Source organism: Coenobita brevimanus, chromosome 18 (genome assembly GCF_032717465.1).
Source record: "Coenobita brevimanus isolate Jiangsu-jjx chromosome 18, ASM3271746v2, whole genome shotgun sequence".
NCBI lineage: Eukaryota > Metazoa > Arthropoda > Malacostraca > Decapoda > Coenobitidae > Coenobita > Coenobita brevimanus.
Genome location: NC_136971.1, coordinates 6250492 through 6322580, shown reverse-complemented (window position 1 = coordinate 6322580; position 72089 = coordinate 6250492). Strand labels below are relative to the sequence as shown.

The window sequence follows — 72089 nt, the reverse complement described above, 5'->3', positions numbered from 1 at the left end:
CCATTAATCCTCTCATGGCCTGAACAGTTCTAGTGTTATATTACGAAATTATTCATCTGAGAGTAAGTCTTAGGAGGATTTTAAAACTGTGATAATGGCAGATGGTACGAGTAAATATGTACATAACTCAAGACCAGCCTCAAACCTGAACACACGTCCAGGCAATAAAGAACATGGGAACAACCAGCCTGAGGGTCAGTACTGAACGTGATAAAGTACACCTTACATTCGTCACACCTTCAACCATAACGAGATCGTCTTCTTGTCATTAAAGATACTCTACTCAGTTTAAATGGGAGTAAAATTTCCATGTTTTTAACTTGGATGCTAATCTGTAGCAAGTAATAAACACTAGAATATGGTAATCTCGAAGAAGAGCTATGGAAAGGAGGCCGGACCATAGTATAGTCTGCCACCTAACTAAGGAAAAATTTATAAAGGAACGAACATCACCAAGTTAATGTGGCTAAACAACACTTTCTCTAACATATTCCTTGTCAGCTTATTTCTGCTTATGACACGTTACTATTAACTTTTGTATTACTTAGGCTGAATCTATCATTAGTAAGATGATGCAAATAAAGTGAAAGGGAATATTGTGATAAATCTTCGAAAATAATCGCTGAGAAAAAGGTGACCAGATCTCCTTAGCCTATGAGAATACGTACCACGACCCTCCCCCCTCCCCCGTCTGCCTCAATGTCTTTCTGTCTCCCCTTCTCTCTCTCTCTCTCTCTCTCTCTCTCTCTCTCTCTCTCTCTCTCACACACACACACAGATAAATTAATTAATTAATAAAAATAAGGGATCGCAGCAAAACTACAGATACATACATTAACAGACATCAGTAAGTTACAAAAGCAAAAGCGTATCTCGCTTACTTTCACGTACACGCTCAGGAAGCAACTTAAATGCATAACTCTGACGCTCTAACCCTTTACAGCGGGAAGATATATATGAGATTACGTCAGGGTTCATCGGAGTCGGGCGTGAAAACTGGGCGGGAAAAATCATGCGCTTGGCTGTGGTTGCCGATGGTTACTGATATTTTACATAACCTCTACATACGAGTACGTCTTGTTGATATTCTTAGTGCATCTGTTATAATTATATTCTTAGTACGTCTTCTAGATATTCTTGGTACGTCTTTTAAATATTCTTCCTTCTTTACCAGACGGTTTTATTAAGCTGATGGGATTAGAAACAATACTAATGTCTTCAAAACACAATGTCTCTCCCGAAGCTGAATTAAAATCTTCCAGGTATGTTGAGAATAATATGGAAAAAAAATTATATATATCATCGAACAGAAGAGGATAATTAGTGAGTGTTATTCTTGGGGCGGAGTCACTCGGCGCCTCAGTAGCACAGGCCTTTTGACGAGCCATCCATAAACTGAACTTGTGAGGTAAAATTTATTATTGGGTACGCTGACGACCCTTTGAAGCTCGCTTTTTTTTTTTTTTTTTCTAAGATCATTAAGTGAATGCAAGTCGAAGGTAACTGGTAATTATTAGTGGCTTGTGATCGTATGCTTAATATTACGCAAGGGGTGAAGGTGTGCCCCCATTTATTTTATCTATTTTATTTTCATTTTTTGTTACGACGGGTGCTGACTGTGTGGAATGCAGGTTGATGAAATTTAATAACCCCAGGGATTTCCAATATGTCCGTCGCAAGGTGTTTTTTTTTTTTTTCCCTCCATCACGATTGAAGTTGTATTTCACCACTAGAGCTGTATTCTTCTTCACGTACGGAGCTCCATACCTTCTTCATCACTTTATTAATGCATAGGTAACTTTGACACTTCCTTTATCAGTTTATTTCTGCGTATGTCGCTCTGATATTTTGTAGTATGTTATTTATGCAGGCTGTTTCGATATTTAAATGGTATACAGGATGTCCACAAACTGCTGCTGTGACTATTACATTTCTTATGTGTGCATTGCTCCACATACCAAGATGCATTTATTTTTTTCACATATAAGAGTACCCGTTGAAGTTTGTTTTAAAGTTTATCTTTAACTGTAATATTGTACTCAGTATGGTCATTTACTTGCAGTAAGCTTCTGAAAGTCCAACAAGACTATGAGGATACTCTGTTTATAATATGCAAGAAAACATCAACGCGTCATATGCAGCATTAAGATATACTCTGTTTACTTTAACCAGGAACAAAATTACCATCTCATCATCCTGAATGTTGAGCTGGAATAGAGTATGATGTTGGACACGAAGTTCTGTGGAAAGGATGTTGAGATATAAGACTGCCGGTTTACCTTTGAGTTACAGGCAATAAGCAGCAGAGGGTGATAATCTCCACCTAGTTAAATAAATGGATAATAGTAAAGGAGCAGGCGATACGGCTCCTCCTAAATCCCTAGCAACACGACCCTTTGCAGACACGAACACGAACGCACCTGTCTGCACGAACGCATCCATATACACCCACCCACCTTACCTTATCTGGACGGGGGGCGATCGAGGTCCTGGTTCGATTCGCCGCCAGTAACCTTGAAGGGCAGACGGGCAAGTCGCGAAGAAGACCAGGAACATCCAACCTCTTGCCGGAGTTATGGGGCTTTAGAGGTTTTGTTTACTAGGGGGAGAGGGGTGGAGAGGGGATAAGAGAAAAGAAGAGGGAGGGGAGGGAAAGGGGAGGGATAGAGAGGGAAGAGAAGAGTGGAGGAGGGGAGTGAGGGTAGAGAGGAGAAGTGGGGGTGGAGGTGGGGGAGATAAAACTGGAGAGTGGAGAGGGGGGGCTGGGGAGTGGAGAGGGAAAGAGTGAGGGTGGAGAGGGAACGTAATGGGGTGAAGAGAGGGGAATAGTTGCTGAGGGGACGGTAGGAAGAGGGGAACGAGGAGGGGAGTAGGGATATGAGGGAGAGGGGAAGGAAGAGGTTAGTGTGGACAGAAGATGAAGAGGAGGGACGGGGGGTGGGGGGGGAGGAAGTTAGTGTCGGTAATAGGCTAGGAAAGACTATGCTGGTAATGTTGGGTTGTAGTAATTTCTCTGTCTGTCTGTCTGTCTCTGTCTCTGTCTCTGTCTGTCTGTCTCTCTCTCTCTCTCATGCTGACCAGTGTCATCTTCCCTTCGTCCCTCCTCTCCCACAGTACCCTTGTTCCATTGAAAGCCTGCCAGCAAATCCCTCTTTCATTTATCGAGAGCACGGGACTACATCCAGAGGGGAAAGGCTATCACACACACACACACACACACACACACACACACACACACACACACACACACACACACACACACACACACACACACACACACACACACACACACACACACACACACACACACACACACACACACACACACACACACACACACACTGGAAAGACTAGATTATTTGGGTTTGAAACAGCCTTCATTTGGCTCCTCCGTACAAGATCCTTCTCCCAGGTTGAATGAAATCGTCTGGAGGTAGCAAGGAAGGTAGTAAGAAGGACGTCACCGTACTGAAGGGGTGAATGCGCTTCCGACGTAGGGCTCCTCCAACCACAGATCATACACCGCTTCTACGCCGAACTTAGGACACTGTACTGGTATTTACACAGTGCCATTGCAATCGTGGGTCATAGGTTAACTGGTCAGAACCTTAGGGACAACCGCACCTCTGTTCCCACCTCTTACGCCTGGCTAATGCAGTCACTGAGTCGCGTTCTCGTTGCCACAGGAGACCTCGTAGCACTTCTTTATCAGTTATTTATGCTGCACGTTATATATGTCTTCTTTTTTTTTTATGTTAATGGATCTTTGTGGTATAGACATAGAGTGGTTTGTATCATGAGAGGGCCAAGTCGAGCCGAAACAATTATATTTTCACGATAAGTATGCTTTTGATATGTGGGTATAATTTCTCCATTTGAATTGTTAATGGCAGCGCAGATTTAAGGCACATATTTTCTGCTGGTAAAATGCACGAGGCTATCGAGATGAAATAGGCAAATACAGTATATAAATCGTTATACAAGAGTTGTTAAGAAATATCCCGAGTCGAGGGTATGAAGGTGAAGTAGGTAAACATGTAAATCAGTGAGGAAGATGTGTAATATTGACAGACAAACAAACGAGAATTCAATTCATAAACCAACATCAGTAACGTACAAGAGGATATCAAGGGGTACACGGGATAATGAATCGCTGAGGAAGACGTGTTGCGAAATCCCACAAGCTAACTACAGTACAACTCAGTGCCCTCACAGTGGACGCGTTCGAAGGCGGATGTGAGCAGGTCATTGAGGGGACGAGGAAGAGGGGAGCGTAACGAGCAAGTTAGTCACCCTGAGAGAGAGAGAGAGAGAGAGAGAGAGAGAGAGAGAGAGAGAGAGAGAGAGAGAGAGAAAGACCTTAATGATACACACAGAACCAGAGAGAGAGAGAGAGAGAGAGAGAGAGATACCTTAATGATACACACAGAACCAGAGAGAGAGAGAGAGAGAGTTATACACAGAACCCTTCAGACGGCACTGGGGCATTGAAAGACCTCTCTGACAACCTAATAATACCGGAATCCAAGAAGCCGTCAAGCTTGTACCTTTATCTGCACGCATTGAGGACGGGAAATCACTCGTAAAGGTGAATGAAATCGTCCAGTGATAGAATAAACCGCTAAGACCTCTTTCATAATCAAGATGGGTAATGAAGACTGTATACAACCCCCCAGAGGAACCGATGCCACTCGTGTTGAATAAAATCGTCTGGTGGTAGCAAGAATAAAAAGACTATGGTTTACATTGACTGTTAGTTTTTATCTTTTATTTTTTTCCTGTGACATCTAGAGAACAATACGAAGCTGAACTAAATCTTTCGTTAACAAAAAATAAAAGAGCTTATGATTTTCTCTTTCGTCATCAGATTGTTGCAAGAGGTTAAATAAATCATACAGATATAATCCCGTGAAAGTAGGCTAAGAATATGTCATTAATGTCTTTAATAATTGATATTCCTTTCCTTCGACAAGACAGATACCTCTCTTCTCTGTACATTTAGACTTCTGCTCCTCCAAAAATAGCCGGACAAATCATGCAGATACAGTTTCTATTCGTATCCAAATAATCAGGAGGCAAAAATATATAAATGGACTAACCTTTGGAAGTATTTTCGTCTAATGATGAGGCAAACTTTATTTACTGGGAGTTAATTACGCACGGTACGGAGGGAGATGTGGGCCAATGACCGCTTAGACTTGGTATACGCACACACATACGCATACATCCACATCGGCATATACTTACACACACACACACACACACACACACACACACACACACACACACACACATTAATAAATACATACATACATACACGTACACACCCTCAGACGCTCAGAGGTAAACACACACACACACACACACACACACACACACACACACACACACACACACACACACACACACACACACAGTCCCTCCTATGTCACCCATTGAAGCAGGCAACATGATACCCGCTTCCACGTCGGCCGTAGCGACTCAGTGGGTTGGAGGTTTAGCAGAGGTTTAAGGGATTTTGGAGGTCTAGGGGGGTTTGAGTTTAAAGGGGTTTACCTCTTCAGTACGATGATGGTGATATTTCCTTCATATTATTCATGTAATCAACAATCGATTATATTCCAGAGCTGAGACACCTCTTGTAATGGAGTTGAAGACTTTTTTAACCCCTCCAGCTTGATAAGTTTCCCGTAAGCTGAACATATATGTAATCGCTTGATGGGAGCAAGAGTAAGACGAGACATCCCCGTAGCGAAGGAGTTCAGGGGCTTTGCAGGGACTCAGGGGGCTTAGGAGAGGCCTGAATGAGGGTTAGGAAAGGGGGGATAACGGGGGACATTCACAGGGGATGCCTCTCTAAACTCGAGACACCTCAGCGCGCAGACCAACGGCAGTCTACTCGAAACTCCGCTAACAATGGCGAGGGGGAAAGAGCTCCGACATGTCCTCCTCTCCTAGACGCATCGCCGGGGCTGACAGTCGAGGGGGCCCATTGTAACTTCGGGTAATAGGGCGTAGATGCAGCTCGACACAATTTTGGGCTGACGAAGCAGAGGGCGCACGCGAACCCGTACAGAGTTGCCCAGTTCTGTGCCTGGGTAATGTCACCAAGGAGGGCGCTTTGGTTGGAGTCGTATGTTGAACCACTTAGGCTCACGACAGCGAAAGGGGCTGTCTCTCTGGTTTTACGAGCTACCGCATTGCCTGACGAAAATAAACATTGCTTTCCGTCTTCGCTGTTGCATTTAGGCAGCTCTGTTTATATATATATATATATATATATATATATATATATATATATATGTATATATATATATATATATATATATATATATATATATATATATATATATGTGTGTGTGTGTGTGTGTGTGTGTGTGTGTGTGTAATCTGGAGGTAGCCAAAAATCAAATTATGGTGATTCAGTAGGTCAGAATGAGATGCAAGTTGATCATAACAGACATATTCATTCCAGTATTGATTTTCTTTGTTCTAATGTGCAGACGTATAGCTGTGATTACATCATACTTAATAACTGACAAATTAATATGTTTATTGTTGCAGTTGCAGTTACACGATTTTTGTTCTTTTATAGAATAATCTTAAAGACCATATACTGAGCTGTGACATTTTTCTGTGCCCTTATGTCTAGGATCATCTGTGTATTGCGACTTGCCACACTGTTTGACAAAGATATGCATAAATTATATTTCCACACTTGCTGTTACGTTACTGATTTATATATAATTTCTTGACACAATCGTATTCTTTTCTATAAGACTGTTAATTTTCAGTGATCAGATGTGCTATTTCAGCTGAATATGTTGCACACTGTCATACTATTATATCTAGTGTATTAAGCCACAACGCGTGATCGGAAAAGGTGCCATAGTATCTTGTTTCACTTGTTTCGCTTCTGTAGTTCTTTCACATTAACCTGGCAATTTTTTTCGTACTTTTGTAGCCTATTTCTTGTAGCTCAGTGGCTGAATTAGAGACTACTACGACTCAACATTTTTTTTTTCATTGTATTTCTTCATGACTGTGAAGATATTCTGACTCAGCATTCAAGACAGAGAGATGACAGTTTTAGACCGGGTTAGAGTGAAAAGAGCATAGTGTCATAATTATCTGTGCATTGTTAACGGTAAGGTACAGTTACGGTCAGTGTCACGTTTACCTGCCTGGAGTTCCGTGCTAATTAACCGAAATTCCAGCCCTTCCAACTCGCTTAATTCCACTTTTTCTTTCTTTCTCGTTTTCAAGGTCTCATTAGGTTCTGACACATTTTCAACACGGTGTACAGGAATTATTGACTGCGCTGTGCATGCTAACTCTAGGTCCGTACACTAATACGGTCTAGACTACTTTCTGTGAGTGTGTAATTTTGAGGGAATAGCAGAGGAACAAAGTGTGATATAAAAACATGGACAAGAGGTATGGGAAAAGTTGGACTGACCGAGGTGGCTATTGAAGTGGGTGGAGTGAATGGGGTAAGTGAAGTGACTGACTGAGGCTGTGGTTAGAAGAGTATATGAGGAGGTTAAGTAAAGCAAAGAATGGAGGTTAAGTGAAGCATGGAAACAGAAATGTGAGGGAGGTGAGTGAAGCATTAGATTTGGAATAACTTAACTGAGAGTGTAAGGGAAGTGGAATTTGAGGAGAGTAAGTGAAGCATGGGTCAAGAATATGAAGCATGGGGAGGTTGAATGAAGTATGAATATTAATATAAGGAAGCTGATTGAGAAACGAAGTTAGAGTGAATGAGACTGGTAGGTAAAAGGGTACGTAGGTGAATGAAATGAGTGAGTGAAGCGAGGAACGAGAGAGAAGAAGCTAAGGCAAGTGTGACTGGTGAGTGGGTAAGTAAAGAAAGTTGGGTGAGTGAGGTGGATGTGACGGTGGGGAGCATGGGTGAGCAATGTGAATAAGTTAGGTGAGTGAGATGGATGTGGTAGCGGAGAGTGTGAAAGTGAGAGAGCGAGATAGACGAGTGAGTGAGTAAGATGAATAAGTTAGGTGAGTGAGGTGGTGGGGGGGGGGTATGCGAGGCGGGACACAAGAGGCACCATTGTTCCAGAGCGCTGACGTGTTCCTTGGCCCAGTGCAGTCCCTCCCCTGCCCCCCATCCAACCTCACCTCACCTCACCTCACTACCTCCTTTGTATTCCTCCTCACTTCCCCTCCACCACCACCACCACCACCACCCCTCCCTTCCTTCTACGAAACGGCGATGCACACTTGAACCTTCATTTATATAATCTGTGTGCCTGTCTGTTTATGTCTCTGTTTATTTGTCTGTCTGTCTGTCTGTATTCCTCGCTGTTTATTTGTCTGTCTGTCTTTGTATTCCTTTCCATCTCACCAGCTCTTTTATATTCCTCTTATCTTCCTTCTCACCCACCCATCACCCCTCCCATCCCTACTAGGAGACGACGACATATTCTCTCTCTCTCTCTTGCCTTGCAAGAAAGGAAAATCGCCATAACTCTTGAGAAAATATAGATATGAGAGCTTGAATCGCTGGGTTTATGCGGAGGGATTTTATTATAATGGTCACTAACGAGAGAGAGAGAGAGAGAGAGAGAGAGAGAGAGAGAGAGAGAGAGAGAGAGAGAGAGAGATTGTTCCAGTCAGTGGTGAGTAATCAGAAGCATTGATCCCTGAGCAGGTCGCATTAACCGCACAAATCAAAAGAAAACAAAAAGAACAGACAACCAGAAAAAAAGAAAAAGGGAAAGAGAAAAAGATTACTTTAAAAAATAGGGAAAAGATTAAAAGGAATAGAGAAGGAAAATACGAGAAATAAAGAATAAAGAGGAAAAAGAAAAAGCGAAAGGGAGAGAAAAGATAAAAGTGAAAAAGCTCCCTCAAAAGGAAAACCATGTGAGTACCCAATAAGCGTTCATTCAGGAGCAGATCACATTAGCCATGAAATTCAGTGAAAGAGAAGAAAAGGGGAAAAGGAAGGAAAGCGAAACCAAGGGAGAAAAGATGAAAACGGAAAGGAAAACAGTGGAAAGACGGAAGTGAGAAAAAAGACAAAGAAGAATAGAAGGAAAAGTAGAAAATGAAAAAATAGGAAGGGGGAATAGGAGAAAATGATAAAACCACGAGGAAAAGTAAACCCTTGGTATTCTAGTCAGTGGTGGTGGTGGGTGCCCATTAAACGTTCATCCCGGAGCAGGTCACATTAGCCATGAAATTCGCTGACACACCTCGGCGCAAAAATTTCCGCCCCATCTCCCCGCGCTCAATACTTGATAAGCTTCATTTTCCCAGCGGCCGTTTCATCAATTGTGCTCTGCCAGGCCCGCTTCGTTATGAATAAAGTCACATTCGGAAAAAAAAAAGAAAAAAAAAAAAGAGGGGAATAGGTAGATCGGAGGGAGGCAGAAAAATTGAATCCATAACCCTGAGGACAGTAATGGGTTGATGGAAGTGTTGCTGGGAGTAGCCAATCTGTTTTTGTACTCTCGAAGTGGTTGTTTCTCGGAATTTTCGTGCTCATCAAACTAGGGATTTCGTATGCTCAGAATATGGTATTTTGTACTCCAGGATTTGCTGTTTCTGGGAAATCTTTTACTCCTGGGATCAGGAATTTATATCTGTGGGATTTGTTGCCCAAGAACGTAGTATCCTTTGAACTGGGAATTTTTCAGTCTTGGAATTAGGGATTTCGTACTGCCAAAAAAAGTAATGTAGTACCCTTGGAATTAGGGACCGGGTATTCTCTGACATTAGCAATTTTGTACTCAGAATTAGGGATATAGTTCTCCCGGAATTAGGGGATGTAGTGCTCATAGAATTAGGGACTTGTACTTTCAGTATGGGAAAGAGGGTAGGGAGTTGAAAATTTCATCAAGAATAAATCACATATAATTATACATTTTACGGGGAGAAATCGCGCACTGGTGTTTGCTATGTTGAGGCGTATGCTTTCAATATACTAATTATAATTTTTAACTGACACAATAAAACGAACAAGAACTACGGTATACAGTGCTTAGTTGATACTCAGATTCCCCACTCGCCTCCAAACTCCCCAGAATTAGGCTAGTATCAGTGCACTGTGATGTTCTGTCGTTGTCTGTTGGTAGCACATAATAATATATGGAGGTAGGCTAATGATTTTCCTTCATGAGAGAGGACACTTCATGATATTAAATGAATCCCGGTAACTGGCTACCACTCTTCCCTCGTCAACTCCCCCCCCAAAAAAAAAAAAAAAAAAAATCCTGTCCTCCTGCAGGTACACTACGTAGGTTATGGAATATCACAAGAATTTTAGGCGTATAAATGTGGAATACAAGCTAGGAAGGAGGCATTGTCCATTCAGTACGATGAGAATGTTTGGTAGATTATTCTTGCCACCTACAAGCGATATTATTTAGACGAAGTGAATCTCTTCAAACAAAACGGGTTAATTACAGTCTCCTTTAACTTGTTTATTATTGAAGGTCACATAAAAATCGTCTGTTCAGTAACAAGAGTAGGAGAAACGGGATGCTGTCAGAGTGAAGAGGTTAATATTTGTCCCGAAAAAAAAAAAAAAAATGTTCTAATGGGTGCAAAACTGAAATCAAAAATCTTTCTCAGGAGTTAAAATATTTGCCGTAGAATTATGAACTTTTCTGGTGGGAGCAAAAGTAAAATGAGAAAATCTTAAAGAATAATATTTGCCATGATTTAAAAACCTCGTTTGATGAGAGCCAAACTTGGACATAAAAATCTGGCTCATAATTAAGAAGCCAACCCCGACCTACCCCAACATCGAGCTGCCTGTCCCCATCCACCACATGAACTCCCAGTACCTGTGTATGTGCCCACAGCATCAACTGACTAGCAGTTAAAGAAGCGATTTCATTTCCAACACTCGGGTATTGCTGGTGAAACACACACACACACACACACACACACACACACACACACACACACACACACACACACACACACACACACACACACACACACACACGGAGTGATGGTTGACTCTGGCCACTAGGAGCTCTCTGAACCTATTGTTTCGTTTTTTGATGCTGCAGAGATTCTGAACCTCTGTGTCTGGCATCTATGTCTATACATCGACATCACCCAGTTACTTACATACCTCGTCGTTTGCATAGAGATAAGCATGTTTTGTAACTCTAAAATACATAATAAAAGTAATTCACATCTGCCATGTCTTGTGTTCAAGGTTTGAGACTGCTCCGAACTGCGTCACAAAAAGGAGTTCGACTCGCATGAGATTACAGACGCACGTTGACACACAGGCTGCTCTCCCGTCTCAGTCTCTCACTCAATAGGTGGTGTGTTACTGGTGCCGTCTTTGCTTGTGAATTTGACAGAATCATTGCGTAGACGCTGAAAACTACGGATGTCAGTGTAATGGGAATTTACAGTGAGTTATTATGTAAACACTGAAAGTAAGTAGCTGTCTACTACAACCGAAAGTGTACTAGGATTTTACTTCATTTTGTAGACATTGAAAGTAGGAAAGTGCTTGTGCTGCGAATGATAGTGTAATTTTGGCCTGTCATAATTAAGAGCAACAAAACTGCTAAACATAGCAGTTTACCCAATTTTACTTTAGCTGGGCGTAAAATTTCCACTGTGTCTTGAATGCTGCGCTATAGCAAGAGATTAACACTTGAATATGATGCTAGTCATGCAAAAGTGCTGTGGAAAGGATGCTGGGCCACAGCATTTTCTGTTTTGCCATTGAGCTACCGGCAATAGGCTAAAATAAGACAGAAATCACCACCAAGTTGAAGTGAATGAACTATAGAGGGAGAGACGGTCTTCATTTCCATCTTCATAGAACATGTACCGTTGGGTTTTGGTTACTAAAAAACTGTAGCAGGAAAGGAAAACTATTTGAGGTTAAGTACAGTGTAAGCATTTATGATGAAGCACTGCAAAAAGTTTATATAAGATAACTGTAGTAGTCTGTCACAAACATGAGTACTGTAATTGTGATGGGATACAACAGAAGTTTAAGTAAAGAGCGTAATAGCGGTGGAGTGTTACAAAAGTACAAAAAAGCACAGGTGATTGTGGAATATTGCAAGAGAATAAGTGTTTGCCTAATATGACAGTAGTATAAGTGACTCGAATATTGCAGAAGCGTAAGTGGTTGTGGAATGTTGCAAAAGTGTAAGATGTGGAATATTGCAAAAGTATAAATGACTGAGGGATAAAGCAAAAGTGATCCCTAGAATTTAGTGAAATTGTGAGTAATTGTGGTGAATTATCCCAGAGTAAAAGTAGTTGTGGTGGACTATCGCAAAAGTGTAAGTGTTCGTGAAATACAGCAAAATTTAAGTAAATGTGGTGGAATACAGTGAAAAAATAGGTCCAGAGAATTACTGTTGCTGCTACTGTTAGTTACCGTTCGCAGTAGCTCATCCACTTCCTTGTTTATCCCTCGCCCACTCGTCCACCTCCTCGTCCACTCGTCCTTCGTCTTACTCCTTGCCCACTGGCCCTCCTCTTAGTCCACTCGTCTCCATGGCTTCCTCCTCGTCCTTGTCAACCTCCTCGTCCACTTACCCTCCTCCTTCACGTCCACCTGTCCACTTCCTCGTCCACTTCCACGTCCATACACCTACTTCCTCGTCCAGTCGTCCACCTCCTCGCTTGGTCTTGGTGAGTGTTTGCCTTTCCGTTTATAAATTGAGGGTTAATTTTGTGCTTTTAGGTGTTGCTTGATTTCATTTAAACACTTATATTTCCATGTATATTTACGATCAGAAATATTTCTATCTATCCATCACTTTATCAGTCTGTCTATGTTTATCTGTATCTATCTGTGTGTGTTTTTATCTATCAGTCTGTCTGTTTACTTACTGAATGACGAATAATAAAATATAAATAAAAAAGTGTAATAACCAAACAGGTACGACTGTCATCTATCATTATTACTTTTTTTTCGTTATTTTTTTTTTCCTCGATACTCACTTTCATTTATTCGAGAGTTTTCCACCGCCCCTGACCTACCCCACGACATGTATTGTTAGAGCCTGTGTGTGATGAGTGACTCTGAAGGACCTGGGTCAGTCCCTTCGCTACGAGGACGTCTTTTGTACTTTCTTGTTTGCTGACTCCGGACGATATTACTCGGTTTTACCCCATGAAACCGGTGATTCTCTCTCTCTCTCTCTCTCTCTCTCTCTTACAGCGTGCCTCTTTACCAGAGCATAATGATTCAGCAGCACTAACAGTCTCATAATAATAATAATAATAATAATAATAATAATAATAATAGGATATCATGCTGATGTGTTAATAAATTCATTCAAAGTGAGGATAGGTAATACACAGAGTACATTATAACAAAATACTTTATTTCTCACATTTACAATAAAACAGTTACAATAAAGAATCCTTAGATGCTATTGACTTTTTCATCTTCAACAGTAGAGCTGAGGAGGGGGTGGGGTGGGGGAAGGAATGGGGGGGAGGGGAGGAGATTGTGAGGGAAAGAAGGTAAGAGTGGGGAGAGAAAGCGAGTTGTGAAGGAGAGGGAGAGAGAGAGGAAGATGGAGCGCTAGGGAGGAGGAAGGAGGTGAAATAGGAATGTGGAAGGGAGAGTGAAAGAAATGGAGAGGTGTAAATGAATGTGGAAGGGATGAAGAAAAGTGAAGATGTGAAAAAGAATTGTGGAGGGGACAGTGAAGATGCGAAGGGTGGGGGAGATGATGGAGATGCAAGGAGGATGAGGTGAAAAATGAACGTGGAAATGAAGGTGGAAAGGATGAAACTGGTCTTGCATGGGAGAAAGGGGAGGAGAAGGGACCAGAAAGTTTAAAAAGTATAAAGAAATGGAAGGGAAGAGAGGAATGGGATGGTGGGCAAGACTGAAATAGAGAGGAACACTCATAGGAAAAGACTGATGATACTTGAAGTTTTGGGCAACGAGTGAGAGTCTGAGGGATGGGACTTGAAAGCAAAGAAAGGTTATGGGAATGGAAAGAGACAGGCGAAAGGGACGGGCAGGTGGGCAAGAAGGAAAAGAGGAAAAACGTTATAGGGATGAAAAGAAATAAGAAAAGGGGACTGGAAGGTAGGTAGGAAAGGAAGAGAAAAAATGACATCAATAGAGACAGCTAAATACTACGCGGAAGATGAAAAATAAATGAGTTTCGGGAAAAGGGCTTAAAAGAATGGACAGATTAAAGAAATGGAAGGAAAAGGAAAATCGGCAGGAAGGGATGAGAAAGGAATTGTATGATAGCATGATAGAATGTGAAGGGTGACGGTGATTGAGAATCTGAAGGAAAGGATAATGAATGGAAATGATAAAGAAATGAAAGGAAACAGGGCAGCGGGAAAGGAATATAGGCAGGAAAGGAATACAGACGACTGATAGAGGAAATGCTTGATATAATGTGAAGGGCGAGGCGGTGAATCAGAGACGAGGAGAAAATGGGTTGTAGGAATCAGATTAAAATTTCTGTGGCAAACCTGACTGTAAAGAACAGTAGAGAGCTTTTAGAACATGAACAAGGGTGAACAAAAATTCGTGCTATATAGAACAACAAAAATGCAAGTTTACAAACGTGGATATAAAATAAAGTAGATATTATTGTATAAGCAAAAGCATAAAGCAGCGAACAGATTACACAACAAATTTCATTATGGAAATGTAATATATGTACCGAAATTTCATGTACAGTAAAAATCTTATAATGAATAATATTCAGTCTGTTTTGACGTGAAAGTAGCCTGCAGTCACACCAAGTTTCATAACTATGCTTCTCATGGGTAAGGTAGCTGAGAAATGCCCTGTAATTTTGTTGATTACTTGAAACATATAAAAGAAATAAAAATATAATCAGTCATATAATTAAAAAAAATTATTGGAGGAAACTAAAATGAATTTCTTCGTTATACCAATACCACTAGAACAACTGAAATAATGGAGAGTTAGACGCCAGCGACCTGCACGAAAACTTACCGTTAGCTCAAGGTCAGACCAGATAAATTAGGCTATTGTTAACTCAGAACAATTCGCGACCGACTACTGAGCAGGCCCGGAAAGTGTCACTAACTCTTTTCCTAACGGATCCAAGAAGGTCATGGATCTCCGGCTGGTAGTTTGCTCTTCTAAAGGAACTTCTGTGATTGACAAGAGCGATAGTCTACCTGCACTGGGATATTTTACCTTGAGATGTACCCACCCACCTGCAGCATAAATTTTCTTCTTTTCTTTTTACAGCAGACTTTTAACAGTAAAACGTAAACTGTCAGTAAAAATGTGATACAAAAAGCTACTGACAGTAAATAATGACTAAATTCATGGAAGCATACCATCCCTCTCCGAGTGTTATTCATAGTGGTTGGCAAAGACGCAACTGCGCAATAAAATGACCTTTTAGATGTAGGAAAATACCTCATAGAACCAAATGTAGGAAAAATAAATACTGTTCATGCAAATTACAAAAAAATCTCATTTTATTGAGCACAGGAATAACTCAGTGATAATTAGAACACAACTTTCTTTGGCTCAGTAATCCTATTTGAGCGGGGTTCAATTTATTTCCACCTCACTGAAGAATAAATTAAAGCCTATTTGCTCTGCTTGCTTATTATTAGTAAATTAGTTAATGAACAATTACTTATATATGTTCGACAAGCTTGCGTGTGACTGGAGAAAAGGAAGACGAAAGGACTTGTTTAACTTCCCCCAGCTTCTATCAGTATGAGAACACCTTTCTGTTTTCTGATTACCTACGAACCTTTCCACCAAACTCCTTCATTACTACGCTGATTTTTCCGTTTTATTCTCCCAGCTACTAGATTGTGCTGAGGCCCGAAGAGACCCATCGTAGTGAAAGGATTGACGGAAATTCCATGAGAAATAAAATACTGTAGTTTGATGCCGTATGTTCTCGCAGTGGTAAATCTTTAGCCTCTCCAAAGCATAAATTGAGTATCGGTGGGTGACCATAGTTATCAGCTGTCAGATTTCACGTTCATGTCTGACCAAATAGGATATATAAGGAAAATAATGATATCAACAATTTAATATAAAACTCCTTAGAGAGTATACTGTTGATTCCTGTTCAACCCACCCATCGCAAGCCAATCACTGACTTCCCCATAATGTATAAATTGTCTATAAACTGGTGTAATTTACGTTTAAAACCTTATCTTATCAGTTATTGCACACGATCCTCTAAACGGAATGGTTAGAAAGGTAGAAAAGGAATGCTTAAGGAAAGGTATACTTAGGCGAATTTCTTGGAAATTCATAACTTGAACGAAAACAAAATATTTTTAAACAGTTCCTCTACTCAAACTACATGCAGTAAGTCTGATTTTATTACCCATCTGGAATTAACAAACGTACTCATTCTCCCATTAATCTAAAGACATTTTCCATGCAGTTAAATCCACTAATTTCTAAATGACTGATTTTATGTCCATGCGCGTATGGCATATTCCTCTCATTTTCTAACGTAATCCTTAAGTAATGCCACATTCACGCAAGTCCGAACTCTGAAAAGATCCAACAATCCTCGCTCTATCTTCACTCCAATTAGAATTTATTCCAAGGTTAGTCATAAGATAGTCAAATTTCTGTTATTCATCCGTGTGGCTTCTAAAAAATGAAATTATCGATGGCTGAACGTGCACGACGCAAATTAGATGCCACTGCACGACCAGAAGTGAGTGCGATTTGAAGCTCATTTTTTGCATTGCTTGTTGAAAAGAATTGTCTTCGAATGAGTGGTCAGGGGATCATTAGTGGCGCTGGTAAAGACAGGTTTGAAGGGAATATGAAGGGGTGGACATGGCAGGTGTAGGGAGATGCAGGGAGGTGTATATGATGGAAGTTGAGGACTGGTATTGGTATATCGCGAGAAGTATATTTGCTGTGGGTACAATAAGTGGCTTGAGGAGAGTTTAAGTACATTTTTAATCAGTCCGCTACGATGACAGCTGTTTAGATGCCGGTACTGTCGTTACCTTCAGACTACTTCATTCACTAAGGAATGACCTCTTGTAGTGAAGTGGCTGATGAAAGAAATAATCCATATCCCTCAGTTGAAAAGTACTCCCTATGCAGAATAATTGTCTGAAGATATCACAAATTATATATATAAAGAAAGCCATCATACTGAAGGATCACATGTTTGAGTTTACGATTAGCATTGTGGTGATAATTGGCTGGTGTCAGTAGGGTCTTTGTGCAAATTGAATCATACAACTTTCACGCAACACAGTAACATTTTTTACAATATCAGTTTTGTATCATCCCACATCCTAAAAAATTACTCTTCCAGCATCCCACATCCTCCACATCACACTTGCTTCATCTCTCATCTGCATAATCATTCTTGCAATATTTCATACTCTCAGAGAATCAGTCTTGCAAACTTTATACCATCACATCATCACTCATTTTCTCACACAGTCACTCTTACATCTCACGTCCACACAGCATTATTCTTGCAGTTCCCCACACAGTCACTCTTTCATTATATCACACCCTTTCATCCACATTCTCTTAGCGCCTCACGTCCTCACACTTGTCTCAAATTTTCTTTCTCACAGTACCAGTACCTTACACACCCTCAGTCCAACCACCTTGTTTAACTGGATAATTATGCAAGCTTATATTTACACCAAGACTCTATAAACTTAACAAAATAATTCACCTGCTCGAACCACTGCAAATCCTGATGCAGTGAACGTATGGCGCGTATTGAAGGCTGGGACAAGAGGAGGTGGTTGGTCGATAGTGTGGCATTGGGAAGAAAGAATATGATAGTGGTCCCGGTCAAGTGTAGAAGAATGTTTCAGTCAGAACAGTGTGCTTTTAGGACTGAAGGGAGTAGGGATGGTCAAGCGTGAGTGTGACATGAAGGCAGTGGATATGATGCTTCGAGCGTGAGTGTGACATGAAGAAACGGGATATGATGCTCTAGTCCAGGGAAAAAAATACAACAACAGCAATGAATAGAGTGAGTAGAGTGTTTTGGTCTTGAGTGACGTCATGAAAAATAATTCTGATGTTCTGGTTCACATGTAAAAAATGAGCAGGAGAAAATTAACAGAGGATCCCACCTTTTTTCCCCCGCTGATTGCGTAAAAAAAAATGAGAAAAATGAACACCACATTCCCAACAAGTATTCAGTATTCAGAACAGCAAAAGAGCCCAAGCTTAGTCAGTCCCTTGAATCCGGTGACGTGTTCTGATGGCGTTATTCTTGCTGCCTCCTGACGATTCGTTCTTTTTCTTTTTTATTTTTAATTTGGAGAAACCATTTGAAGTGGCGAGGATGGAAACAAGACGCCATTAACTCCTTCGCGGCCTGATTCTCTCTCTCTCTCTCTCTCTCTATCTTTAATACAAGAAATCAGATCCAGCCCTGATTAATCACTTTACTCCCAAGCTGAGTAAAATCGTCTGTCGGCATCAAGAATTAAAAAAAAAAAAAAAAGACAGGACTGAATGAGCTAGACCCTTCAGGCCGAGGACGTTTTATTTACCATTATATTCTTGCTTTTCTTTAGGCGGCTTTACTCAATTTTTAAGACTCGGTTTTGAAAAGGTTAATAGAAAGCCTGCATGTAACCCCCGCAGCAAAGTAATAATAATAATAATAATAATAATAATAGTAATAATAATAGTAATAATAATGATAATAATACTCCAGAGCTGAAGCAAATCGCCAGGAGGAAGCAGGAACAAAGACATCATCGTAGTGAAGGGGTTGAGGAAGTCCCCTGCCACCTCCACCCCATACCGATTTTTTTTTTTTTATAACATACAAGGGACTTTGGACATGCTGGCTATGCGCGGAAATAAGCTGGTAGGGAATGGGTGACAGGGAGCCTCCTACGACCCCCAGAAGACAGCCTCTCAAATCTCTTGACTAATTTCCTCGGGCAATTCGCATTTTTTTTTTTTTGTATGCCATGTACAGATATAAAGAACGTATGCACTCCATATAAATAATCTGTAAATAGAAGTGTTACCTTTGAATTCCAGTCTTGCGATTTTGTTACTGTATAATTTGATACTTGATAAATGTGTTGTTTGTCCAGTTTTACTCAGATGTACTTTTAGGCCATTTCATTCCAACGTGGTTTTGAATTTTCAGGCTTTTAACATACACACTAAATAAATTCCATTACCCATGAAAGTTCCATAAAGTGCGTTACCAGAGCCTGAGGGAAACACTCACTGTTCACTTCTTTACAACCCAACTTGCTACGCTTTTGAAAAATAACAGGGAAAGCTAGCTCCTTCACTACGATAACCCTTTTGAAAATTATGTTCTTGCTACCACCAGACGATTGTATTTACCTGAGGAGAGCCTAAATGGGTTAGCTATAGTCTCCATCAGTCCCGTGAACACCAGAGGTCCTTCCCAAATTGAATAAAATCGTCTGGAGACTGCAAGAGTAGGAAAAAACACGTCACCGGACTGAATGGGTTTAGGAAGATCGGCTCCCTCAAAATTTAACCCCTGGACTGACTGTTGGCAATGTTTGGGTCTCTGCCACACGTCATGACTGGGAAGGAAAAATTTTGGTGCAAATACATGATTCCTATTTACAGTTATTGTATTTTTTACAATATCAATACAGAGGAGTATGATATCTATATATAAAGACATAATTTCCTGTTTCAAATACGCCTCACTCACACAACCTGCGGTATTTATACTGATGAAGGCTTCTTGATTCTTACACCCTTACACACACCAAAAAACAATGATTTATTTCGTAAATACATCGCACTGAGGGACAAAGTTGAAGCACACTTCTAAAAAAATCACTTCTCGGCCGCTGTCTCAAGAGCACAAACGTTTTTCAGAGCACAAACGTTTCTCAGCTTCTCTTTCCAGCCCTGGAGGAACTCTCACCTTTACTGTTTATTTTAGTTCTTCCTGAGAGTTGGTTCGAACGAGGGCGTTTTTTTCTAGTCTGGGTTTTCTGTGCCTTCCTGATTTTTCTTCCTTTAACAAAACCATTAATCCATATGTCACCTTTTCTTGACGGGCATTATTTTCTAACACTATATCTTACAAAACTTCGTCAGTTTGTCTTACCCTTCATTACGTACTGTCTCTTTCAGTAATCGCGAGAACACAGTTCACTCTAGTTTCCATCATCTCGGAGTGAAAGCCGCACAGTCACACCAAAATAACTATTCCATTTCCAGTCAGCACAGTTTGGCTATCTGGTCCATCAGCTTTCAGAAAGAGAGAGGTCTTTAAAAGTTTCCTCGGTTGTCACTAAGTTTATTCAGTCACGCACTCACGCACTTTCAGTCTTGATATTTGGTTCTCGCTAAACTGTGGGCGCTTACTTAACTCATATCACAGATCTGTTCACCTTAGGATTAACTGGGAGACCTTCCGTGGGAAAGAGGTGGGTGGGTGGGTGGGGTTAGGCAGGAGGAGGGGGAGGAGGCGGAGGAACATGAAAGGGTTTGGTCCGGCAGGCTTCCATCTTCAGGTCGGAATCCCAAAAATACGGCACAGTAGATTTACTAAATAACAAAAAAGGTTTAACAACTGTAGATACGCTTTACTAGGGGATCTGAATCCATTATCAATAGTAGTAATATTTTGCCGGTTCACTGACCAGATTCAGAAGCACTTTTAAAAATCTCCGACAATACATTTAGACCACGGGGAAAAAACTGTGTAGCCCATAAAATTGGTACTACTATTATACGGCTTTACATTTTTTCTTTCATTATAACCACTGTGAAAAAGTCAGCTCTCCAAGTATGGCTATCTCATTAGAAGTTACACTCTAGCTGCTACAACGCTAGAACCTACGTGGCACATGTAAGCCCTAAACCAGCGTCCCGGGCTTTATTTTAGTCTGGGGAGGGATGATGTACTTGCTATGTAGGACTGTGGAGTCGAGGTCCTGAGACATCTCCCGTTTTAGCTCCTGTTTGAGATCCTGCAGGAGGGCGTGCTTGAGGGTCCCGTTGACGCCGTTCCCGTTCACCACTTTCCCATTGGACGAGGCGTGGACTCTGCCGTTCAGGTCTGTTGTGTTGGCGTGTGGGGAGGGGGTGTAGGGGGGAGGGGCCACGGAGGAAGGGAGGGAGGAAGGGGGTTCGCTGGCTGGAGTGGAGCGGGCAAAGGGACCTCCGACTTGGAACTGAGCGTAGGATTCGCCAACACTGACGGGCACAGGCGTGTATTCCCTGGCGTAATCCACGTAAGAGATGTAACCCTGGTCCTGTAGGGGAGAAAAGGGAAAAGAATGCTGAGTTTTAAAAAATGAAAGGGGAGAAGCGAAGAGAAAAAAGGGGGTGAAACCAAAGCTGAGTTAAAATTCGTCATCATCACATGCACCGATCAATAATAATCTACCAATACAGAAATTCTTCGTTATGTACTGCGTTCTTGACCTTATTTTTAACTCTTAAGTCCACAGCAAGTTAAACAAAAATTACCTATTAAAATTCCATTGGTACCTTATCTATAAAGTTGATTTGACAGTTTCTCTCAAAGTGATGTTTTGCAACACATCAACAGCATATAACATTACCTTAGAAAGAGAGAGAGAGAGAGAGAGAGAGAGAGAGAGAGAGAGAGAGAGAGAATCATCGTACTGACTGGATTGAAGAAGACTGTTTCTAATCTTATAAAATTTTTCCATACCGTAAAATAATAGAGTACAATGACGTCATCTTGTCAGAGTAATAGGACACAAAGGGGAAAAAAAGGTGTTGCTGTCATTAAGGAAGATGACATCTATCTATCAATATACCTAGGCTGCTTCCCCTAAGGAAAGGGAGGTAGCCGAGACAGGACGACACACTCTCCATTTACTCATCCATTTAAACACATTCATTCACATCTTAGCCCCAAAGGGGAGAACGGACAGATCCTCACCGCACCACACCGCACAAGGGTCAACTTCGCAATGCAATCAGTGACATCCGCAGCAGGGCCCGACAGCAGAGCTGGTTTACCCCTGCCACATCATAACATACCCATCCCCTTACCCGCACCTGACCTGACTAGCTGATCAGACCAAATGCGGGAGAATATCCCCTCAGGGCTGCGTCATCACTTATTTATTCACAATTTCTCTCCATTTATTTCTGTCACGCACAGCCACTCTTCCTTGCTCGACAGACATCCCTCTCGCATCCAGCGCTCTCTTCACACTATCCATCCATCCTATTCGTGGTCTTCCTCTCAGCCTTACACCTCTCACATCAGATCTAGTTATCTTTTTCACCAATCGCTCATTATCCATTCTCTCCATATGCCCAAACCATCGCAACACCCTCTGCTCAACTCTACCAGCCATCTCCTGACAACTCCAGTTCTCCTTCGCACTTCATCATTTCGCACCCGATCCATACGCGTCACTCCACACATACTCCTCAGACACCTCATCTCCATTACATTCAAACTTTTCCTCTCTGCTACACCCATATTCCATGTTTCAGCCCCAAATAATGCATAATAACCCTTATATTTTCGTGTGAGGAAGACAACAAGGACAAGACAGTGGAAGCCCAGGGAGGAAGAAAGAGGCCAAGAAGTTAGGTGTGCTCAGAGGCTGATGGGAAAACGGATGTGAGGTCTGTTTCACTGGATGCTGGCGTTATGGTTTCCTCATACTTTTATGTTTCATTCTGTTGTTTCAGGATCCTGACTACCCCATTTATAATAGGGATGTAGGATGATGATGATGATGATGATTGCCTGATAATAATTATCAAGATACTGATGATGATGATGATGATGATGGCGATGATAAAGATGATAATGATTTGGCTGATTAAAATTATGAAGATAAAGATGATGAGGAAGATGATGATGATGATGATGATGATGATGGTGATGATGATGATGATAAAAGAACAGCTGAAAATAAAAAAAACAGCGATAACGAAATGATGTTCACCACTTGCCTACCAGAGGTCTTACTAAAGCTGAATAAAACCGTCTGCCGATAGGAAGAACGAAACAGGCAGAACATCACTGAGCATGGAGATCGCTTATATAATATTCACCACCGTAGGCCAGTCCCCAAGCTGAATGAAATCGTCTGGTGGTCGCAAGAATATTAATAAGACCCCATCTCTTTCAAGAACTTAACCCCTTCATTCCGGTGAGGTATTTTTACATTTAATTAGCGGTACTTTCAGACGGTTTTGCTAGCTTAGGGGATTTTTTTTTTTTCAAACTGGAGGGGTTAGTTAGGTATTCCCTTTCATTAATCCCTTCATTGCTACGGGATTTTCTTAGGCTGAGCATGGGGTCATCGTAGTGAAGGGGTTAACTGAATAAAATCGTCCACTGGTAGCAGGAATAAACCATGAAATAAATCACGCAGTTTCGTGGAGAATAATCAAACTTTAAAGTATTTTTATTAGGAGGCGACAACCCCGAGGCAAGTAAAGCTGTCGCTCCCAAGTTTTAATATCGTGGTGACCTAATTCCTGGTGCTGGATGAGGCAAACGAGGTCGGGGCAAGTTGTGATGAGGCTGGTGATGCGGTGGTGGTGAGGTGCGGTGTGGCGAAAGTGGTGAGGGGGACTGGAGATTGTGGGGTTGGTGATGTGATGGTGGTGAGGTACGATGTGGTGGTGGTGAAGACTGGTGGTGATGAGGCTGGTGATGTGGTTGTAGTGGTGAAATCTGGTGGTGTTGAGGTTAATGGTGTGGTGATGATGGTGATGATATCCTGATGGTACTAAAGGTTGAAGATGGTTGTGTGGCTTCTGACTGGAGGGGGTGATGATATGCTCGTGAAGGCGGGTGTTGTGATGAGAATGGTAATGGTGAGATAGTGGAGTAGGAGATGGGTGGTGCTGAGAGAGGTGGTGAGGAAAGAGACGGATGATAATGATGATGATTGATGATGATGATGATGATGATGTTAGCTGCTGCCGCTGATAATGATGTTGATAAATGGGGTGGTGGTGAAAAAGATGATTTGTGACGATAATGACGAAGATAACTGTAATGATGATGATGATGATGATGATGAAAGTGACTGTAATGATGAAGTTGATGATGATGATGATGATGGTGGTGGGTGGTAGTGGTGATGAAAACTGTAATGAGATACGTGTAATGTTACGGTATGTAATCAAGAAATTTAATCAGATACTTGGCCGAGAGTAATCTGTGTTCCTGGAAAATGATGGAACGAATTTAATGTGATGATGGTGAGAGAGATGATGGAGAGATGATGATGACTCTGATGAATTTTGTGATGTAAGATGTAGTTGTGGTATTGGTGGTGGTGGCAGAGGCGGTGATGCCTGTGATGAACCTCGCGTTGCAAGAGGAGGTGGTTGTGGTGATGGTGATGATGATGATGATGGTGAGATATATAATGGTGGTGAGACTGCTATGGTGATGATAGTGGTGCTGACGGTGAGAAGTGGAATGGTGATGGATGTTATTCGTGATGTAAAGCTGGTGATGAAAGTGATGGTGATGGACGATGAAGACGGGTAAAACTCGTAATGTAAATGAAGCTGGCAGTGGTGATGAAGACAGTGAACAAGCCAGTAGGCGACGATGGCCACATCTTAGCGGGCCTGTCGAAATATTGCCGCCACTGTTCAGCCTGTACACACGAAGGAGGATTCGTATCTTGTTAGGAGTCTAAAAATGCCATCTCTCGCCTCTCTTTAGACACAAACTAAACCATCCAGATAACTGAAATTACTCGATACTTGCTTAAACACAATAAACATCACAAAAGGTGAAATAAATTCCTATGTATATTTTTATGAGACCTCCCATACTATGTACTGATTTTGTTCTTAATACACATATTTAGTCATTTCAAACCAGTTCAGCACCATTGAAACTTTGGGGGGTTGAATATGTGGGCATTTCTTAGTGCGATGTTCTTTCGCTCCTTTGCTTATTTTTCAGCTGTGTGTACGCACTCATTTTGCGAAATTTTTCGTGCTCCATTGCGAAGCACAGGATGGGTTTAGGAAGCTAAAAATTGCATTGCCTGGTGTGCCAGATATTTCTCTTCGGTTTGGTAATAAAAAAATCGATTTTCGAAATCTGAAAAAATGGTGCCGGGGCCGGCCACTGGATTCCGACAATTTCCGGATCCACGACCATGGAAGGGCTAAGGGGATTTTGTAACCTTGCAGACACAGCTAGGTCACAGGCTGGTCATTGTGTCCAGGTTTGGTAGGAATCGATTGATTCTAAAGGGTAGAAGTGCCTGCCACAATAAAACAAGAAAGAGAGAGTACAAGAGAGACTACAAGAAAGAAAGAAAAAACGCAACTAACAATAAGGGTAGCATGGAGCTGGCTAAAAAAAGACGAGAGGTAAGACGGTGAAAAATTACGATGCTTTTCCTAACGTAATGAGAGGTGGCTATGGTGATATCGGTGGGGGACAGACAGACATGTTTCGTTTGAAATGAATGTTACGAGAGTCAGCCGAAGGCAATCATCCGACGGTAACAAGTATATATATGATAAAAAATCAAAATGAATGAAAGATGGTACGGAGACTGTTTTTAATGCCATAAGTGTGAGACGATCTGAGCTGAATATAGTTGTCTGATTGACCAAAAACAAACAGAACGGAGGTCATCACCATTAATCCTCTCATGTTTGGGACAGCTGTACTTTTCTAATCCCGCTAACGCCAGACGATCTTATTTAGCTGAGAGTGATTCATTGGGGCTGGAGAGCGTTATGGAGTTAAGTGACAGACTGAATTTTGCTGAGGTATAAAAGTGTTGTGGAGAGCAGCGGTGAAGTGGGATGGAACGTGTGATATTTAGGGTAACACTGAGCGGCATTGTGATAGGGGACTTGGTAAGGGGTGAGGTGGTCGTGGTGAAAGTGATGGTGATTTTAGCAGTTCTGACGACAGGTTGTGGTGATGATGGGGATGGAGGGCTAGTGTTAAGTGCAGTTTTAAATACGTGTATGGATGTGTGATATATACAGTGTGGTAGCTGCGAAATGTAACGAGAGTGTGAGGGATGAAAGTGTTTAAAGTTACAGTGATAGTGGCTGTAGTGCTGCTGGTAATATATAAATGTAAATAATATATATACATATATATATATATATATATATATATATATATATATATATATAATGCACACCAAGTTTGTCAAGGCCGTAAAAGCCAACTAATGTAGAATTAACCACAAGAGACATGCACTAGGATTCCCCTAGTAGAGATATGAGGGAGGAGGACAGAAGAGGAAAGGGGGGGGGGATAAGGATGGAGAGAGAGGGAAGATAAGGGAGAGGGAGGGGGGTGGAAAAGGGGAGTTGTGATTGTGGTAATGAAGAGAGACAGAGAGGGGCGGAGACGTAAGTTAGAGTGGCAGGAGGAGGAAGGGACTGAGCTGCGGTGTCTGTGGACGGGACGAAAATTAGGTAACGGAGGAGGAGGGAGATGGGGGAGATTGGTGGGAGAACAGGGGAAGAAGACATGGAATAGGCAGGCTACTTCAAGGGGAGAGGAGATCCTAAAAGACAGAAAACATGACACTGATAGTGAAAAAATCTTTAAAAAAAGAAATCCAACACGCGAAGGGGACACAGAATCCCCCAAGGTTCAGTGGATTGACAGTCCTTTAGTTTTTCTAGCTTCCTGTTTCTGTATCTAGATCCCTTCCACCCATTAGGGGGTTTGAAGATCAACCCGTTTTATTAGTGCAAGAGTATTGTGATGATGATGATGATACACATAAAGATGCACAACGCAATAAGAACGATACAAAATCATCCAACGAAAAGGGAAGAAGAAACAAAAGAACGATAGACAGGAGACACTCACCGGAGGAATAACCTAAACAGAGAAAATTTCAGACAAACAAAAGGTCAAGATACTCAATCCGTCAAAGAACGAAAAGTCAAATGTTCAAGAACGCGAAGCAGAAGACGAGGGGGTAGTGGCATCAAATATTCAGAAGCGGGGGAGAAAAAGTCCCAGAAGATAAGGATGAGGAGAGTGCTCGCTTAAACGCTGAGCCAAAGAAGAGGTAGAATGCCAAGAAAAAAAAGACAATAGTGCATAGAAAAGCTGTCAGCCTTTGAAATGTTTGGAAAATAAAAATGAGTAAAGAATTACAGACCAAGAAGGTCCCAATGACAACGTAGAGGTAGACTTAAAAGAAAACAGAGAAAAATTATCATAAAACAACAGATCAACGAGATGGTCAAAATCGAAGAAAATGAAGGCGATGAAATTGCCATAATAAAACAGTCAGCCATCGAAGAAGTAGAAATCAAAGAAACGAAGGACGAGAAAAATGCAACATCCAGTAAAGCCAACTAACGTAACTTTAAAAGCGAATTGAAGAAAATAAAAAATAAGACAAAGATAGCTGATACTCACAGGCGGGGTGAAGACCGTGGATCCGACACTGTATCGTGGGTGTGCAAGTGGGGCGGCCTGGGGGTCCCTAGGAGAGGCCTTGCTGCTCTCTTTCTCCCACCCGCTGTCGGAGTCGCGGTCGGCGGCGGAGAGGGACGAGGAGGTGCGGATCTCTGTGTCTTTGGCGTCGGATTCCTTGAGGGGGGGAGAGGAGATAAGAAATTGTGGTTATCATCGTTATTGCTGTCGTTATCGTCCAAGTTATCATCATTACCATTTTTTTCATCATCATCGTTATCATTATCATTATTAAAAGTTATCGTAGTTTTCATCGTCATTTGCCCTCATCGTGGTAGTCAAAATCGTCACTGTTATCATCATTGTAGTCATTATCGTCACCGTAATCATCCTCACCGTACTCATTATCGCTACAGTTGTCACTATCATCATCAACCAAACCCTACTTCTCAGACATATGTGGAGTTTTACTAATACTTGGTCGGATCTTGAAACAGGAAAGAGAAGTCCTAACGGTAAAGGTGTGTGCGAGTATGTGTGTATAAAAGTATATGTGCATAATTCATCCTCTGTGAAACAAGACACACTACAGCATTTTAATGTGGTTCTGTTTTTAATACCCTTTTGCAGTTTGTGGCAGAAATGTAAAGCTGCCATTTTTACTCCTCTTGCCACACACAGCAGAACGTGCGTATTTCGTTTGGGCTTTTCTCTTTAGCTATTCATTAGAGTGAGTGACAGAAAAAGTATTATATTTTGCTAGATTTTGGTATGTGAATATATATATATATATATATATATATATATATATATATATATATATATATATGACACCATGAATGTGTTGCCGCGAGTATCTTGTTAGTTCATTATGGTTTCCTGTAAACTTCTTTTGGGTTTTAGGTTAGCCGTATCCTTTCCACGCTTTGTCTGTTTTAACTTGTCATTCGGTCAGTCTGTCATTCAGTATTTTCGATGGTCTCTTCGCCAGTCAGCCAGTGAGTGAGTCAGTCAGTCATTTATTCAGCCAGTCAGGTTGGTTCTTTAGTCGATTAGTCAGTCACTATGTCATTCAACCAATGAGTTGGTTAATCGGTCAGTTGGTCACACAGTTGGCTGGTCAGTCGGCCAGTTAGTCTCTCAGTCGGTCAGTCAGGCAACTAGTTGATCAGTCAGTCATTCAGTGCGTCAGCTAGTCGGCCATTTTCATAATCACAGTTACAGGAATCATGAACAAAGAGACAGAAGTCCACACTTACCTGTCCAGTGGAGTGATTGTCGTGGGGGAGGAGTGAAGCCGGCATCACCTTCATGGCCGTGCCCATGTTGCCTCCGATGCTGTTCTCTCCTCTCAACCCTCCTCCAACTCCTCCAAGGCCTCCCCCTCCGAGCCCTCCCACTCCTGTAGTGGCCCCGACGGGAGTGGTGGAGGAATTTTTCTCTACCACGACCGCTCCTGCTTCGGCCGCCTTGTCCTTGGGTCTGCTCCTCCCTCGCTTTCGGCCGCAAAGGATGAAGAGAATGACGATGATGACGACTAGGACGATGCCTGCACCACCTCCCACTATGACCATCAGCGGGATCACGGCTGTCGGAAAGGATGATAATGTCTGGTTAGGTTAGGCTGGGTAGAGTTAGGTTTGAGAAAGGTGAGATTACATTAGCTTTGGTTTTGTTTTCTTTGGTTTGGTTTGACAGAGTTTCAAGCAGTAACTGAAAACAATTAATATTCTTTTACCAACGCCTTAAATCATCTGCGCCATAAAATCCATTCGTATATCCTTGCTAGTGTGTACGTGTAAGAGCAGTGGAGTAATTACAGTAGGTGTTTCTGGAGGTTGTGGTATGACAGGGGAGGACTACGATGGTCCCCGGGGGGCTCATAATGACTGACTGTCGATGTCACTCCGGGGTCTCCCTTAGGGCCCTGCTGTTGTTGCTGCTGCTGCTGCTGCTGCTGCTCTAACATCCTTCCCAGCATTCACTCCTCTAGTGCTGGTGAAGCCTTTTTCCCTCCCTCTCAGCTCCTCATGAAGCTACTCTCACACCCTCTCTAGCCGCTCTCTCCCTTCCTTTCTAGTCCTGATGAAGCCACTGTTACTCTCTACCCGCCCCCTCTTTCTCTTCCTAGTCCTGACTAAGCCACTCTCACTCCCTCTTTCGCTAATCTCTCCCTTTCTAGTCCTGATGAAGCCACCCTCACTCCCTTTCTAGCCACTCTCTGCCTCCCTTTCTTGTCCTGATGAAGCCGTTCTCTCCCTCCCTTTCCATTTTTGATGAAGTCTCTCTCCTTCCCTCTCTAGCCAATTCCACTCCCTCTCTAGATACTCTCACTCTCTCATACATGTTTGGAACTTTGATCTAAAAATGTTTGACTCTTCTAAGTATATTTTTTGTAGATGTGGTATATCTTTATCTGTTGCATATTAAAGATTTTGCCGTGTTATCCCATTTGGTTATTTTATTCTTGTTAACGTCAGAATTTGCTCAATTGATAAAGCCATTATTTGGCAGAGGCGCAAAAAAACTACCTAACTACAGAGTGATTTCTGTGCCACTGTAATGACCAGGAACTTAATACTGAGTGATGTCAGACGAGTTTGGTCAGTCAAAATAAATAAATATATATCCTACGCTACAGAGAAATTACGAATCTCGATTATCAGTTTTAAATAAAAGAAACATTTTCACTTCAGAGAGCATCACTCAGCTTAGAATTCTGTTATTTTTGACTAGTATCGTGTATTCATCTGTTGAGTGATTTCTGAACATCTTTCCTTCCCCCATGGCTCTGTTAACTTCTCATTCCTGTCCATCACCGACCCCTTCCACTAAAAAAAGGACCCCAGCGTGCTCCTCCGTTAGACACTGGAATTTAGATACGAATGATAACATGATCTGTGTGCCAGAATGGTGTGTACGAGACAAGGCCTGGCGATTATGGAAGCGAAAAGAATTAGGTAGGTAAGTTAATCCGGGAATGGACTAGTGTAGTCCCTCTCCTTTTGTAGTCCCGCTCTCAGTAGTCCTGATGTAGCCACTCTCTCTTTCACTCCTCATCATCTCACAACTACCTTTCCTTGAACTCTTTTTTTTTTTTAATCTGTCATTAGCGCCACCTGACCAACCATGCCGTTTCTCACCCACGCTAACTACCAGTCACTCCTTCTAATAGCCTCATTCACTTACATTCACGTCATCCTACATCAGACCCGCCGCCTGACCACCTTATTTGTACATCATTAACGTCGTCTCACATCCACGCCCTCTGACCTACCGTTTTTCATCCACGCCAACTGACAACTACTCCATCCAACAACCGCTTATTTAGATACAGGAACATATCTCGGAGTAACCCTGTCCGTCAGCCACTCCCTAATATTTTTTGGATGCGAGGTACGTAGCGACTCCCCATATCACTGTCTTGATGGTCCCACACCTATCAAGTAGTTCTGTACTTGTTAACAACTTTCCTCGTTCGATCATCATTATTCTCATCTCTGCCAACATCCAGTCACGTCATCTAACCACCTCAATCTTTTGCACCTGACCTCATTTCATTACCGTTCATATCCACAGTAACTGGCAGTCATTCCATCTAAAAACCTAACTTCATTCTCTAACATTTCACCTCATAAATTTTGTTTGGTAAGTGGCAACCGCACTATTTTTCTCCTTCGGCACCTGACAACCGTGGGATCAGGCAAGTCACATCATCTATCACGCACTCTGACAACCACGACATGTGATAGCCTAATATTACCTCACCTGACTTTACAATACATCAGTCTGCCTTGTTAACTCCACTGTGATGACTTACTGCTTTCTTGTTACCTTCAGACCATTTTATTCAGCTGGAGGGGACGCTTTTCAAACTGGAGGGGTTAGCTATAGCCTCCATAAACTCGGCCACAACACGATATCTCCGTCAGGCTAGAATAAATCGTCAGGTGGTGGCCTGGTGGAAATGAAAACTAGATCACCGGACTCAAGGGACTGTTAAGAGCTGATTTGCGGTACTGATGTCCTGTGCCGGGATCTCTCTCTCTCTCTCTCTCTCTCTCTCTCTCTCTCTCACACACACACACACACACACACACACACACACACACACACACACACACACACACACACACACACACACACACACACACACACACACACACACACACACACACACACACACACACACACACACACACACACACACACACACACACACACACACACACACACACACACACACACACACACACACACACACACACACCACCCCGCACAACCCCGCTGCACATTATATAACAACGGTACACAGAGACAGGAGGAATATGTCTAGGTAAACAGGCTCTAATTAAACGTAAACGAGAAGAGTGCTCGTTTGAGAGTGAGTTCCTTGACATGAGTGTTGGCAGAGTTTGACTAAAGAGCTTTACTGGAGTGCTTGTAAATAGTAAAGACAGAGTTTATCGACTAGTGCAGTGTCTCATTTTATTTATTTATTTTCCTTTTATGCTCAACTGGACACAGAGAATGGGACAGCTCTAGAATGAGTGATAATATTTTGCTTCTCGCTGTAAATTATGGGGTTGTAGTGTAAGTGACTTTGGAGATTTCTCAGTACCTTATACTTTGCGATTTTTTCTTTCGTCTTCTCCTTTTTAAATATATATATATATATATATATATATATATATATATATATATATATATATATATATATATATATATATATATATATATATATTTCATATTACGCCTCCATGTCCTCTTGTGCCTTACTGATGCAGTCAGTTTTAAAACGATATCAGTGACGTAAAAAGGGTGCTTAAAATACTCAAAATAAATGGCACAGGAGCAGGTCTCTGGGCCCTTCGATATCACCTACAATCTAATACACACAAGCAATGGTTCCGAAAATCAGTCGCTGTCAGGAGGTCCAACACCCAAAGTTTACGACTGCAGTGAATAATATAGTACTGTTAAAGGTCACTGCTACATACTGATGACTTCCTGCTGAACAAAGTACGAATACAGAGAACGCAGCGAAATTAAGATTGCGGCTTTGATCTTTTTTGAATGTTAGTCTTTTTCTCTCTCTTTTCTAACTCCACCCGGTTCTTCCTTCTGTTATTACCTTATCACATTTTCCTCCACTAACTGTTCGTAAACTCCCACCTTTCCATATCCACTAAGTCGTTCACATATTTACCCATCCATTCCACTCGCCTTAGCGCTGGAGTGTCCATGTCTCCTATTTGCATCTTTTCCTTTCCTATTTCCTCTTCCAATTCTTACTCTTTATTCCCTCCATCCTGTTTCTATTACCTTCGTACAGCCAGCCAGTCACTCATTCTCCTTATGTTATCATTATAGTAGGAGCTAGTGGGTGGCCATTCATAGCATCGTTTCCTTTATCAGTTCTTCTCTAATTTTGTCGCTTCCCGCTTTTATCATCGGTTTCTCTACACCCACTTTCTCCTTAAACAATTCATTCACTTATTCATTCTATTTACGCCGTCGCCGGAGTGGATAGACCTCTATTTTCTTTTCCTCTCTCAGCTTCCCGAAATTCTCCCAGTCCCTCCTGTTCTTATAGTCTTTCCTCTTCCAAACTTTCTTACGTATATAGAAAAAAATAATAAGTCACACATCAGAAATACTCACGTTGTCAAGGAGTAAATCAAACCTCAGGAATACTTTCGTTGTCGCTTCCCGAAATTCTACCAATCCTCCCCGTTTTTATTGTCTTTCCTCCTCCAGTCTTTCTTATAGTAAACAAAAATATTAGCACTCATCAAAAACACTCACGTTGTCGCTGCAGCAGTATCCGGTGAGTGTCCCTGCCGTACTCATTGACGACGGAGCAGTTGTAGGCCGCGAAGTCCTTGATGGTTGTCCTGTTGATGGTGAGGGTGGATACAACGCCGTCCGCACGCTGCTCCTCATTCACAAAGTGCCCGTCTTCTGCCACATGCAAATAGAATAGAGGTTGAAATAAAGGCACGATACAGAAGTGTTTTTGGAATGTGAAGAATATATCTTTTAACAACCGATATAGATTTAACAGATGGCTGCGTTTAGCTAATGACGGCTAACTATGCTTGCAGTAATAATAATAATAATAATAATAATAATAATAATAATAAAAATCATCATCATCATCATCATCATCATCATCAACATGTAAACAGAAATTTCTTATAGCTACATATAGAACTCTGTGTATAATTATCACAAAATTAACTCGCTGAGTGGCCGCTTCGGTGGCCTCCGCTTGATGTCAGGTCACTTCCTATCTTCAGAAATGAGTCATAACTCGGGAACCGGTGACCCGATTGGCCTGGATATTGTTTTATTCTTCAAGTTACATCATTTTAACTGTACCTTGCTCCAACAAAAATTTGTGCTACATGCGCCGTTTTTGCTGTGTTACGGTAACAAACCAACAAACCTACAGAAATCGGATCATTATAAAGGAGATGCTTAATGCCATAATCGTGCGGGACATTGATTGGAAGGCTTACGCTCGATACAGTAATGACGATGACGACAGCGATGACGATGATGATGACACTGATCACGAAACTTGCGTCAACTGTCCAACCAAACTCACCAGACGCCACGGCCGATCCCTCTCTGGTCCATGTGACAGAGACAGGGTGTGGTACTGCAATTACCCCACAGCGCAGCACCGCCTTCTTCCCCTCAGGCACGGCCACCACCGCCTGCGCCTTGATGTGCGGCGGGCCACGAAGGCGCAGGTGAACGCGGCCCTCTAGTGGCGAGAACCCGGGACTGCGCGCTGAACACACATACAGCCCCGCACTGGTTTCCGACGCCGACACCATTAACTCCGGACCCCTGCCAACAACCTGCAGAGAAAGGAGAATTACCACTATCAGTCTTGGAGGTGGTTTATTACCCCTGTCACTCCTGGAGAAGAATTAAATGATCTGTCAGCAGTAATATGAAGTAAAACCCTGGATTCTGAGGCCGATGCCATTACCTCCGTATCTCTGTCAACCAAATGAGGACGTGAAAATTAATTCATTTAATCCTGAAGGTGAAAAAAGTAATTTCTCGGCAGCAGCTGTAATCTAAAGATTTTGCCATCATAATGAAGGCTTTAGTGGAGATAGCTCACATGCAGAGCATCACTACCCGAGGTAAAATCAAGAATCTTTTATTAGCAGCACTAGCTGAGCTGTGAAAGATATCGCATTGGCTGCTGGCGAGTGAAAAAATAAAGACAAGGCATGTGGAAACTGAATAAGACAAAGTTACATGATCTCTTTACCTTTGGTTCGTCTGGTCTGGTCCATGTGATCTCCGGCTGTGGGTTGGCGTCCACTCTGCACTTGAGGGTCACCATCTGGCCTGGCTCGGCGGACTGGCTGCTGGGGGCCGTCACGAAGAGGGGCGCATCTGGAACAACGAAAAGTAAATTTGGTTACAGGAAGCAAAGGAGATCATAGAGGACTTTCATACCTGTGCATACACGGTTTTTTAATTTATTTATTTTGGTGGAAAAATGGGTCAGGATAATGATGATTTCTTTAAATGTATTTATTTATTATTTATTTCACTGGTGGGGTGTGTCTGGCAACCAAAACATAAAACTTGTCTGGTAATGATCGAAATTATAGAACAATAATATGAACACACACACACACACACACACACACACACACACACACACACACACACACACACACACACACACACACACACACACACACTTCCAGGCCTCCCATCTCCAACTACACAGGCATTTGTGTAACACCCAGTATAATAGCAACAAAACAAATACCGACATCCGAAATAACACACACAAAAAATCTACACTCCAGCCTGCACTAGCGAACAAACACAACGCCGATCCTTGCAGTCAGTCACCTTTGACCTCGGCACAAAAAGAGAGAAAAAAATAAAATAAAATAAAACATAAAATGGGCAAAAAACGAAATTGTCACGGGTGTGTGCTCTATTGTGTTGGACCTTTCAAAACGGGTCGCCTCCCCGCAATTCACCTCGATTGGCCGAAACGGGAGGGAATTGCCGACACCGAAACTGGAATTTCGGTCTGATTTTGTTACATGTACGCTACGAAAAAAAAGGAGGAAAACTACAAAACGTGAAAGAGGAGAAGTGAAAGAACGCAAGTGAACAGACAAACAGAATAGCTGCGTTTGAGGAACTAAATACCGTCAGGATCAAGAGCAGTAACAATAATAACATTAATAAGAAAATAAAGTATCAGGTATACGTCAACAAACAATAATAGAAACTGAAACTAACAACAGTTGAAACTTGAAAAACGAGGGAACCCAACCGAAATCGAATCCTCAAAAAACTAACTAAAACAATAAAATAATAAAACAACCGAAGTGAAGACAAACACTAATCTACAAAAACAGAAAAGTGAAAGAAAAAGACTCAGAAAAACCGAAACGTCTAAAAACACCGAGGCTGCGAAAACATCACTACGCCAAAACAAGAGAAGTGGGGGTGGGTGGTGGGGGATGAAAGGAGTGTGTGGGAGAGGGGGAGGTTGGTGTTAGGGGGTGTGGAGTGGGTGAAGGTATGGGGTAGGGGGTGTGAGGGGATATGAAAGAGGGTGTGTGAGTGGGGGAGGGGTAGAGTGGGGTGAGGTGGAGTTGAGGTGGTGGGTGAGTGGGGTGAGGTGGAGTTGAGGTGGTGGGTGAGTGGGGTTAGGGGAAGGGGTATGTAAGGGGGATAGTAAAGGTGGAAGGGGGATCCAGGGTGCACTGTAAAGCCAGAGGGATGGGAGGGGACAGCATAGGTGAGCAGGAACACGCTTCGTCGCCCCCGATTCATAACACCCAGGCGGAAACTTTGCAACTAATTTTAACTGGCAGGTTGTCTCTTTTTGGCAAAACTTCTGCAGGAGAGGAGGAAGAGAAGCTCATGGTCGACGGAGGACTGAATGAAAATACAGAGACGGGGAAGGAAAAGATACTATGATACACACACACACACACATACACACACATACACAAATATATATATATATATATATATATATATATATATATATATATACTTATTTATATTTACTTTATATTAGTGTGCGTGCGGCCACCGACCTAACACCAATAAAGAGGGTAATGCTCCGTAACACTGATGATGTACTTTTAATTGCTTTCTACATAAAGTCCTTGGAAATGATGGTTTCTAAAATACAGGGTGCTTCAGGAAGTCAGATCAGAGAGAGAAAAACCTTATTTTCTAATTATACAGGGAAACTGTTACAGCACATGACTCCTTTCAACCGTCCACCGCAATCCACGTGTGAAGATGTTGCGCCCAGTGACGCAACACGTACTGCGTCCTGAGAATTTCCCTATGTCACCTGACTTACAAATCGCCCTGTATAATGTGTTGGAGTTTTCTGTTGGCCTGTTATTTCGGTCACGGTTTAGCACAACAGTCACTAAGCATTTCCATAATTTTAGAACAGTTCACTCTCACAAAAAAGACTTGCCACTGATAATTTACGTCTGAGATAAGTACTGTATCACATGCTTCATTTGTCTTTGGGTCTGCTCTTCACAACTAATGCTTCTCTGGCTGCGATACCACAAAACTTTCCACCAAGCGGGTTATCACAGGTTACGCCGTTAAGTAATATGGCACCAACGCAATACAGCCGAAGTTAGTTATGGCCGTGCGAAATACAGGGTCTGTCAGGCATAATGTAGAGATTTCAGTTTAATGTGTGGGATAGATAGCACATCAGTAAGGCTTATATCAACTTCAATACGATTTGGAATATATAATTTTTTAACATAAATCTAAACCTTATTTATACGTTGTATGTCCCTTGCACCAATCTCAAATCCTCGCACTGCTTTTGGCGAACCCTTTACCTGTCCCCCAGCCTTCTGCGTTCATTCTCCATGTCTCACTCATCTCTGCTTAACGCCTCCCTGCCTTTCTTCTCCCTGCCACACCCCTCCCTCCCTCTCCTCTTCCTGCCTCTTTTCTCCCTGCTTGTCCCCTCCGTGCCGCTCCACTTCCTGCCTCTCTTCTCTCTGTCTCTCCTCTTTCTCCCTCTCTTCTCCTCTCTCCTCTCTCTGCTTCTTCTCTTCCTACCTTTCCTCTGTTTGCCTCTTCTCTCCTTGTCTTTCTTCTCCCTGCCACTTTTCCCCTGCTCATACTCTCTCTCTCTCTCTCTCTCTCTCTCTCTCTCTCTCTCTCTCTCATTAAAACCATTGGATGAGGAAGAGCAACTATGTAAGAATGACGAAGAGAAGGACGATGTGGGGATGACGAAAGAGTACCGTTATATGAGAATCAGAGAATGACAATACGAAAAAGAAAACAAGTGAAAAAGTAGACTGTGACGCTGACGAAGAGAAGACTATGTGAGTGACGGAAAAGATTTATCGTGAGCGGAAAATAAACGGATGAGACTGTGAGGATGTCAGAGAAAGTAACCAAGTGAGCATGACGAAGGGAGGAACAGTGTGAGGAAGACGAAGAGACAGAGGGCCTACTATGTGCGAAAGGCGAAGGTAAAGACGATGTGAAAACGACGAAGAGAAAGACGAGGTGTATCTGAGAAAAAGAATCATTATGAGGAAAGACGAAAGACAAATACCCTGTGAGAGTGACAGAAGAGGGCTATGATATGAAGATTATGAAAGGGTACTATGGCATAATATGAAAAGGACGAACGAGAACTAATATGTGACAATGATAAATAGAACTGCTATATGAGGATATCAAAATAAACTACTGTACGAAAATGACGAAAGATTGCTACCTAGTGAGTGACGGAAGAATTTTAATATGTAAGAATGAAAGAGAGAACTACTATTTGAGAAGGAAGAAAAGGGATACGTGGAAATGAAAGAGAATACGTGGAAATAACGAAAGAGAATACGTGGAAATGGCGAGAGAATACTATGTGAGAGTGACAGAGGAGAGCCATTCTTTCCATACTGTGAGAAACGAATATGGAGACCAGGCAGCGTGATTCAATTTTCCCTTGATTATTTTGTACACACTGCGGTTTAGTTGAGAGTGAAAAAAGGTGAAAAAATCCAATAGCTATCCGTCAGCAGCGGGAGCCATCAGTGTAGGTCTCCACTTAAACACTAAATCGTAACTCTGAAAGGTGTTGAAGCGAAAGAGGCGGTCGGATTTATGGTGGAGCGCTGGTGAAGGGATGAAGGGTGGTGGGTAGAGAGGATGAGGGGGCGAGGGGAAGAAGATAGATGGAGAGGAATGAGGGGAGGAAGAGTGGTGGATAGGATGAGGGGAAGAAAATAGATGGAGTGGAATGAGGGGAGAAAGTGAGGTGGAAAGGATAGGGGGAGGAAACTACAGGACGAAGGGAACTGGTGGGTATGTGGGGAAGGGAAGAGAATGAGACGAGCTACGTAGGTAAATATGGTAAGAGGATGAAGGAAGACAAGAAGAATGATGGGAGGAAGAGATGTGGAGAGGATGAGAGGAGGAAGACAGATGGAGACAATTAGAGAAGGAAAAAAATGGAAAGATGAGAAGAAAGACAAAGAAGATGAGGAGATGATAAAGAAACGGAGTGAACGAGAGAAGAAAGGAAAATGAAGAGGATGAAGGGGACAGGTATGGAGACTGAAAAGACTTGAGATAGAAGGAGATGATGAAGAAATGCGGAGAAGATGAAGGTAGGTGGTAGCATTGAGGGAAAGGAAGGGGCAAGGACTGCTCGAAGAGAGAGAAAAAAGATAGAAAAATAGAAGGAAAAAGGAAATAACTGTGGAAGAAAGGAAAAAAAGAACCTGAGATAATTGGAAGAAGGACTAAGGAGGCTAAGGGAAGATGGAGATGATTGGAGAGAGAGAGAGAGAGAGAGAGAGATTATTATGGGATACGGAGAGGATGAGAGATGAGAATGAGCGAAAGAGAGTGAGAGAGGAAACAGTGACAAAGGAGAATCGTTTGGAGAGAGTAAAGTGGATGAAAGCCGAGAGAGAGAGAGAGAGAGAATGGAAGAAGGTGGATAAGACAAGATACTGTTTAGAAAATTACTAAGGTCTCTCATGATTACATTTTTTTAAAATTTTAAGGGGAGACTTTTACTTATGTAGCTAGTTACAAATTGTGTGAAAAATGACGCTGGCAAAGAACACTATTAATTTCCGTTTCAATAAGATGTCTGGGAGAGAGGCGATGGGACGGGAGGTAGGGAGAGAGGCAGGGGGAGGGAGGGAGAGGGAGGGGCAAAGGGAAGAGAATAGAGGGAGGAGGCGGGGGAAGGGAGGTAGAGAAAGAGGCAGGAGGAAGGCAGGTAGAGAGAGAGGAAGGGGGAAGGGAGGTAGAGGGAGAGGCAGAGCGAAAAGAGGTAGAGAGAGGAGGCAGGGGAGGGAGGCGGAGGGAAGGAGGGGAAAGGGAGGCAAGGGAACGGGAAGTAGAAGAGGGAGCTTGGTGAAGGGAGGGAAAGGGTGAAGGCAGGGAGTACAGAAGGAAAGTAGTGGTTAAGGGTAGGTCAGATTTAAGGTGATGGCAGGGGGAGGGGGGAGGAGCTGTGTGTGGATGACGCAGAGGAAAGAAAACGGAAAAAAAAAACTATGAAAAAATAAGGAAATGAGAAAAAACGAATGAAATATATGAAAATGAAAAAATAAGAAAAATAAGAACATGAGAAAACCAAGAAAGTGAGAAAATGAAAGAAATACAGGAAATTTCGAAGACAAGTCAATAATAAAGAAATGAGAAAACCAAGAAAGTGAGGAAAAAAATGAAAAACCAAAAAATGATAAAATAAGGCAGAAAAACAAGAAAATGAAAAAATAAGACAGGAAAATATGAAAAAGAGATTAGTTAGAAAATATGAAAGTGAGACAGAGAACAACAGGAGAAAAACGGGACAAGGGAAAAGTGAGGAAAGTATCGATAAAAGATAAAATAACTGAGAAAAAGACAAACTAGGGATTAGTTTTTCACAGCGAGCTCTTCTAAAAACAGAAAAGTCTTGGGATATCATGATTAAAATTAGGATATCAATGCCCCAAATGGATTAATGAAGACTTGTTCTGACCCCCTTCACTAAGAGGGGCCTTTATTGAGCTCAAGGAAACCGTCTGGAGGAAGGAGGAACAAGGAAAAGAAAAGACGCTGCTGTACCGAAGGAGTTATTGAAGATTATTTCTCTCCCTATCACTATAAGAGGCATTTACCAAGCTGGATAAACTCGTGCGACAGTATAAATAAAAAAATAGAAATTATCGTATTTAAGATCGTAACCCGTCAAGAAAGTGACACCTTCCCAGCTAATTCTTGTTAATACTAAGCTATTTTATTCAACTAAGGAAAGAGAACACACACACACACACACACACACACACACACACACACACACACACACACACACACACACACACACACACACACACACACACACACACAAGAGAAAAGATTTTGTTTCTGATCGTTTCATTATTCCGACGAGCCTCCTAAGCTGATTAACCGCGATAGCAAAAAGAAAAAAAATCATCATCACTCTGTAGGGGTTAAGCTGAAGCAGGGGAGGAGAAATGAAAATGATGAAGCAAATTAGAACAACACAAACTAAAAATTACGGTCTATCTAGGGAATACTGAGATGGAAAATATTCTGGAAAAAGGGGCAAAAAAAGGAGAGAATATGAGTGCCCAGGGAAAAAAAATAAGAAAGAACACGCGAAAAGCAAGAAGTTCCCGGAAAAATTGAAGATAAAAAACGAGGGGGAAAATATTATATGGCACTGGAAGAGAGAGAGAGAGAGAGAGAGAGAGGAAGGAAAGAAGGTGAGAGAGATTCTCATATTGTCGCACGGGTCGTTATTGGAGTGGGGGGAGAGGGGTACGGAGAGGACGGGGATTAAGTGAGATACAGAAATGGACGGAAGAAAATGGAAAGGGATGGGGATAGGGTGAGGAGGGAGAGGATGGGAGTGTGTAGGATGGGATGGAGTGAGAGGGAAGAGAAAGGGAGTATGTAGGAAGGGAGGGGATGAGGAGGAAGGGGAAAGGTATGTATGTGTGGGATGGCATAGGGGTGCGTGAGATGGGATGGGATAGGAATGGGGTGCATTTGGAAGAGGGAAGGGGATCGGTGTGGGGATGGGGATTGTACGATGCGAGTTCCGTGCGATGGGATTTGATGTATAAAATGGGATGGGGATGGGGAAGGAAGCGTGCGGGAAAGTGATGTGCATTTGTGTGGGAAGAGTTACAATGACAAATGTACAGTATAATATGAATAAAAGGAAAACGTAGGGACAATACAGAGTCTGTCCTCAGTGGATTGCTTCCGTGTAATCCTTCCTACTTATTGTGTGATTGCACGTCTTCCTTTGTAGCCTTGATTAATAGTACTAAGCCTTTGTTTCCTTCTTTCTGAGCAATAACATCTGTATCTGTCCTATAACATTCCTAAATTCCTTTTCTTCCCTGCGAGCTGTCATATTACCTAAGAAAATATCACCCATGACCCCGGATATCATACGGCATACATATTTCACAAAATACCTAAATTATCTGACCAGTTTATATTCTGCACGACTAAGCAGCACATAATCTGAATTACTTTTTTCTGATGGAAGAATCGAATCTCAGTCACACTAGATCCACACAGATGATCACGCTATGGCAAGGCACCACTACTTCCTGCACGCTAGTCATTAACGTCCGGTAATAGCATCCAGGCAAATCAATCACTCCAGCCCTCATCTGAGTACAGGCACGCAACACCTTAACCCAGTACTCCTCAGTGTGTTATACTAATCCCACCATTCTTGCCAACTTCTCAGCCACTTCATGTCAGGGGAGGTCTTTGCAAAGCTGAATAATACCGTTTGGCAGTGGCTGTAATAACTTGAGAGATCTGTTCGTATGTAAGGAGTTAAACAAGTCATCCTCGTCCTACCAACAATCTCTCTCTCTCTCTCTCTCTCTCTCTCTCTCTCTCTCTCTCTCTCTCTCCTGAAACTTCACCTGACAACAAAAGGTACTTTGAACCCACTTATCCTCAGTGGACCCTAATCATGCAGTTACTCATTTAAGCTTCTTGGCAAGTCTTCTTCCTTCCCACCCGCACGAATATCTTACACGAACCTTAAAAGACGGCGAGATAACAGAGCGACAAAATAGGGACCAACTTCCGACACACACAAATTCACTGCGGGAAAAAAAAAAAAAAAAAATGAGACTCACTTCTGACACACACTCGTGTTGCAAGAAAATCAAGACACACTTTCGAAACACATTTGGATTTTGCGACGATTCCGACACAGACTTGCAATACGACAAAACTGAGGCACTGTTCTATCACACCCTTGCACTGCGGCAAAATCGAGACACATTCGACACACTCTTTCATTACGGGAGAATAGACACATTTGATTATCGACAAAATTCTGAGACTCACTTTGATTGGAACAAATTGAGACACACTTCTAACACAATTTGCGTCACAGAACCCACTTCAGTCTCTCAAGTCCCATCTTACGGAGAAGGACAACCGCAACTCAACTGAGAGACGCATCTGACCCACTTGCGACACAGGGATCACCTTTTTCCCTCTCTCTATCTCCCTGCCACTCCGCCGCGGCAAGCCCTCCCATCAGCAGATTACACGAGTCTCCCTTGCTCTTACGTGGATTAATAACTCTCCCATCTCGTCTCCAGGTGAAACAAGGGTTGATTGTATTTTTCTCCTCTCTCTGAAGACGCTGTGACTTTTCTTGAGCTTAATTTCTGGTGTGAGTGTGTGTGTGTGTGTGTGTGTGTGTGTGTGTGTGTGTGTGTGTGTGTGTGTGTGTGTGTGTGTTTCGTACTCTGCTCTTTGTTTGTCCTTCTCTTTCTGTTTGTGTTACTGATTGATATTGTTTCGCTGTGACTTTTGTGTTTGCGTCTCCTCTCTCTCTCTCTCTCTCTCTCTCTCAAGGTCAGCAGTGAGAAACTTGTATCGATCTTCAATGAAGCCAATGTTCCTGTGTGTTTCTTTTCGCATTTATCTTACACACACACACACACACACACACACACACACACACACACACACACACACACACACACACACACACACACACACACAGTAATGTAATGTTCTGATCTTTCGTCGATAATCGAAGGATTCACATATTGACGAGAGCATGTCTGTGTTCTTCTCTTCCCCATCATCATAATCATCATTTCCCAATTTGCCATTAAATGTTGCGGGGGGAGGGGCACATCCAGATTATACGAATCGGACCACAAAGAAGCAACCATCAACAGAGTTCTCATTCCCGGTGCAAATTTAACGAACAGCACAGTATGTAAACAGGAGAACTGCCAGCAGAGTTCCCCGCAAATAGTACAAGTTTAATAAAATAACACAGCATGGAAACAGGAGGGCTAACAAAAGCGTTCCCGCAGAATAAAATAAAATTTCTAGGCACTCACATCTGATATTGAGCGACTGTGTCTTGCGTGTGGTGCCTACGGTATTGTTGACCTCACAGGCGATGGGGACGGCGTTGTCTGAGCGGGACAGAACCCCCAAGGGAAGCGTCGACCCCTGGGCTCCCGGAACTTCATCCCCACCTCGGAACCACCGGTAGGTCAGGTCCTTGGGGTTGGCTTCCACCAGGCAGGTCACGGAGGTCTCAACGCCCTCTAGTAGCTCATCTAGCAAGTGAAAAGAAGGGTAACAGTAATCCTGATATCTAACAGTAACAAGTAACAAACAGTAACATCTAGAGGTAACCGATCTACGTCCCTAGTAGCATCAAATACTCAAGCAACCTCCAGTTTTTATTTGGGGTTTCGAGCTGATGGCGCTTTATGCTAACGGCCACCAAACGAGAAAGGAAGACGATAATTTGACACTAGATGTTGCTCTTGCCGTCTTCTAATCCCTAGTAGATGTAACAGCAGAAACAGCAGCAACAGTAGCAGCAGTAGTAGTAGTAGTAGCAGTAGTAGTAGTTGCAGCCCCAGGCTCATATAAATGTGAACCAGGTGGACTGCAGGCCGAAAGTGTCCGTTTCCTGCAATCCACCCTCCTCCTTTCAGGGGCTAGGGAGGGGATTGAGGGACGTAAATATAAGAAGACAGCTCCACCGCATGGTCTTAACGGTGCCACCAAGTGAAGGCGTCTCTCTTAGCACCAGTCTTCAGTCGTTGGGAGTATTTACACGGTCACCCAACAACCTAAAGACGTCATGCTTCGTTTCATAGTGCTGTACTCTGATAGCAAGATTAAAATTAAGACAATCCCAAGCTGCAGGAGCAAAAGGCAGGTTGTCAGGGGGAAGAAAATATAGGTGTGGTAGGCTGGTCTAGTCAGAGCAAGAATAAAATATAAGACAATCCCCGGTCGAAGGAGGTAAAGGTCAATGTCAGGTTCTCAGGCGGAATGATATATAGCTTCTAACTTTAGCCGCGTTGATTTTTACGTTGGTTAAATTGTCTTCCCGCATGCTCAGTTTTATTTTGCCCTTATTGGAAAATGGGAAGCCAGTCTTGAGCTCACTGAATCGTAGCTGGGATAAAACACTTAAGGCATTTCGCGTCCTGAAACAGATGCTGAGGATTGCTTTTAACACTCAGAGGACGGAAAAATTACTCTTCAGGTGTGTGTGTGTGTGTGTGTGTGTGTGTGTGTGTGTGTGTGTGTGTGTGTGCGTGTGTGTGTGTTCGTGCGTGTGTGTGTGTGCGTGTGTGTGTGTTCGTGCGTGTGTGTGTGTGTGTGTGTGTGTGTGTGTGTGTGTGAACTGTACTCGGTATACGAGTATGTAACCATGTAGTCTACTCGCATGTGCACGATGTTTCCTGGCTATAATGTGTGTGTGTGTGTGTGTGTGTGTGTGTGTGTGTGTAAGCATTTGTATGCACGTATGCCTATATATGTGTAATTGTGTTGTAATTTCTTTCCTCGACCCCTCACCTGGGGAAAAGTCGAGTTGGACCTCCGGGGGATACTCCACGTTGAGGCGGATCTTGGAGGCTAAGGGGCTGTTGAGGGCGGGGTTGAAGGTGAGGCAGGAGAGGGTGGTGTCGTGGTCGTGGCGTGTGGGCGTGAAGGTGAGGGAGGCGTGGGTTTTATACCGCTTACCGTCCTCCATCAGTTCTTGGGTCCGAGTCACGCCCGTGTGGATTACCGCCCCGGATTCATCTAGCCATTGGATCTGTTGTGAAGGATAAAAGAAGAAATGGTAAACATGCGAATAATAGAAGCGATGGAATGGCAAAAATAGGGCAGAATGAAAGATGCACGGTGGTAAATTGAAAGCTAAGTGTGAGAAGAATGGAGGAGATGATGTGGAGAGAAAGGAAGACGAAATGTGGCAAGAGTGGAAAGAGATGGAAGGGTGAATGTGATGAGAATGGGAGAAATGGAATGTTAAATGTGGAAGAGATGAACTGGAAGACAAGAATGGATGTGGGGAGAGTGGAAGAGATGGAATGGTAAATGTGGTGAGAGTGGAAGAGATGGATTGGTAAATGTGGTTAGAATGGAGGAGATGGAATGGTAAATGGAGGGATAGACGCATGTGAGGGCTCTCCACCAGGTCGGATATAATCATCTGGCGGTGCTAAGAATAAGACAAAAAGACGTCATTCTAATCATGCAATGCGTGGATTTTGTTAGTAAATACATTCCGTCAGAATAATCTCACCTGAGCTGAATGAAATCGTTCGGACTGGCTGAAATATACTAAATCAGCCAGGCGTTCTAAAGTAGTTCGGGTAATCAGTATAGACTGGCTATCTGTACATTACCTCCTAAGCCGAATACGATCGTGTGGTTGTAGTACAAAAAGACCAAAAACACAAAAAGACAACAGTTCTAATTTTGCTGATAACGTCGGCCAAGCCTGTACACTCGGCAGCAAAAGTCCTGTTGCCTCTCCTTCTCTCTCCATGGGCTTTGAAAGTCAGTCTCCTGATTACACAGCAACTGACACTGATTATACTAAATTCAGCCACAGATCAGTGTCATCAGGGCCCTTTGCTTCGGATTCGAGAGACTAACTTAACAACTGACAGTGATTATTTGACCACAGATCGGTGTCATGAGTGTCATTTGCCTCCAATTCAGGAGACTAAGTCAACAGCTGACCGGTTATTTGGCCACAGATTAATGTCATCAGTGTCACTTGCTTCGAATTCAAGAGACTAATTTTCAAAGGCCATAGACAAGAAAGCAGGGGTCAATCTTTCTATCTCTCTATCTACCTGTCTCAGTGAAAAACACATAGCCCAAGGTCAAGAGGCAATATACAGTCTCCCCTTTTCTCTCATACCCTCATAAGTCCCAATAATAAGTACTCATAGGAAGAAAAACACCCTCGTTCTACTAGGCCATAAAAACGCATATTAAAAAAAAACAACCTTTGAGATTTCTAGGAGTTGTTGTATGCCTCTTAATTACTATATATAAAAATGAGGTAGCTTTATGGCATATCCTGTACTCCACTAAATGAAATCCCTTTTTTTCGTCTGAGAGAATGTTTATTACGTTAATTTTTCTCGCAGACACTCGTTTCATTGATTAATAATGATGTGCCACTATATTTCTACTGATTTTCTGTTGTGGTTTACAGTAGTTTTATCTTTGGACAGCAGTATCAGTGAACTGGTGCACACACACACACACACACACAACCCACACACACGCTCAGCCCCCCCCCCTCCACACACACACACCAAAACAAAAGTAAGCGACACACAACACGAAAAACATATTAAAGCCGCTCTGCCGTTCTCACCTCGGGGACAGGTCGACCGCCGCTACTCAGGCATGTAAGGGTTAGGGGCACTCCTGCGGTCGCCACGGGGGGGTTCGTGACGACAGGGGGCTGCGGCGGTACGGATACGGTTAAGCGGGCGACATCTGACCGCAGTGGGAGCTCCGTGGCGCTGGACACTTGACACTGGTACTCGGCGTCGTCCTCGAGGGTGACCGGCGAGATTCTTAGGCTGAAGTCCCCCTCCTCGTCCGATCCGATCATGGAGTACCTGTTTGAAGTGGAAGGAGGGGGTGGTTAGGTGTGCAGGGGCGTGATCATTAATACAAAAAGACGAGAAAAAGAAAAGTAAAATCCTGGAAGATACGTGGAATACTTTTATGTGAGTAGAGTGATGGGAAACGGGTAAACAGTAGAGGCGTGGCTATCTTCCCAACAGGATAGACAGGGAGTTAGTGGCTAGGTGGTAGAGACGTGGTTAGATGCTAGGGGGACTCGGTAGTTGGATGGGACAGTTTTATGTGGAAGGAAAGAGGCGTGAGTTTAGACGATAACGAACGAACGGACGGACGGACGTAGGGACACTGGTGGGTGGTTGGGACATGCTTGGAATGGCGCACGCTTTTCAGTTTTGTCTTTATATCTTTCTTTCTTATTTCTTTTTTTTACCACTGTCTCTGTCGACACTAGATGGGTTCACATGCCGTCTCATCTGGTAAAGTACATAAAAGCTTAAAAAATGGTTTATTGTGCAGGCCTAGCACTGTTAATTCGTACAGCCATTAGGTGTATTTTACGTCTTATTCCTTACCTACAGATATCTATATTCTACCCAGGAGAGATTTTTCTGACTGGATGGGTAGATACAGACATCCCTAACCCGTTCTGTCAAAGAGGGTTTAACTAAGCTCAGTCAAGTCGTCTGGAGGAAGCAGGAATAACTAAGGAATGACAGCATCGTAGTGAAAGGGTTAAAAGTGGCAGCAAAGCAATAAGACTGAATGTTACCTAAGACTGCGGGAGAAAATAGAAAACGGAGCGCCAACCAACACGAATTCCTTGCAGCATTCACACTCCACCCAGTTCCATTTTCTTGCGACCTTGACCTTTGAACTATACCGAGATAGTTCTGTTTTCATGATGTGTTCCAAGGACAGGAAAAGCAATTAGTTCTTTGTTTCCTTTCATTCGTTTCCTGTCTTTGTTCCTTTTTTTTCTTCCGCCTCTTTTTTTCTCTTGTCATCCTCCCATCAGTTAATTACGCCATTTCAGGGACGTTTAACACATCTTGCAGGTGACGTCTCACAGTGAAAGACTAACTGGAGATTGTCTATACCTCCCATTACCACTTGAGATCTTTCTTTAAACTGAACATAATCGTCTTGTAGATAAGGCAAATAAACCAGCGGAAGATTTCATTCGACTTTAAGCGATATCTCCTTCAGCCCAAGACGTCGGGTTCGTTCTTGCTATCTCCAGACAAATTCCTTCAGTTTGTGAGAGACTTTGAACTGGAGAGATCAGACTTTATTAACCGAATTACGTCCAGGGGAATGGGCTGTCCTAAACTAAATAAAATCGTCTGGAGGTAGCAAGAATAAAGCTGGGAAGACGTCCCTGTAGTCAACGTTTAATCAGAGTGGCGAGTGCTTTATAATCGAGCGGTATCCGGCAATAACCTGAGGGAGAACAGAGGCAGGGCGTGAGGTAATATGTGAGAATAGACAGCCTGTGTGCCTATGAAAATCCTGAAGCGTTCTAGGTGTTGGATACGAGGGGGGCACTTAGCCAGATGAGGTTAGAGTGGGAGGAAGGTGTGTGTGTGTGTGTGTGTGTGTGTGCACTGCGATGCTTTGGGGAAGAGATCTGGAGTAGGTCAGGTGTGGTGCAAGTTGGGGGCTAGAAGAAAGGTAGGTCAAGTGGGAGATAAGTTGGCAAATTGGGAGATAATTATGAAGATAGGTCGGGTTTAACATTGACAGGTGAGTCGTAGGTGGTAAATTAGCAGGTAGGGAAGGAGGCAGGGAAGGTGTGGGACTGGAAGGTGAGCTGGAAGACAGGTAGCAAAGTAAGAGAAAGGTAGAGCAAGTTGGTGTGTAAGTAAATATGGCGGAATTATAAGTAGCAAGAGTGGAAGGTGGGTAGTAAGCTGGAGGCAGGTAAAACAGAAGGTAGAATAGAAGGGCAGGTTGCGAAGAAGGAGGGAGAGGGATACGTGGGTTGAAGAACTGAGATGTAAACTTAAGAAAACTGATGGGTAGCTAAGAAGGTGGTGAGTTTGAGGACAGGTAAAATACAGGATTGGTAAGTGGATGATTGACAGGCAAGTTTGATCATACGCGTAGGAGATGTAGCCGACGTGAATGACATGCAGGTGGGTGAAAAGAGAGTAAGCTGGGGCGCAGGTAAAGAGGTAGGCGAGTTGCGAGGCGGGCAGGTAAGATTAGGAGCGGGTAACTGAGGTAGAAAACAGATAGGCAAAGTGAAATACAGGAAGGTAAGATGAAGGTAGATAGACCGAAAGCTAGGTAAGGAGGTAGGTGGGGCAAGACACAGGTAGGAGGGTAGGAAATACAAAATCAGGTAAAGAAAAAAAGGGGACTGAGAATTGGTAAGCAGTCACTCAGAATACAAGAATAAAGGCTGGAGGCTATGTAGGTAATTGCACAAAAAGTAATGAGATGCAGATAGGTAGGTAGGTACGTAGCTAAGCAGACTGGCAAATACACAGACAGACAGGTAGATAAGAATTTTTGTATGTACGTTTATAAGTAGATTGGTAAAGTAGCAGATAGATAGACAGGTAGGTAGGTAGGTAGGCAGGCAGGTAGGTAGGCAGGTAAGTAGACAGGGACGGAGACTGACAGGCAGGTAGGAAGGCAGGTGGGTACCTAGATCACAACAAAAGGCTTCAAAGGAGGAGAGGTACGATAGGTAAGAGAAAGGGGACTTCTGTTGGAGAGAGAGAGAGAGAGAGAGAGAGGGAGAGAGAGAGAGAGATGGGAAGGAAGGTGATGATAAAGCAGGTGGAAAAAGAATGAAAGAGAGAAAAAACGAGGGAGAAGACAAATAAAGGTAATCAGAAATAATTAATGTCACAGGGAAGCCAGAGAGAAAGAAAATGGAGGAAGGGTGAGCGTGAGGGATACGAGATCTCACAGTTTGTCTCTCTCTCTCTCTCTCTGCCTCCTCCATACACATACAGATCTTATCTTTTTCACTGGACTCTCGTCTCTTTCACAGACCCTCTTCTCTCTCTCTCTCTCTCTCTCTCTCTCTCTCTCTCTCCCTGCGGCTATCTTCAGGTGACAAGGATGCCTCAGAACTCTTGACACTGCTGCACCCGGCTCCTCATCTCAGCCTCTCTCACACCGACTCTTTCTTTCTTTCTTTTTTTTTCTCTCACATGTCCTTTCTCCTTTTTTCTGTCGGACAGGGACCCTTATTTTAGGTTACCCTCTTTCATATCTTCATTTCTCTCTCACACGCATTTTTTTCTCTTTTCTGTCTCACGTCCTTACTCTCTTTGTCTCTCTGACATGCTCCCATTCTCTCTCTCTCTCTCTCTCTCTCTCTCTCTCTCTCTCTCTCCGCCGCCTCCTCCTCCCTAATGAGCCGCCTTCGGGCACAGGAACGCGGTGAGAGCACGGAGGAAAATGCACAATAGGTGATGCAAAATTCTGGGGAGGGGGGGGACGGGGGGTAATGAGGGCAGCTTATACTAGACTGAAGACGCTGAGGGAAAGCTAAAATTAGGCTTGGGGGAAACGGAGGGTTTTAATAATAGGGATAAAGGAAAACTCTGGCGGACACTAAGAGGGAAGAATGGGAGAGGCTGGGAAAGGGAAGCGGAGATCGTTGACGTCTGTATGAGTTAAACTTTGAGATTAGCTGGAAGATAGGTAAACAAGCAATATTGACTTTTATATACGAGGATTGATGGGACTTAGAAAATTAAAAAGAAATATGGAAATGGGCCTTTTTATTCGAGGAAGCATGAAAATTAAAGGCAAAAGGAATGAAGGTGAGACGGGAAATAATGTTTTGTATATGAAGAAAAGCATGATGAATGGGAAGAAAGAAATTGCAGCTGGTACAGGGCGAATAAAGAAAATAATAAGAAAAAGAAAAACACTAGGGGTAGGTGTTTGTATGTACTGTACAATGAAAAATAAGAAAAAAGCAGGAAATCAAGGAGAAATGAAAAAAGAACAGGGATTAGGTGTTTATACGCAAGGAATATTTGAATTATGGGGGAGAAAATGCGTCCTTCCGAGAGAGAGAGAGAGAGAGAGAGAGAGAGAGAGAGAGAGAGAGATTATGTATTAAAAAATCCACAAGAAATACACGTTAATGAGATAAAGAGAACAAGAAAGAGGTCTGAGGGGAAGAGGAAAAAATATATCAGACAGAAACTACCAGGAAGAATGAGAAGGCAGGAAGAGGGAGCAATAGATCAAAGGGAGACAGGCAGTAACAAAGGGAGAAAGATAAACGAAAGCAAGGGCGAAAAAAGGAAGAAATAAATAAAGGCAAAATATATGCAGTGATACAGAAGGGGGAACGAAGGCGATGCGAACAGAGAAGAAATGAGAATCAAGTGAATCAGTTTAAGCGCTAAAAAAAATAAGTACAAAAAATCAATATCAAGTAACAGAAAACACTGAAAACTTAAAGAAGAAATATACTTAGCTAATTCGAAAATAAAAAGACTAGAAAACTCAGTACTTGAAGAAAAAAATGTTAATAAATGGAAACGCGTAAAACAGGAGGAGGCACGTAGAAGCCTAAAGAAAAAATGTAACATGTAATTCGAGAAAGAAAGAAAACTCAACAGGAAGCACTCAAAACTTAAATAAAAAAAGATATAAACGCAATTAAGATACTTGGAGGAGTGTGGAACAGGCAGATTCGCAGAAATGTGAAAGGAAGCACACACACACACACACACACACACACACACACACACACACACACACACACACACACACACACACACTCTCTCTCTCTCTCTCTCTCTCTCTCTCTCTCTCTCTCTCTCTCTCTCTCTCTCTCTCATAATAACGCCACACAAGAGTAGCGAAATATAAAGGAATGGAAACGCTGTGCATCTGGAAAGTGGTGTGTTTAATGGTACTTAGTGTTCAGGGCAGAGCTGTTTATCGTTCATTTCGTCCTGAGCTTTGTGTTGTTAGTGCTGTTATGACATGTAAATGGGAGACTCATTGTGTCGGCGTTGGTGTGTGTGTGTGTGTGTGTGTGTGTGTGCTATACTGTCTTTGTCTGTGTGCGTAAGGAAAGGAACGTCGAGTAAAGAAAACAAAATTACAGGAAACAGAAAAGAGAGAAAGACAGATGCTGGGAGAAAAGCAAGTGATTATCGTTTCTTGCTTTGGCCCCAATCTTCCTTAAAGCCTCGCCTTGCCTGCCCTCAATTTCCCCTCTTCAGATACTGCCTTCCTCTTAACAGCATTCTTCTCGTCTCTCCTTCCATCATTGCCTCCCACGCCTTCATCTCAGGCCTTTGTACGCAGGTTTTATTTTTCCTCGTCTTTTCTCTTACTCCTTTCGTTCCTTTTTTCTGCTCTCCTTTTCTGCTCTGTTTTGTTTCCTGTTTTCTTCACGTCCTCCCCTTTCCCTCTCTCTCTTCCCCTCCTCCTTCTCCTTCTATTTCTTTTGTTTTGTTTTCTCCTTCATCATCGTCTAAGTCTACATCGATCCCATCTCAAGGCTTTCTACGGATGTGCCACTTTCTTTTGTCTTTTCTTTTATTTTCTCGCCTCTTTCTTCAAATCTCCCCTCTTCTTTCCTCTCCTTGTTTCGTCTCATTTCGTCTCTTTAATTATCTTTTCTGCTCTTTGCTTCTGGTCTTCATTTTTCTCCTCCCCCTCTCCTCTTCTCGTATCCTCTCTTCTCTTCTTTTCTGTTCTCCTCTCTTCTTTCATCTCTTTTCTCTGCTTCGTCTGTTTTTCTTCTTCATTTCTCTTTATATTTTGTCTCTATCCAATATATCCTCTTTCATTTTCTCCTGGCTAGTCTTTCTCATTCCCCAGGCGCTCTCTCTCTCTCTCTCTCTCTCTCTCTCTCTCTCTCTCTCTGTCTACCCCCTCACTGGAGAAGCCACTTTGACGCCTCAGTGTCTCTGGGGTCCCAATATGAGCACTCATAAACCCACGCGGAGGACACATAAAACACAACAGGTCACTCCCGACTCACACCCCGACCACAGACGTCCCGACCACACCACACCGACTTACACTACCTTTCCCGACCACACAGCACCGAGTCACTACGACCCAGACGCACTCCGACCTCAGTCTCACACGTCCCAACCCGACAAGATCCGACAAACGACATCGCCTCACGTGGGGGAGTTCGGAGCTACAGTGTTAGGGAGACAGAAGGCAAAGTCGGTGAAAACGAAGATTTTTATTTCTTTGTTTTTTTAATAGCAAACAGCGACTCCACCACCATTCCGACTCACTCCCCGACACCGTCTCAGACATCCCGCCTCGAGCCGAAAAACTATACCGACTTGCAGGGGTCCAAAAGGAAAAGGAGGTAGGATAGATACGAGACAAAAACGGTGAAGTGGATGATCGTGGTATCACACAGTGGCAGCCGTGAATGTCGTGGGCATCTCTACTCACCGAACTCCTTACATCCACTTAAGCTTTTCCTCCACCTACCTACTCCTCCACCCACGTACTCCTCTTTCCATCTATTCCTCTTCCTCCAACTCTCAGCGCCACCTACACACCCGTCAAGAAAAAAAATCCACCTACATTTTCCCGACGAACTTCTTACATCCACCTAAGCCCTTGCTCCTCTCACCTACTTCTCCACCCACCTACTCCTCCTCCAGCACCTCTGAGAGCCAGCTACACCCCCGTCAAGCGAGGTCAACTACTCTGAGGCCTCATAACCTTGGACATCATAGGCTAACCACCCAGTGTCAAGAGCGGATTGGTGCAGTATTACGTGGGGCCCGGACGTCTTTACCTTCCTCTCAGGATTTTTCGCTGCCCCCTTTTTTTAACTCTTTCTTCTTGTTTCTTCTCCCTTGTTCTTGTCTTCCTACTTCTGATTGTTACTTGATTCTCCTCTCATTTCCATTTATATTTATGACTTAAAATTGTTCCCTCGGTTTTGCCTGTCACTTTATTTTCTTACTGTATTTTTTCTTTTCACGTTTCATCAGTTCTCCCCATTACTTTTCATGCACCCTCACCTTCACAAACCCTCACATTGCATTCAGCCTGATTTTGGGGTCAACCTAACTTTGCATGCTGCCCATGCTTTACATTCGACCTCACTTGGCATGCACATCTCACTTTGCATTCAACTTCACTTTGCATTCATCTGCACTATGCATTCATCTTCACTTTGCATTCAATCGCACTTTGCATTCAGCCTCACTTTGCATTCAACCTCACTTTGCATTCAACCTCACCTCGCAAATCCCTCAAGCGATCTCTTCGTGCCGAGTCCAAAGCCGTCTCGAGTCCACTGCACGAGTCCCATCCTGTTGATGACCCGGCAGGGCAACACGGCAGTCGAACCCAGGACCGCTGACTGTGGGGATGGCATGGTGGCAAAGGTCTGTTCCCCCTTGCCGTCATCTGTACCCCCCACCACCATCACGGCCACTGATAGCCACCCCCACCACCTCCACCACCACCACCACACTGACACCCGCACCACCAGCATCACCTGTGGACAGAGAGACATGGGTTAAACAAACATGGTGACAGACAAGCTTTGAAAATATGGAAATAATTACTACTACACTGACTCCCTTATGACCAGCATCACCTGGAAACAAACGAGGACGATATTAAAGAAGAACCATGAATCTGGACACGAATTATGAAAATGTAATAGTGAAGGGAAATGGGTTTGGTTCTGTTCTGAATATAAGGCATTTTAAGTAGTTTACTAGTAAGGATTTCCTGTTTTTTTTTTGTTTTTTTTCAGAATTTTTATCTACCATTCAGTGTAGGCATTAGCGATCTTCGGAATGTTGGCGCTGAAGGCAAATAGGGAAACTGAATTACACAGTTTAGCATTAGTCATAATAACAAAACTAGTGCAGCAATATATATGAAGAGGTTTATGTTAACTGAATAAACTGTCTAATCACTTCCGCCCGTTCCTCTTCGATGATGCTGTTTTATTAACCATCGTCGCTTTCAGCTGATGTGCCAACGTACCCGCTAATTGCTCTGAATTTAACGCCTGAGTGTAGTTTACGAGTGGCTACCCAGTTGGTTATGGTTGGCGTACTCAGGCGCTGCATGACTCCGCCCCATTAATCGTACGCTCCGGTTATATTCCAAATCAGTGGGCATGTGCCAACCCACAGTCATGTGCGTAATATCTTCCTCACAGTCCACTTGCACCTCGTCAATACACGGTACTTTAATATATATTTTGCCCTACGAAATAAAAAGTTAGAAAAAAGCAACAACACAAATGGACAAAGCATAACAACTCAGCATCATCCCCATTATCATCACCGTCATCATCATCATCAACAGGTAAGAAATACGTACTTCGAGCAATAACACGTCATAACAACAATCTTTATCACCATTATCATCATCCTCATCATAAAAATAATAAAGAAGTAATAGTTACAATAATACCGATCCTGACAAGAATAATCACTATCATCTTTCTTTCCTAACAGTCGTCAATGCTGCAGCTAAAATTGCAGGTGGAAAAAGGGCCCCCCCCAAAAAAAAAATAACAGGTAGGGCTTCAACATTTCACCCTCTCCCTCCCGCTCAGCCCCTGCCCTGCTCAATCTCCATTCTCCCCTCTAACCCTTCCTTTCCCAATTTATTCCTCCTATCTAGCTCTTCTCTCCAACAATACTCTCTCTCTCTCTCTCTCTCTCTCTCTCTCTCTCTCTCTCTCTCTCTCACACACACACACACACACACACACACACACACACACACACACACACACACACACACACACACACACACACACACACACACACACACACACACACACACCTTCTCTGAGAGCTCTTTTATTTTCCCCAGCGACTTGGAAATGGCTGATAAAGGAAGTAATACAATGGCTTCTGTTTGTCTGTCTGCAGGTTTTGTGTGGAGGAGAGAAGGCGGAGGTGAGTGGGAGGGAGGGAGAGAAAAATAATGGTGGAAAGAGAGAGAGAGAGAGAGAGAGAGAGAGAGAGAGAGAGAGAGGAATTGTGGAGAGATGGGGAGAAAGAAGTGGGGTGAGATGTGTGTGTGTGTGTGTGTGTGTGTGTGTGTGTGTGTGTGTGTGTGTTTGAGAGTTATGAGAATGATGAAGGGGGGACAGGATAGGTATACAGGAAAAGGGAAAAAAAAGAGAGGGAAAATAAATAGGAAAGTGATGATGAAAAGTTGGAAGAGGCGAGAGGAGAAATGGGAACTAAAATGAAAGTAGCAAGGACGAGAAAAATGTGAAGAAAAAATATGAGAGAGAAGAGGGCATGGGAAAAGCTGAATGAAAACAAAAAAGGTGTGATAAATATTAAAAAAACGAACAAACAAGGGGAGAAATAAAGAGAAAGTGCAGCCAGAACAACCAAGACAACAAAAGACAAAAAAAGAAAAAAGTGGGGTGTGAAAAAGAAGGAAGAATGAGAAGTAAACACAGAAGAGGGGAAAAAGAGAAACACGAGAGACAGGGAAGCAAGTGGAGGGAAATGAGAAGAACAGATGAGCAAGAGGAAGGGAGGGGAAGAGCAAGGGAATATAAGACCCACGAAAAAAAAAAAAAAAAAACTAATTAAAACAGGGAAGAGTTGAAATTGGAGAGAAAAGCAGTTTGGAAAATATACAACATGGGTGAGGTTGACAAATGGTTTTTTCTCTCTCTCTCTCTCTCTAAAAGGAAAGGGAGTTAATAGCCATAAAGGTTGACAAACGCTTCAGTCCCTCCTCCTACCACCCTTCTCTCTCTCTCTCTCTCTCATCCTCCCTGTGCTCCTATTTTCACTGTCAACATCATCACCCAAAAAGTGACCCACACATGTTCCCCATCCTGCCAAAGATGACTGACTCACTGGCCCTACAAACTTCCCTCTCTTTTTCTTCTCTTATTTATTATTTTTTTTCTAGTCCCTTATCTCTTCATTTCTTTCCCCATCAATTTTTTTTCCCTCTTACATTCTTCCTCCTGTTTCTTTTACTTCAACTTTTCCTCTTCCTCTATGGCATTTTATGTTCCCATACTTCCTCTTTTACCCTACGATATCATTTTTTTTTTATTCTGCTTGCTCCTTTTCTTCTCCTACTTCATTTCTTCTCCTGTCCGACATTATCTCCTTCAGTTCTTCTTTTCCCTCCTTTCTCTACATCTTTCTTTCTTCTTTCTCCCTCACCTTTTCTCTCTCTCCCTCACTCCCACCCTCATTTTCTTCCTCCTTCTCCCCTTTGGCATTATTACCCGCTTCTTTCAACACCATGAACAGTCAAGGTATTGGGTGAACTGGAGGAAAGGAGGGAAGGGGAAGTGAGAGGAGGGAGGGGGCCAAGGGAGAAGGGAAGGAAGGAGGGAAGGGTGGGAGGAAATACAGGATAGGGAAACGAGTAGGGTTGAGGAGGGAAACAAATAAAACAGCAAGTGTGTGAGAAGGAAAACATGAGGGAGAAAAAGAACGAAAGGAAGATTTGGAAAAGGGGAAGGATTAACCTCTCCATTTCACCGATTTTTTTCTTGCTATGTTACCAGACGATTTTTTTCAATACTGGAAAGTCCCAAGTAGTGAAGATGTTAACGAAGGCTGCAAATAACCCTCCAGTTTGCAAAGACAACAGTAAATAGTCTGAATTATTAAAGAAGAGCAAAGGAAGAAACGAAACAGGAAGCGGAAGTAAAAGAGAAAGTAAGTAAGAAATACACCCATAAAGAAGGAAGGTTATAACTGAATCAGAAGTTGAGAGAGAAGGAACTTAATGGTTAGAAAATATTTTAAGACAGGACGGTAAATGAAAACAGATGGAGAGAGAGAGAGAGAGAGAGAGAGAGAGAGAGAGAGAGAGAGAGAGAGAGAGAGAGAGAGAGAAGGGCAACTTGATCAAACGAGAGACCGACAAGGAGAGAAAAAAGAGAAGAAACTGGAATAAAAGGGAGGAGAGGGGAGAGAAGAGATGATGAGATGGATAGGAGCTGATTGAGCCGGAAGTCTGGGGAGGAAAGGTAGCGATTTGCAGAATGGGGTGGGTGGGAGGCGGAGGAGGAGGTGGCTACAAGAGGGACAGAAGCGACTTTGAAGGAAAAATCTAAGAAAAGAGAACAAAAGGGGAAAAAATAACAGGAAAAGAAGTGCGCTGGAGAAACAGGAAGGAAAGCTAAAAAAAAAAAAAAAAACAGAAGCACAGAATGAAATCGTCTGTTGGTATTGATGATGAATTATGAAAAAGCAAATGGGGTCTGAAGGGGTAGTGTCATAGATCTGAAAATAAAATTGGAGGAAGAAAGGCTATGACAAAATGTAAGAGAAAAATAAGATGACAAAAATTTATAGGAAGAATGGTGAAGATAAAAGATAATAAGAGAGAAATACGATGACGGGAGGAAAGGCAGAGGCTCAAAAGGTACGAAAGCAAAACGAAGATGGAAGAAAGTTTGACGAAAGAAAAAAAAAACATGAAGTGGCTATAAGAGGATGGAAGACAGAAGAAGATGTGAAGTAAAAGGTAAGAAGAGCAAGGAAGGCACTTGGAAGAAGAAAGGCAAACAAAAGAAATAATCCGAAGACAAGAGAGGGAGAAGCCGAAGACAAGAAGAGAAAACTAGGACGATGGAAGAAATCTGAAAGCAGAAAAGGCGACAAGATGAGGGAATGACAATTCGAAAGAAGAAAAGCGACAAGACAGCAAGTCGAAGATGGAAGAAATTTTGAGGAAGATAAACGAAGAGAAAAGCACAAGACGAAGATGCAAGACATTTGGAAGAAGAAGAACGCCGAAGAGAAGAGGAAAGAGCAGAAAGATGATGAAAGACATTTGAAAGAAGAAAAAGCTTATGAGAATGAAGATGAAAAAAACTGAATGAAAGAAACACGAAGACAAGACAGTGAAGGAAGTTGGATGATAGGTGAAGAAAAAGCGAAGACAAGAGGAGAGCGCAAGACGAGGATGGAAGAAATCTGGAGTACCTGAAGCTAAAAAGAAAGCTCAAGGAAGAAATCTGGAAGAAGAAAAGGGGTGAAGCCAAGAGGGAAGAGCAAGGCGAAGATGCGGAGGCGAGTGAAATCGGTTCCCAGGTACAATAGGAAGACCCGTAGGCGATGATCGGATTCTGTGCTAAGCCGGTGGTGGTGTGTTGCTTGGGGGGGGGGTGATGCATCTGGATGCAATTTGATGCAACTTGGCTGTTTCTGGTGGCGATGGAGGCGGGAGTGAGAGGGAGAGAGTGAGTTGAGGGGGGGGGGGATGGAGAAAATGGATTAGGTGAGAGGAGCTGAACACTTGAGAGATGAATTAGAGATGAAGGGGACGGAGGAAGAGAAGGAGGAAAAGGAGATGAGATGAAGGAAGGAAGACGAAGCAGAGGAAGTAAGAGGAAGAGAAAAAGGAGGAGGAGAAGACGGAGGTAAATGGATTAGGTGGGAGAAGGGGAACGTTTGAGAGATGAATTAGAGATGAGGGAAAAGAGAAGACGGAGGGAAGGAAGGAAGGAGGAAGAAATAAATCAAAATGGAAGAGAGGGATGGAGAAAAGGAAGGAGGAAAAGGTGGGAGGAGGTGAAGACTTGGAAAATTAATCAGAGTTGATGGGCAAGTGTAAGAGAAGGGGAGTGCAGAGAAGGGAAGAAGAATTACAAGGAAGTGGAAGAGAAGGGAGAAAGGAGAGGAAAGAGAAGGGAACATATTGAAGTGGAACAGAGGGATGAAGGAAGGGATGGGTGTGGATTAGGTTGAAGAAGGTGATGACGTTGGAGGAGAAGGGTGATGACTCTGGAGTTAATTAGAGATGATGTGAAAAGAGGAAGAAATACGTGAAAGATGACGATAGGGAGACGGGAATGAGAATGAAGGAGGAATGGGGAAGGGAAAGACAAGGAGGAGAGACAAGAAATGAGTTAGGCGAAAGGAGATAAACTGGAGATCAAGGAAGGAGGAACAAATGTGTATAAAAGAAGGATTAAAACATGGAATACGAGATGTAAGAAGATGAAAGTTAAAGAGGTCAGGAGGGAGATGGTGTTATTCAATCCTTCAGAGGTGAGGAGGAGGAGGAGGAGGAGGCAGCTAACAAGGCAAACTCTCGAAACATTCCCTTGGATCACGCAACCGTCGATGTACACTCCATGTTCCTATTTCAGCAGTAGTTGAGGAAGATGAGTTAGACGAATGGAAATTGGGGGGAGGGGAAAGCAAGATTTATGTCAGAGAGGAGGAGCAGAAGGGGGGAAAAAAGAAAGAAAGAAAGATGAACACTGCAAAAAATGATGAGTGAAAAAGACAGAGGTATATTTAGTTGGAAGAAGCTGTGCAAGAGAAATGGGAAAAGAATAAGAAAACGAATTACTCAGAAGGAAATATTCGAAAAAGGAAGAGGGATTAGGCATAACGAGAGGATAAACAAGACGATAAAAAAATCACGAGATATATGTCACGGGTGAGGAAAAGATATATGGGGAAGATGACGTGTTAGATAAAGGCGGTGTATTAAAGGTAGAAGAAAAAGGAAGAAAGAGATGTGATGATAATGATGATGATGATGATTGATGGTGATGATTATGGACGTCAGATAGAGGAGAAGCTGAAAATGGAAGAGAGAGGGAAGTGGCGCAAAACATCAGATGAGGAAAAAACAGTTAGAGGGGAAGAAAGCTGCCCTCATTACATTGCTAACAGACAAAAAAGGAGATAGATTAGATAAATAGATAGACAGATAGATACACAGATAGAGAGGGAGAGGGTGGGGGGATACAGAACATGAAAAGATGGGTAACGATGAGAAATAAAAGACATAAAAAGAAAGAGATAAGGATGAAAGCAAAAGGAGCCAATATAAGGACGAGATTACAGGGAGAGAGAGAAAGAGAGAGAGAGAGAGAGAGAGAGAGAGAGAGAGAGAGAGAGAGAGAGAGAGAATGTAAAATAAAAGAAAATAAAGAACAAAAAATATCCAAAAAAAACATGCCTGGAGAAAACATATCCCTGAAAAAAGGAATACATTAGGGTGACCTGCGGTAGCCTTGGGGCTCTCCAGGTAGCCTACACACACACACACACACACACACACACACACACACACACACACACACACACACACACACACACACACACACACACACACACACACACACACACACACACACACACACACACACACACACACACAAAACTCCATCCCTCTCCTTTTCTGCCTCTCATGTCTACCTAGGTATCAGTTTTTTTATCACAGCTCTCTCTCTCTCTCTCTCTCTCTCTCTCTCTCTCTCTCTCTCTCTTTCTCGTAATTCAGCTTCTCACACTGTTCCTCAGTTTTCTCTTCACTTTTCCACTGCCTAGTGCACTTTTCCTCTCTGTCTTTTTCTATTTCTTATACTTTTCATAGCTTTTATTTTTGTCTTTCTTTTTTTACCTTAAACTCTTCCCTTTCACTCCCACACACTCACTTTCTTACCCGGTACTTATTTTTCATCTCACGCTATCACCCATCTTTCCATCTAACTTTCGACTTCCTCAGGTTCAGACTCTCTCTCTCTCTCTCTCTCTCTCTCTCTCTCATCCACATTCCTTCCTTCCACTTTTCTTCCTCTGTTCCCTCGCTCTCCCAAATTCTTTCACAGCTTTTTCTGTCTCCCTTGTACATTTCACTATTTCTATTCCTTCTTTCTTTCTTCTTTATTTTTTCTCATTTTGCCTGTTTATTTTTCCAATTGTTTCTCGTTTTCTGTGTTTATTTCGATTCTGTGTTTTTCTTTGTTGCCGTAATCCAGTTTCTTTTCTCTGACACAGTGGATTAATCTTGTCTTGATGTTTGTATTTCCTTCCTTCCTTCTTTCTTCTGTTTTTCATTTCATTCTTCCTTCTTTCCCACATCCACTTCTTCTCGCCCTCATCTCCTTTCTTCCTCCTCTTCCCCATTCCACCGTTCATCGTCCTTCTCATCACCTTCTCCCCACTTTTTCTTCTTCTCCCTCCTCCCCCTCTTCCTCTTTCCTCGTGTTCTATCCTCCTCTTCTCCATTCTCCTTCCTCCCCCTTTTCAATTCCCTATCTCTCCTCTTCCTCCTCCTCCCCTTCCTCTGTTCCCCATCCCTCCTCCTCCTCCAGTCCTCATTTCCTCCTGCTTTCCTCCTCTCCACCCGCCCGTCTCTTATTGTGCTCAACTGGCGAGGATTAATGACGCCTTTTTGTCCCCGCTCCGCCTTCGAGACATTCCTCTGTCCCGCCCTGATTCCTGAGCTACCCAGTGGAGGCGACGTGAGAGCGAGATGGGAAATGATGGCCTGAGAAGCGGTGGGAGAGTGATGAGGAAGAGGAGGAGAAGGAAGAAGAGGGAGGGAGAGGGAGAGGGGGGGACGAAGGAGAGAAAAAGGTGAAAGGAGTTCTAGCGAAGTGATTCGATGAGAGCTAGGAGGAGAAATGAAGGTCTGAGAAGTGGAGAGAGAGATGAGGATGAGGAGGAAAGAAGATGGAAGGATTACACAGGATTACACAGGAAACCAAACAGCAACAGACCTTATGGTCCTTTCGAGGCTGCTTGTTAGAGAAAACTATGACTACAAGATCTAACTCTACATGTTGAAGGATAAGGATAGTAAAGCAAGAAGGCTCCCCCCACCACCAAACCCTCCAGGAAAAAGTGAGAAAAACCACCATGCAGCATGGAAAAACTGACATGGAAATTTTATAGGAAACACTGGAAAGGAAAAGTCACATTCTATAATACTTTATCTATAAGCTACCCGATAGAGTAACCTGAAAGAGAAAGTAAACAAATAAAATAATAGTTACGGCATGAATTATAAACCGGTTACATTGAGTTAATGGGAAGTCTGTGGACATAACGTGGAAGCTACACACTGCTCAGTGTGGATGTTTAGGGGTGGTGCAGCAGCCTTGCCTGGCGCTTTTAAGGTAGGCAGCAGTCAATCAGGCCCTAGCTCCGTTTGCTCCACTGAGACAAGGAACTCTCCCATGTGGGACAAGTACACAAGTTTCATCCTGAAGCAGTGACCCCTGGTACATTAAAAAAAATCCCGATGGTGGTCACTTGACTAACAGGGACTCTCAGTGATCCACAGCCCATCACAGGTCGAAAGTAAGAGTAGTGACCGTTAACTCAGGGTTATCTGTGCAGATCCTAATCTGTGCTTATATTGCTTTCTTTGCACTGGGGAGATTGAAAAGTATATAGGACGGGTGTCTTAGATAAAAGGGGACTGCACAGTGCACAGTGTGGATGTGCAATGCACAGAGTGGATGTTTAGGGGTGGTGCGGCAACCTTTCCTGGCACTTTTTAGGTAGGCAGCAGTCAATCAGGCAATTGCTCCGTTCACTCCACTGAGACAAGGAACTCTCCCATGTGGGACAAGTACACAAGTTTCATCCTGAAGCAGTGACCACTGGTACATTAAAAAAATCCCGATGGTGGTCACTTGACTAACAGGGACCCTCAGTGATCCACATCCCATCACAGGTCGAAAGTAAAAGTAGTGACCGTTAACTCAGGGTTATCTGTGCAGATCCTAATCTGTGCTTACTGTATATTACCTCATTTGCTTTGGGTAAATCGAAAAACGTATAATGACGTGACTTGACGCTATGTTAAGTTTACGGGGTGTCCTGTAGACACGAGGGGACTGCACAGTGTGGATGTTTAGGGGTGGTGCGGCAGCCTCGCCTGGCGCTTTTAAGGTAGGCAGCAGTCAATCAGGCCCTAGCTCTGTTCACTCCACTGAGACAGGGAACTCTCCCATATGGGACAAGTACACAAGTTTCATCCTGAAGCAGTGACCCCTGGTACATTAAAAAAATCCCGATGGTGGTCACTTGACTAACATGGACCCTCAGTGATCCACAGCCCCTCACAGGTCGAAAGTAAGAGTGGTGACCGTTAACTCAGGGTTATCTGTGCAGATCCTAATCTGTGCTTATATTGCTTTGTTTGCACCGAATAAATTGAAAATGTATAATGCAACACTATGTACGGGTACATTGTTTACGGGGTGTCTTGTAGACTAATGGGGCATGAACTTACATGTACCGTAGCTATAAAAGCAAGTTATTCGGACAGAAAAAGAGTCAGCTGAGGATTTTCGTGCAAATACTTGTCTAATTTGTTTTTGAATGTCTCAATTGAGATACTGTTCACGGTATCTGAGGGTAATCTGTTCCAGATATTTACAACTCTGTTAAAGAAGAAGTATTTTGCTTCGTGGGATTGGAATCGCTTTCCCATGATTTTGCAGCCATTACTTCTGGTTTGACTCGACCGGTCTATATCAAAATATTTATTCATGTCTAAGTTGTCATATCCCTTCATGATTTTGAAAACTTCAATAAGGAGGAAGGGAGAGACAGGGGGAAGAACAAGTACCGATGAAGAAAGGGAGAGGAAAAAGAAAGAATGCTGTCGATGTGAGGCAGTGAGAGATGGGAGATGATAAATGATGGGCTAAGAGGCGGACGAGTGTGATTAGGAAGAAGAGGAGGGAGAAGATAGAATTGGAGAGAGGAGGATGAAAAAAGGGCATAAGACCGTGTTGGTGCGCTCTGACGCGAGATGTAAAATGATGGACTGGGAAGTGAAGAAGAGTGATGACAAAGAGGAGGATGAAGAAGGATGAAGAGGAGGAAGGATGAGGATGAATAAGGTGGGAGGGGAGAAAGAAGGAGAGGAAGGAGGACGCTGAGAAAGACAGAGAACACGAGGACGAAAGTTAAAGTTGAAGAGAAAGGGAGGGGCAATGAGAGGATTGGATGTACAATAAAGGATTGAGAAGTGGAGGGATGAGTGATGAGGAAGAGAGAATAGAAGGATGGAGAGGAAGAAGAGATTGAAGAGGAGGAGAAAGAAAAGGAAGAGGTGGGGAAGGGAGGAAGAAATGGAAGGCGAGAAAAAAGGAAAACGTAGAGGGTGGGGAAGGAGGAGGAAAGGAGGGATGATGAGACAACAGGAGAGGACTGAATATGAATGAATAAATGATGAAAAGTAAGAAAACACACACACACACACACACACACACACACACACACACACACACACACACACACACACACACACACACACACACACACACACACACACACACACACACACACACACAAGGAAGGAAGGACAGCACCACAGCGACGAATGAACATAATAACGGAATGAAGACAATGATTCAGGGGGGATAATAATCAAAGTGACAGAAGCGACAGAAATTGGTGGTAGATTATGTGGAACGAGGTGAGTAGGGAGGGAGGCGGAAAGGTTAATGGTGCATGGAAAAGGAGAGAGGTGCCGAGGTGATAACGTAGATTTAATGTAAGCGATATGGAAAAGGAGAAAGAGGGGAGGGACTTATATGAGTGGAAAATGTACAGGAAAGGAGAGAAAGAGGAACAGAGAGAGGGTGGCGAGGAGATAAAAACTTAGACTAAATGTGTGTGAGAGAGGCGTAGTAGAAGAAAGAAAAATGGAAGTAGAGGTTAATATGTGTGAGAATGCCATGGAAAAGGAGACAGAGGTGAAAGACGCCGGGCTTAACCAGTGTCGGTGTTAGAAGTATGAAATGGAGGCAGAGGTGAAGGGATCAGTTATATACTAAAACGAGAGAGTCACACGGAAACGAGAAAGAGGGAAGAGGAGAGGATCGGGAACAACTGATATTGGTGAGGTGGGGAAAGGGATAGAGAGAAAGAAGTAGAGTGGGTAGGGTTTACAAATAACTTCTGTGAGGGAGAGGAAACATGAAGACGAGTAAGAGAAACGTTGAAAAGGAGATGCACAGAGAGGAAGAGAGGATCAAGTTAAACTAATGCGCGTGAGAGAGCGAGGGAGGTGATGATGCAAACGCCTGTGAAGAAATGGGTGATAAAAGGATGGTGAGATGCTGGGGCGAGGTGATAAACGCAGAAGAGGATAAAGGCAAGGAGCGGTTTATTGTGGATGATGATGGCGAGAAAGGGCGACCGTAGATGATGAAGGGGGAGGTGCTGGAGGATAATGGTCGGAATTGTTAAGAACGAGGAACGGGAAATTAATATGACGACTCTGAGGGGCAATGGAACAAGAGGGAGAGGAGAAGTCACCAAGACAAAGGGAAGGAAGGAAGGAAGGAGGGAGGGAGGAAGGCAGGATGAGAATGTGAAGGTAAAGTAAAAAGAAGAGAATGATAGCAAAAAGAATGAACAAAGGGGCCGTTAAGAAGACAGGGGAAGGTTTTTAGGGTAACTTAGGTAGGAAAAAAAAAAAGATTGGCAGAATACCACTTGAAAAGCAGTTAAGATGAGGGGAGAGTCGAGGATGTGAAATGCATGAGGCAGCTTGAAAGACAGAAACAGATCAGCAGAAAAATGATTTTGGAGACAAGATGGATGAAGAGATAGGGTGCTAAGAAACCTGATGGGCTGGCTTGTAAACAGAGGTGCATTTAAGATGGATTTTTAAAAAGTTGGAGATGAAAGGGGAAAGGTTGTAAGAATGAAGGGATGAGAAGGGAAGGACGTAAGAGTAGCAAGAGATGAGATGGGAAAGATTCTAAAAAGTAGTCAAGGAGAAGTGGAAGGTTCTAAAGAGTAAGGGAGAAGTAAAGGACGGCCCTAAAAAAAAGGTCACTAAAAGGAGAGATGAGTGCTGGACAGAGTTACTGGGACGATATGAAGGGCGAAGGCTGGGGGAGAGAAAGAGAGTTCCCTCGTCTTAAAAGCAAGCTGAGAAAGAAAGCCAGTAAAAGGAGAAGGGCAGGGCTCTAAAAGATAGGGAAAAAGTAGAGAAAGGTTCAGAGTTTAAGAGAAACGAGGGGTTCTATAAAGTATGGAACCATAGAGGGAAGGGTCTCGTAAGTAAGGGAAGAATAAGGGGAGGATAAAAAAAAAGGGGGGTGAGGGGAAGAGAACGGTAAGGCTATAAAAATAAGGGTCACTTACCGTAGATGAGAGAGGGAAGAGAGAGTTACTGGCGCGATATGAAGGGTGAGAGAGAGAGAGAGTGAGTGAGTGAGAGAGAGAGAGAGGGGGGAGGGGGAGGGGAGTACCAAAAGAAAGGTTCCAGAAGGGAGGAGAGAACGCTAGACTCCGCAGCTGCCCGTTATTGCCATTATGAGTGAGGAAAATTAAACGGTGTGCAGCGCTTAGGAGCAGTAAAGAGAACAGCAGACGCGGCAGAAGCAGACAGGCCGCAGTCTCATCACGGGCTGGGAGTGGTCGTCATCCCTTTCCCTTAAACCCGCCCCCTCGCACTGACTTCCACCATCTGCTGTGATTAACTCCTTGAAATCGGTGACTTACACACACACACACACACACACACACACACACACACACACACACACACACACACACACACACAATTGTATCTAACTGTTACGTATCCTTCAGACGAAGTTGCGTCCATTGTGTCACCTCTCCATGCCTTCCCTCGTGCTACACGGGCATCTGGTAGCGCTCATGACTGGAATGTCACTCAACCGTATTGCAGAACTTCCTATCAGAATTCTTTTATTCCCCGAACTGCATCTCTCTGGAACTCACTTCCCCATTTCCCCCCAGCCTTCTGCCTATAGCTGTTCAAGTCCAATTGTTACAGATATTTTATGAATGGAGGACGCCAGTAATCTCGTGTATGGATTATTTTTTTATTCATCTGTTTTTCCTTCCTCTGTTCTGTTATTAAAAAAAATATATATATATCTTGCCAGTGGAAAAGCCACAACACACCTCAGTTGGGCTGCCACAATTACACCTGTGGTCGGAGCCTCAAAAACAACAATACAGAGAACCAATCACCACCACTCACTGACCCACTACCCATACGCTGGGAGAGGTGATTGGCTGGCGGGCTGGCGTATCACTTTCAGGGGCGAAAGGGCTGAGTGGTGTGGGGTTACATAGTGATACCAGGGTACAGTAACAATACACTGAATGATAAAAGCTAGCATCATAATCCACTGCATCTGCTTCCCGTTTAGGCGCCTGTCCATCACTCTCTCCCTGACACATTTATCAAAGAGGATCATTTTCGGGTAGAGGCATATACAAAATCTCACCCAGCTTAGAAATATTAGCCAGCAGAGGAAAGGTAGAAGTAGAAGAGTCGAAATTTTAGGCGTACTTCAATTCCTGAATGTACAGTCGCCAAACTTTCCACCTGGGCCACCCAGCCGCGAGAGGTGGGTAACGGGTGCTGGCAACAGTGTATCTGTTTGTTCTTGCGTACATGCTCGACGAAAGTTCGGATCATCAACTCTCTTCGTCTGTAGTGAACATCAGTCAGAGTCAGAGTTCATCCCATAGATGGCTGGGTACGTTGTTGGGTGGAGAGAAAAATGTCTCAGGAGTAAGGCGGCTCTCCCATCGGCTCAGCCAGTTGCATGAAACTGGTCGCACGGAAAACTGTGTGCCATAGGTCGCGCTGACCAAGGCCAAATAAATATGATTATTAATTATATAAGGTAATATATATAATATGATATAGATATATACTCTTATATATAATACAATAATATATATTATACTATACTTATTTGGCCTTGGTCCGTGCAACCTATGGCACGCAACAATTCCATGCGACCGGTTTCCTGCAACTGGTCGAGCTGGTGAGAGAGCTGCTTAAGGGGGGAGCTTGGCATAGTGAAGGCCAGGGCAGGCGCCGGACTGGGGGAGGGGGGTTACGTTATTCATACCGCCAGTGATAATAATTGCCGAACTAGTCTTTGAGATCCATTAGCATTCTACTAAATATTGCATTCTTAACAACACTAAACATTTTATTTTCTATGTTGTTTTTACATTGTTACCAAAACATGTTAATGCACTATATACTGGAATCGCTCCAAGCCTCTCTCTCTCTCACTCTCTCCTTATATCAGTAATTCCATTTCACAGGGTTATGACTTGATACCACTATCAGTATAGGTTGAAGAGGAATGCAGTTACCTAACATCTATGTCAAGCTACAAGTAAGACCTTCCATATTCACATCATGAATGACACTGACCAGTATACGTTAGAATGATGTTCAGATACTGTTAACGGTTGCTTACTTCCTCGTTGGTAGTACTTTAGGTAGATGTTTTTAGTGTTCTGTGGTGCACCACGAAGAGGTATGTTAAAACAGCGTCACCTCAACAGGCAAAGAGTTTATTTATACTGCTGCGGAACGTGGCTATTATATCAGCTATGAAATGACTTACCGTATCATATTTCATATGCCTATGGTCATAACAGCACACCTTTATAGTCATTTCACATGACTGAATTACACATTACACGGAAAATTGATTGTGAGCAGTGCCGCTTTTGTGTGAGGTCACACATTTACACGCTCGTCGAGTCTTCACCAAACAACATTATCTCACATTATAGCAAGATGAAGACTCCACCGTTACATCACAGTATGCAAAAGCTTCCAGTCATTTGAAGCACAATTGCTACTGATTCATGAATAGCTGGGACATTTATATCACCATTGCCTGTCATCTTACTTATGTGATTGGTAAATGCAACATAAGGAACATATAATTATCATTACAGGCTGGAACACTTTTTTTTTTTTTTTTTTTTTTTTTTAATCCCATGACCCTAGGCACTTTAGCGCCCGTCACCGAGGCCCGGGGTGCGAGGATATGTGATTTTGGTTGCTGACTGCCTGCTACTAAGACTAGGTCATAAGATAAGGGCCTGGTATTTAATAGGAGAAACCCATCTCTTCTAACTGGGGTGGAACCACGTCACACGGATCGGCTGGCGGAAGCGTTAATTACCACGTCATCCACAGTACTGTTTCACATATTTAATATATATCAACTGTTAAAACAATAGCCGTGTTTGCATTGCAAGCACAGTGATCCACGTAATGATTAAGTGATGAGCCATGGGTTTATCATATAATAATGTAAATGAATACGTTTATAAATATGTAATATATGTAAAGATGCAATTTTTTTAGATTATTTTACTTACTGTTTTCAATACTCGCATTATCCGATACTTTTCAAGAAGTTCCTTTGAAATTCTTCCGGCTAAAAATTGTCGACCGAATATTGGGATGAACTCTGACTGAGGTTCACTACGGAAGACGAGAGTTGATGATCCGAACTTTCGTCGAGCATGTACAAACGAACAAACAAATACACTGTTGCCAGCACCCGTTACCCACCTCTCGCGGCTAGGTGGCCCAGGTGGAAAGTTTGGCGACTGTACGTAGGGGACTTGGTGGTTTGGTCGGCTTGGCACTGGCCTCCTTTCCTGGGGCGCCCTGGTGTGGGTTTGAGTTCCACTGCCTGCGTCGGATAAGTATGTGAAAACTAACGCCTTTCTGGAGCAGTCGTGTATCCAAAGGTACATCCTATCATTGTCTACTGCCAGCGTCCTCTCCTTCACTGCCTATGCCTTGTAGCTGTCCCCCTATCCCCCTATGACTTCACCCTGTTATGAGAGACGCAGGGAGGTTGTGAATGGCAGCGTTGTAGATTTCGGCATGGATCTGTTTTTATTTTCTGAGATGCAAGCAATATTAATAGAAAAATCTTAACCAGTGTTTAAGATAAGTTTCAATAGCAGTTGCTTTTTATCATGAACCTATTTGTTTGGCCATTTTTAATTACTGTGATATTCACTTAACTTTATGTCCTAAGTGTTTAGCAGTTGTATGAATGAAAATAAAAGTGTAATCAAGCAGTTTTATACACAACTTGTGCTGATGAAAGTTTAAGAATATGACCCGGTATCTAGCAGAACCAGAATAAGGTACAAAAAATATGAGAAAAAAATAATCGTTTTGGAGAGATGAAACCAAGGGATATATAAAGCAAGAGACTAACGGTTAACTCGGAACGCGAGACGGAAACTAAAAATGACTGGAAAAAAAGGACATTGAAAAGTACGAGCGTAAAGTCGAAGGGAAATTTGGTGAGATGGATCCACAAGATAGCATACACTGGAATGCTTTCAACTCCAGCCCCATCGAGCACTGACCTGGAAGAGCAATTTGAAACGCAGGTAAAACTTGGCTATTCCACCCCCCAAAATTGCCATCCCTATGAAAACACCGGCAGAGAGAGTCCAGTGCCAAGTGGAATACAGAAATCCAGGCGAAATCAAACAGGTGTGACTGAGTATATTCTTATTTATTTTATCTGTACTTACTTTAAACGATTAGAAACTTACATGTTCGATCCCCAAAATTATCGTCCGGGAAAGTGGGTCAAATGCGAGAAGGAATATAGAAATAGAGGCCAAGTTGACCCCTTAAGTGTGAGGAGGACTTCTGTTTTTAATTTTAGCTTACGATTTGAAACGCTGGGGAAAACTTTGCGTTATATCCTCCTCTTCCCTCCCCCCCTAAAAAAAAAAAATGTCTGCCCTGTTAATCACCCCACCGAGGGTCCCTGTGCTATATAAAAAAAAAATAGTCGGTACTGTATATAGAAATCATGGTTAACGGTAGCCATTTCAACCCGATGATATCCTTTACTAATTTTAATCTCTTTAATTTTGTTACCGCCAGGGAAAACGATCGGACGGACTGTTAGTATTATTTCCTATGGTCAAATTTAAACTAAATCAAGGTACGCCAAAGCAAAATGAAAGCAAAGCAAAGCGGAAAAATACCTGTGAAGAGTACCAGGACGCACAGACTCACTCCCCTGTCTCTCTTGTCCTCCTGGTTCACTTGTAAATCTCAGGCAACACGGACATTACAGAGACACATCCATAACACTGTGTATCCTCTAACGCGTGAGACGAGGAGGGGGGAAGAGAGAGAGAGAGAGAGAGAGAGAGAGGGGGGGGTGGGAGGGAGTACTGGTGAAAAGGTGGAATGGGTGAAGACATA

At 42.9% G+C, this 72089-nt stretch overlaps 1 protein-coding gene across 1 annotated transcript; it reads right to left on the bottom strand.

Moving 5' to 3' along the window:
* Window positions 1-20823: 20823 nt before the first annotated feature.
* Window positions 20824-47343, bottom strand: LOC145391384 (irregular chiasm C-roughest protein-like). Its single transcript, XM_080265984.1, has 9 exons — window positions 47101-47343; window positions 45276-45516; window positions 43790-44014; window positions 34627-34775; window positions 33964-34222; window positions 33159-33314; window positions 28604-28938; window positions 27354-27527; window positions 20824-21222 (listed from the first exon to the last, which is right to left on the bottom strand). Exons 1-9 carry the CDS (start codon window positions 47341-47343, stop codon window positions 20824-20826), a joined length of 2181 nt encoding a protein of 726 aa, XP_080122110.1.
* Between the last annotated feature and the right edge of the window lie 24746 nt (window positions 47344-72089).

Bases quoted from the DNA above. Each gene is read 5' to 3' on its own strand.
- LOC145391384 (XM_080265984.1), bottom strand. From the start codon at position 47,343: ATGATCGGATCGGACGAGGAGGGGGACTTCAGCCTAAGAATCTCGCCG. The intron at 45,517-47,100 runs GTGAGAACGGCA...CCTTCACAACAG, and splicing joins GCGGTCGACCTGTCCCCGAG to ATCCAATGGCTAGATGAATC. The intron at 34,776-43,789 runs GTGAGTGCCTAG...TCGTTGTTCCAG, and splicing joins ACAGTCGCTCAATATCAGAT to ATGCGCCCCTCTTCGTGACG.